The following is a 68,790-nucleotide window of genomic DNA, read 5'->3' on the forward strand; positions in this document are numbered from 1 at the left end:
GGTATTTTGTCCGCAGTAGGACCGGGTTTCGGTACCCATGAGGACTACTGGTCCCGACCAGGTTAGTGTTTATACCGAAAAAGGTCTCCAAAAAGTAACAAAAACACACACACACACACACAGAGTTTAGTCCAAGAGTCCAGACCTGCGACTACCTCGTCTCTCTCAGCTGCCAGCGTTTCACATTTAATTCCCGGGTTGCTTTTCGTTTCATTTCAAATGCATTACATTTCAGACCTTTCCATCCTAACCTACCCCCTGCAAGGCGTGCCCTTGGCTTAGCCCCCCATACCGGCCCAGACCATGTTTCTAACCTTTTGAATTCAATAAGCAGCTTGACTGTAGGCACTGTTGCCCATAGGACTCACCTCCACAGTGCAAGACAGCGCTCTAGTCCATTGATTAAGTATAGATGGGGTACCAAGCCTCTAGATACAGTACTCTCTCTCTCTCTCTCTCTCTTCCATTCCTCCGGTTTAAATACTTCATCCAGTCGCTACACGGATTAAAGTTTGATATGTGGAGCCGGGCGCTGGGTAAACTGTGCTTTGTGTCCCGGCTGGACATGCCATGAAACATACACACCGAATCTGCAGCGAAATTCAACTTATCATTTTTTTTTTTTCTTTTTACTTCACCGTCTCGCTCCCTCGTTCCTTCTGAATCTCCCTCTACCTGCACTTCTAGCTGCAGTTTTAAACTCTCTTTCTGTCTCACTCATTCCCTGCCTGGCCTCTACTCTCTCTCTCTCTCTCTCTCCCCCCTCTGTCTCTCTCTCTCTCTCTCATCTGTCTCTCTCCTCTCTTTCTCTCCCGTCTCTCTCTCTCCCTCTCCTCTTTCTCTCTCCCCCGTCTCGCTCTCTCCCTCTCATCTCTCCCCCTCTCCTGTCTCTCTCACTCGCTCTCTCTCCTCTGTCTCTCTCTCTCTTACTGTCTCTCCCTCTTCTCCCTCTCCTCTCTCTCTCTCATAAATAAAAGAGTGGTGGTGCAGATAGACAATAGCCTGATACAGGGCAGAAGCAGGACTGTATATGGCCCTACAGTAAAATGAATAATGATGGCCCAGATATGTCCGGACCTCCTTAGGTAAGAAATCGGAGAGACCCCTCTACCTGCCTGGAGCTTGCAGACATTTTTTAGCCTGTCCCCCTTTCCCCCCCCCCTCTCTCTCCATTTCTCTGTTCTTTGCTTCTTTGTATCAGCTCGATGGAATCACAGTCCACGGACTGAAAAGCAGCGAGGAAGCAGGACGGGGGGGGGGGGATCCTCTTTTTTAACCAGGTTTTTGTTCATTTTTCATGCTTATTACATTTTAGCTCGCTAAACCACAGTGAACTCTACGGAGCCATATTAGGGACATGGTGAGACATAGCTGGGACATAGCTGCAGCCAAGGACAGACAGACTTTTCTCCAAGACGGCAGAAGTCTCGACTGAAAATTACTCACTTCCCTTCGCAGCGGTGACGCACATAGGGAAGCATTTTGAAAACCGTGGACGCCTGACGAGTTACCTTGATGCTGTTAAATACATGGGAACATTCTGTTGCAGGGGGACATTTTAAAATATGAATGACTCCGCTTCGGATTTTGTCCACTTTTGCTGGGAAAAAAAAGCATGTTTTCATGGCCTAAATAACCATATTGCAGCACAAACTTCTGAGAATGTACGTCCCACAGCTACTGCACCAAATATGAGACGTTTTTAAAATCAGGCTTCATCCTAGAGGGGCTAGGAGGGGGGGCTTATGTCTTCAAGGTTGCAGGTTCAAATGCCCTCACTGGCTAGGAACATGGAGTTGTGGGAAACAAATGAGTCTCCCACTCACATACCTTACCCACTGACACTAAGGTGGCTCTTGAGCAAGGCACTTAACAGGCCCCAAACTGGCCAACAGTAGAAGATAGTGGTTGTACTGGGCTGCTTTGAAATATGGTGTTAAAACCTGTAAACTAGATAAATTTGAAGCCAGGTGTTAATATATGAAATGAAAGCATGAATGCAGTTGACTCCCGCGTCCTGGACACGTAAAGTTTTCCGAAGGTCGTTAACAACAGATTGACTTGCTCCATACTATAACGCATAACACAGCATTCAGATGGGATTTAAGGTGTGATGTAATTGCTACATGCTACTTTAAGCCTGCTTTGCTGGGTGGGTATTATCATTATCCACAGCTAAACAGTAATTCCATGTGTTCTGAATAGGGGTGTAAGAAAATATCGATGCACTCGAGTATCGCGATATTACCTTTTATGATACTGTATTGAGTCTCAAAACCACTATATCGATTTTTAATTGTTTTCGTGTAAAGGTTGACGACAAACATTTTGTGTTGTGTGTAACCCCAAGACCGCCAGAGGGCAGTGTTGTAATCTATCTTCAGCCATTTGACTCTTCCACTCCAACCCAACAACGTAAACTGAGACAGGAAGTAGCAGAAGCACAAAGAACACAGGCCTATGAAATCGCAATATATCGCCTCTCTTACAGTATCGCGATATATTGAACCGTAACCCCTGTATCGTGATATGTATCGTATCGCCAGATTCTCGCCAATACACAGCCCTAGTTCTGAACTGATTACATGTCTTTATTTCTGGATCAAATTGCTTTCCCCGTTGATTCTCAGATTGCTTCTGAGAAATCGAACTAAATCTATCACTTTTTCTTCGAAGTCTATGTTTTTTATGTGTTACTACCACCTGTGTAACATTAGCTTCCTATTGTTCCATCAGTGAAACCCTGTTGTGTGTGATCTGTCAATCCCCAGCGCTTCAGATCACAAGTTTTTGCAACAGGAAAAAGCAAAGTTATAGACCTAGTCATCGCCATGGAGGCCTACTGAGAACAATAGTAGAAATTCACCTCAGAGAAAGAACCTACAGTTGACTTCTAGACACAAAGTTTCTCTGAAGGGAATTCTGTGACAAAATAACAGCTTTAGTACTAAAATTGTAATGATTTACAGATGTAGGTTTTGCTTTCCTTTGCCATTGCTGTTTTTTCTCTTATTGTCATTTCTGTTAAAGGACCATACCAGTGTTTTCCATCTTTTAGTCCATTTACTATCGCACAATAGGGATCCCGCCGATCATTTTCAAAAACTGTGTTGTGTTTCAGATTTCTAATTAAAATAATTTGTTGGTACCTATTTCTAGTTGAAATTGAGAAGTTGATAATTATTTTGCAATTTATTACACTCATTGTAATATTGATATTTTCCATTCACAGCGTTCTATGATGTCAGTTCCTGTTTAGTCACTTCCTGTTTAGCATCATCCTGGTTCTGCAGAGAATGAGACAGACATGTGCATGCGCTAAAGATAATCCACTCGCATCCACTGTCAAGCATCATAGCAATTCCGTAAGCAGATTTATTTTACTTGGAATGGAGGAGTTGGATGCGCCTTCTCAAAAAGAAACTCTTACCGTGGTGCTAAACCCAAAAAACATATATACTTCAAAAACCACATCCAAGGATGTAGGGTAGCACTCGCCAATTTGAAAAAGGAAAGGGACAGTGCCTCATATTCACCAATTTATTTTGGCCAAAATAAATTCGGGAAACTGTCCCTGTAAACGTCACTAACTAAAGCAGTGCACACGGAATTGTGCGGGTTCTCGGATGCGTCAACCAAGGCCATCGGTACTGTGGCGTATCTGAAAGCAGTTCAGATACGCCCATTATGGGCAAAGCAAAGCTAGCACCCCAGTGACAGCCTACAATCCCAAGGCTTGAGCTGTGTGCCGCCATTTTAGCAGTAGAGATGGCAGATATAATCCAGGATGAGCTAGACCTAGAGTTGAATGTCACCAGATTTTACACGGACAGCAAGTTGGTGCTCGGCTACATATACAAAGAGTCAACACGATTCTATGTGTACATCCACAACAGAGTTCGACGTATCCCACGGACCTCAAAGCCCAAACAATGGCACTATGTACGCACAAAGAAAAACCCTGCGGACCATGTGTCGATTTCCTTACCTGCATCCCACCTGGCGCAGACCACTTGGTTCACTGGACCCTCCTTCCTGCATCAGTCACTTGCAGAGAAAACACAAACAAGTGAGATGTCTGAGCTAATTGAACCCAAGAAGGACTTGGAAATCCAACCACAAGTACAAATCTGTGCTACTTACCTCGAAGAGCCAACACAACAGACCGCTTCCAACACTTCTCCACCTCACCTCCCTAGTAAGAGGGGTAGCGATCCTCGTCCACATGGCAAGATCCTAGACACACAAACCAAAACAGCAAATGCAAAGGTTGGCATAGATGCAACTTACCTCGTTCTATAGATGAAATGTCTCAAGAAAGGAATGTTATCGTTAAAGCAAAACAAGAGGCATCCTTTCCAAAAGAACTGTCAGCCCTCCAAGCCAATACAGCAATATCTAAAAACAGCCCCTTGGGGAAAAACTCAGCCCAACCATTCATTTCAGACTTGCAGAAATTTGAAACTTGCTTGATAGTTAATCCATCACAGTGGAAATTCAGTTGCCTATATTTATTTTGCTGTCTTTTGGGGCTAAAATATGGATTGATTCGAGAAGTTTCCCCACAGCTTTCAGCTGCATTATTTAGCCTGCAATGACTGCGTAAAGAACGAAGCTCGTGGTTGAACAGCGAAAGCAAGCCCTTGAAATCCTTGTAGAAGCCTCGAATTGAACTGCTCAGCCGATTCAGCGGGTTGGTCAGTGTGGCTGCAGCAGTTATGGCACTGTTATGTCTTTTTGTTTCGGTTTTTCAGTAGTTGACGTTAAACATACTGTAGCGAACTCGGGGGACAACGCATCCACAGGAACTGCCGCGGCCGGGAAGCGAACCCGTATCGCCCGCACCGCAGGAGCATCGCGGCCAGCGTGTCTTCTTATCCATGCACGTTACACTACCCCCCTCCTTCGGGAAGCGCGTCCCCGCGCTTAAGCATATCAGCTCCTTCACGCCTCAGGGCGCATGCGCTTCCGATGGCCTTACGGTCGCTCCATCCCACTTCTGACACCAACGTAGCGAATTCGGGGGGGGACAACGCAACCACAGGAACTGCCGCGGCCGGGACGCGAACCCGTGTCGCCCGCACCGCAGGAGACATCGCTAACATCTAGACTAAAGGGTCAGACCCGCCAGCCAGCGGCCAGCGTGTCTACTTATCCATGCACGTTACTCTACCGATGCAAAGGGTCCGCGGTGGTGTAGCGATCTAAGCATCGGCTTTGTGTCGATGCAGTTGCCCACTGGGGACCGGGGGTTCGCGCCCGGATCTCGTCACATCCGACTATGGCCGGACTCGAAGAAGCGTCGATATCGGCAAACGCTGTCTTCGGGAGGGGGGCGGAGTCAGCTTGTGTTCGTCACGTGACTGCGTCTCTGACGTGTCGGAAAAAAAGGCATTGGTTCGGCCCGGAGTCGCCTCGTGAGGCGGTCTCCTTCGAGACCAGCGGCCGGAGAGATGCAGTTGGCGAACGCACGCAGTTACGAGGGCGGGCGTTTGAATTAAAATAGGGGTCGATTGGCCGCGAAATTGCGGGAGGAAAAATCAGAAATACATTTTTAAACACACCGACGCCCAAGTACTTCCGTGTCTCTCTGCCGCCTCGTATCACTCCGCGAAGCCGCTGCCGCCAAACAACCCCGACCCCCCGGCGTCGCTCTTCGGGCGCCTCGCGTACAACCGGGAAACGTCGACGCGAGACTCGTGAAACGTGTATCGTGGTCGATAATCTACCCGTTAAAAATGACAAAATAAATTCAGCGAATCGCTTAATTACGCTTACGTGGTGGGTGGTGAAGACTCCCCATTTCGAGCTGGTCTTGCCGGCGAGCGACCGGCGGAACAGGAATCCGACGGCTTAACATCGCGCGTGCGGTTTGTAGACCAGCCAATAGGAACGCCCCCCTCGCTCACTGAGGCGACCCGTGATTGGCTAGGATTTTCCGTCGCGGGCTCGCTTTCCTGAAACCTGATCACAGAGCCGAGAGGAGGCGCGGAGGTCTAGTTCTCTCCCAGACCACCGCTAGAAACCATGTGCCATGGGGAGCCATGCCTGTATGCAGGTTTTCACTCCAGCCGGACTCCACACACCAGGTGAGTTCACCCCCCTCTTCGGTCGAAGGGCTGCTAATCAGCGGACTCAGGTGGTGTGGAGTCCGGCTGGAACGGAAACCTGCGCGCACGTGACTCTCCGGGGCACATGGTTGGCCACCCCCTGCACCGGAAGCACAATACACTGAAAGGTTATTGTAACGTGCGTGTATAAGAAGACACGCTGGCCGCTGGCTCGCGAGTCTGACCCTTTAGTCTAGCGGTTAGCGATGCCGCCCGCACGCGATACGGGTTCGCCTCCCGGCCGCGGCAGTTCCAGTGGTTGCGTTGTCCCCCCCGAATTCGCTATATTATTATGGAATTTTTGCTCAATGACGCCATTAAAAAAAAAACCCTACCTACCCCATCTTTAAGTTTCGCTGAGTTTTTTTTTAATCTTATAACTGAATCTTGTTTTATCTCTGTTATTTTCATCCCAGAGAGCGCCGGAATGCCTCATTTACTCGTTAAAATCGCTGAAATGTTCCTTCTGCAGGAGGATGCCCCCGGACCCTGCAGGCTGCGTCTACTCCCTGCACTAACCAGCTAACACAAGGCTTCCATCGCATATATACAATTTTCCTCACATCATTACCTCTCATATTCTGTTGTTGTAATCTCTTATAATTTGAGGAAAACGCAGATACCCACCCACCACCCCCACCCCTCTACTCATTTGCAAGTCAAACGCTTGAATAATACACACGAAAAAATACTGGATTGTTAAAAATTACAAATTGCACCTTTAGGGTGAGGCAAGGTTTTTCTGGCTCTTTCAGCCATTCAATTCATTCAATATTAAATATACATAATTGGTTCATTTTGGGGGGCCCTGCCACACTGAGAACCCATCAGGAGCCAAACCAAATTAAAGCCTCTGAACAGAGGTATGAGTACGTAACCATTTGCAAAACACTAAAATGTGATACAAACGTAGACCATACTGATATCTTTTTATATTGTGATAATAGTTCCTGGGTGTCTCAGTTGCACAGAGTTGTGAAGTATGTTGGGGGGGAGGGGGGATACAAGTCTCTGCTTGCAGAAATGGGGAATCTCTCAAGTCACGTCCATTGTATGCAGAACAAAAACATCTCTCTAGCGTAGCTCTTCATTATATTATTATGTTAGGGAACATGCTCACTCCTCTTTCATAGATGCTGATATAACCATGGCAACAGACAACCGTTGGGGGGGGGGCGGACAAAGATCTGGGCATTACTGTCCGTCAAATCCTCATTTTTACAACCGAAAATGGCAAACTATTGATCACTCCAGCTCACTTGGTAGGGGAACACATTGATGCTTGAATATTGATTTGGATGAGGGGGGTTAAGGGCAGAATCTCTGCAGCAAATATGAGTTGAAAAGCTCCCACGTTGCTATGATTATGCATGAGGAGGTCACACTGAACCTTACACTGGCTGCATTGGTGTAAGACACACATATAGTATATATAGATAGATATATGTATGTATGTATATATGTACATTTCTAAACAATATCAGTCGGTCTGCCACTCTCCAATCAACCACGTGTCAGAGAATCTAGTCATTAATAGGGCCTGTTTCTGGAACTGTCTTTTCAGTGACGCTTTTGCGGCCCAGAGTGTGAAAAGCTTCAGATCGGGGAGGAAGTGTCAGCTCTGAGACTTGACCTAACCTTGCCTTGAGCCATGTCTTGACAAGTCCTCAGCATAACTAAAGCTTCAAAGCTGATGCAGCTCACTATTCAGAGGATGCTCTTGTCATTTCTGCTCGGCTGGATTCCTCTCCGGAGGGACACTTTCGTGCTTCTGAGATGCTCGCTGGCTTCCGCTTGAAACAGCCTTTGCCCACCGTTTCAAATCAGATCAGGCAAAAAAATAAGTAATAAAGCTGTTGCGGTAATCACTGTAATGATAAAATAATGGTAATAGTGGTAATAAGTGAAATGGCTTGCTCCTCTCAATGCATTACCAACTTCTGTGTTATGGACCATGCATTTCTGCACTAGCACTGTGCAGACAACTCTGACCTATTGCATGCCTATCCCGACCCCCCCCCTGATGCTCTTCCTGCCCCCCCCCCAAAAAAGTTTTTTTTCCTGCATTTTTCTTCATCTGAATCGAGGTGCGCAGGATCAGGGGTGTCATACGTCGCCATACACAGAGCATCATGTGACAGCCAGCCCCCCCCCACCCCCCACGGGGACTGATACGTGATTTGGACCCATGCGAATAAAGCAGCGTCGACTCGGCGAACCCTGCGTCAATACGCAGCGCGCAACAGCGGACGCACAAGACGAGACGAGTGGAGGGGGGGGGGCATATGGGTGGGGGGGGGCGCGGCTTTTGGTGCGTAATTGTTAACGGGAGGGAGGAGATCACAGGGATGATCCGTCATTTCGCGAGCGAAGTTAAAAAAAAGAAAAGAAAATCAACAGCGCGCCAAGGGGTCTCCGTCTAAAAACGACTTTTAGCGTATTTGGCCCTTTGTGCATCTCAGCACGGTCCGCGCACGGGCGGTAATTGCGGAGGCACTGTGCGGGGTTTGAATAGGCTCTCCCCCCCCCCCCCGGCTCGTCTGTTGGGCTCACAGACGGACGGACGGATGAAGGGAGGCAGGCAGGGAGGCAGGGAGGCAGGAAGGCAGGCAGGGAGGCAGGGAGGCAGGGAGGGAGGCAGGGAGGGAGGGAGGCAGGGAGGGAGGGAGGCAGGGAGGCAGGCAGGGAGGCAGGGAGGGAGGCAGGCGGGGAGGCAGGGAGGGAGGCAGGGAGGCAGGGAGGCAGGCAGGGAGGCAGGCAGGGAGGGAGGCAGGGAGGCAGGGAGGGAGGCAGGGAGGGAGGGAGGCAGGGAGGCAGGGAGGGAGGCAGGGAGGCAGGGAGGGAGGCAGAGAGGCAGGGAGGCAGGGAGGCAGGGAGGGAGGGAGGCAGGGAGGGAGGGAGGCAGGGAGGCAGGCAGGGAAGCAGGCAGGGAGGCAGGCAGGGAGGGAGGCAGGCAGGGAAGCAGGGAGGCAGGGAGGGAGGCAGGGAGGGAGGCAGGTAGGGGGGCAGGCAGGGAAGCAGGGAGGCAGGGAGGCAGGGAGGGAGGCAGGGAGGCAGGCAGGGAGGCAAGGAGGGAGGGAGGGATGCAGGCAGGGAGGGAGGCAGGGAGGGAGGCAGGGAGGCAGGGAGGGAGGCAGGTAGGGGGGCAGGCAGGGAAGCAGGGAGGCAGGGAGGCAGGGAGGGAGGCAGGGAGGCAGGCAGGGAGGCAAGGAGGGAGGGAGGGATGCAGGCAGGGAGGGAGGCAGGGAGGGAGGCAGGGAGGGAGGGAGGCAGGGAGGGAGGCAGGGAGGCAGGGAGGGAGGCAGAGAGGCAGGGAGGCAGGGAGGCAGGGAGGGAGGGAGGCAGGGAGGCAGGCAGGGAAGCAGGCAGGGAGGCAGGCAGGGAGGCAGGGAGGGAGGCAGAGAGGCAGGGAGGCAGGGAGGCAGAGAGGCAGGGAGGCAGGGAGGCAGGGAGGGAGGGAGGCAGGGAGGCAGGCAGGGAAGCAGGCAGGGAGGCAGGCAGGGAGGGAGGCAGGCAGGGAAGCAGGGAGGCAGGGAGGGAGGCAGGGAGGGAGGCAGGTAGGGGGGCAGGCAGGGAAGCAGGGAGGCAGGGAGGCAGGGAGGGAGGCAGGGAGGCAGGCAGGGAGGCAAGGAGGGAGGGAGGGATGCAGGCAGGGAGGGAGGCAGGGAGGGAGGCAGGGAGGCAGGGAGGGAGGCAGGTAGGGGGGCAGGCAGGGAGGCAGGGAGGCAGGGAGGCAGGGAGGCAGGGAGGGAGGCAGGGAGGCAGGCAGGGAGGCAAGGAGGGAGGGAGGGATGCAGGCAGGGAGGGAGGCAGGGAGGCAGGGAGGGAGGCAGGGAGGCAGGGAGGGAGGCAGGGAGGCAGGGAGGGAGGGAGCGTGTGGTCCTTTGAAAAGGCAGCCTGGGAAAACCCGACGGATGTACAAATTAACGCGCAGGGGGGAGAGAAGTTGCAGTCCAAATCCTCCACTGTTATAATTACAGGTCTTTATTCCTCCTCGGCGAACACAAAGGGGAGGTTCTCTCTCCCTCCCCCCTCTCTCTCTCTCCCCCTCTCTCCCCCCCCCTCCTTCTCACTACAAAGCTTGGTGAGCTGGCATTAATTGCCCTGACAAAGATGTGGCAGCACAACAAGTGCTTCTCCCGGCATAATGGTGTCTGGAGGAGTTGGAGGGCACGTGAAGAACGAGAGCGGCTCGGCGGTGGGACCAGCTGCGCGGTGCGATGGCGCCCTCTAGCGGACGGGAGCTGAAGCGGGCATAGCTGAGTACGGCGCTGACAGAAGAAGGCGTCCGGGTGACCTGCAAGACGCTTGTCTCGGCGCATATTCACACGGGGCTAGTGGGGCAAGTGAGGGCATCTGGGTGGGGCCCTCTAAGTTCATGGTCACAACCTGTTTCCTGTGCAGAGTCAGAGTTGCCCGTGTGGCTCAGGCCGGCTTAGAAGCACCGGCTGCATTAGTGTAACGCAGAATGGGGCTCAGGAGGGCAAAAATGCACCGGTTTCATTGGGCTATGGGTACCCACTGGGTGCCATTTCATACTGTGACATCTTTGCAGCATAAGATAAGATGAACAGCTTCATACCCATATCCCAGAATGTGAATTTAATAACATGAAAGTGTGCAAAGTAGGGGGGGCGCCCCGCTGGCTCACCTGGTCGGGTGCGTACCACGGAAGGCCCGGGGCCCTTTGCTGCATGTCATCATCCCCCCTCTCTCCCCTGCCTTTACTGTCTCTCTGGAACATCACTAGCTAGTAAGAAAAGTGGGGAAAATGCCCAAAAAAGAGTGCAAAGTAAACTCAACACCACCACTGCAAATTGTGTGCGATGACAACGGTGTCACGTTCTGCCCTCTTAAACTTCCATTAAGGCTATACAGTAAGCACCGTAACTGAATATCCCTTTTATTTCATATTAAGGAGGCAAATAACACCCAGACGAATGAATATGTTCTCTTCCCAGGACTTGGCCTCTCTCACAGCACCCTCCAACAGGACGGGTCTCATACGTACAGAGAGAGAGCGGCGGAGGGCCATTTGCTCCCCGGTGGGAGACGAGCGGGGTCATCTCGGTGGACGCCGTCGCCGTGTCTTGCTTCGTCTCCAGCCTCATCCTCTTTCCCACAGGGGGGGGGGTGGGGAAAATCATCTCGGGTGACGTTTCGGAAACGTATTCCGAATCGGCGTACGGCCTTCCGGTCGGAGCGCTTGGCGGCGAGCACACGGTTAGAAATGTGGAACGACAAATAACGCATACACCTAGGACAAGTCATTCGGCTGGAGAGCCACGCAGACACCGGATCGGTAAAAAAGACAAAAAGCAGAATTTCCGCTAAACATGGGTAATGTTTATTTAGCTAGTGAGTTACCAAGAGGAGAAAACCGTCACATCTTTGCAATTTGATGTTTTGCTATTTGGGGGAATCCCAGTCGAGCCCAGCTAAGGGGGAGGTGGGTGGGGTGGGGTGGGGGGGTGTTTTTGGGTGGGGGTGTGGGGTGGGGTGGGGTGGGGTTCTCCCAAAAGTGCTACAGAGTTGTTGTGGACAGACAGTCTGATTGAGCCTGAGGTACGGTACGGTTACAGTACGTGAACATCAGCGCAAAGACAAGTCACCCCACAAGGGGCCCGGGGAGGGCCTCCGCCGCCGGTCCCGTCAGAGCAGCGGGTTTCTCCCCAGACAAAATGCACTTCAGAATGACAGCGTCACAAGAGAGGGGGAAAAAAAAACAAAGACGTGCGTTAGCTCGCGCTCGCCAGCTCCGCTGCATAATCGTCATCTTTTTTTTTGGTGCACAGAAACGAGACGCAGAAAGGATGGGGACGGGTAGGCGGTGGATGCGTCAGATGATTGGCGTCGAGTGTGGCCGGTTCCCCAATTAATTCATCCCATCTGTCAGTCAATCAACCTCTGACTTGAAAAGGCCCGAGACAGCCCGAAAATAGATTCGAGTAGAGGATTTCTGCGAACGCGACAACCTTTCGAATCTCTTCGGGAGCCGATCAGGTCTGCCGAAAGCATCCCAAAATTTTTTGAGGCAACAGGAAGAAGAAGAAGAAGAAGAAGAAGAAGAAGAAGGGGGGGGGGGATTGCGAGTGCGCCTGGCGAAATCGTCTGACTACAGTGGTTAGTCAGTTAGTTAATCACAAATATAATTAAAGAAGAAGGTGGAGTTAGAGAGTTAAGGTAGAGGCTGCTTAGAGGGACTGAAAGTGCTTTAAAGACAAGAGTTTTTTTTTCAAAGTGGGTTTTGCTCGTGAGACAGGAACATGGGGTCGGTCGGGTGTACCAGTCGGCCGATACGGGTAAGCCCATCTTTTGTCATGTTCAAGTGTTCAGATACATTGTCATCTTCAGACGAACGATTGTGAGAGCCTTTCCCTCCTTGCGGTTAGGCGAATTCTTTAAGGTACTATGTTATCGGTGTCGCAGTTCTGGTGGAGAGCTTGATTGGAGATTACTGTTTATTTCTGTTCCGCTCCTGGTGAGAAAGACAAACAACAAACACCAGGAGAAAAGACACATAAATCAGTGAATGGTATTCAAATCAGAGATGCAGAGACACACACATGAACAGCAGACACCCCAATTTTTTTTGGGGGGCGGGGGATTCCCCCCCCCTTTTTTCTCCCCAGTTGTATCCGGCCAATTGCCCCGCTCGCTGCTCCGCCCCCTCTGCCGATCCGGGGAGGGCTGCAGACTACCACGTGCCTCCTCCCATACATGTGGAGTCGCCAGCCCGCTTCTTTTCACCTGATAGTGAGGAGTTTCACCAGAGGGAGGATCCTGCGACCCCCTGAACAGGCATCCCGACTGACCAGAGGAGGCGCTAGTGCAGCGACCAGGACACATACCCACACCCAGCTTCCCACCCGCAGATACCACAGGGATTCGAACCGCCGATCCCCGTGTTGGTAGGCAACGGAGTAGACCGCCACGCCACCCGGACGCCCTGTCTACCCAATTTTAAAGAACCTTTTTTTTTTAAATCTTAATAAAATTCACACGGGTAAAGTCTCACAGTACACATAACACATTTAGACGTTGCATGCAGGTGAATCAACCTGTGTCGAGGCCCTACAACTGATTTCAGTGGAGAAAAGAGATGTGCTCGGTTGAATTAATCGCTATGCAAAGTGTGTGTCGGTGTATCCCAAGAGCTCCTTTGGAGAATGATGTAATTTTGCTATTGTTAACGTTTCCAACTTGACACTGTGAAATATATGCACGCGTCTATCCAACATCCTGAGCGAAATTCCTATATTTTTAGGAGTCGCTAGCCACTCCTTGCATTGGTCAGTTTCATAAGGACCAGTTTTTAAGTACGGATATTTCATAGTACATGAAGATGGAGATACTTCAGATGAAGACGCTTATCTTCCCCGAACAAACATACAACGAAATTCATCCTCTGCATTTAACCCATCCTAGTGTATAGGAGCAGTGGGCAGCCGCGGTGCAGCGCCAGGGGACCGACTCCAGTTCTTTTTCCTATTGCCTTGCTCAGGGGCACAGACAGGAGTATTAAACCCTAACATGCATGTCTTTCTGACGGTGGGAGGAAACGGGAGCACCCGGAGGAAACCCACGCAGACACGGGGAGAACATGCAAACTCCACACAGAGAGGACCTGGGATTCAAACCCAGGAACCGGTTTCCCATCCAAGTACTAACCAGGCCCGACCCTGCTTAGCATCTGATATCGAACGAGATCGGGCGGCCACAGTGTGGTATGGCCGTAAGCCATCTCCAACAGTTAGGCTTGCAGATTGATTTAAGTCTAGCCTATCATTTTTTTTAATCAGAAATTCCCACTATAAGTGGCCTTTTATTGCACACTGCTCTAATCCATATCTAGTAAATCAGTGCCAAGATGCTTTGGCACCAACAGTTCAGGACATAACGACAGTAGTGGCGGTATCTCACACGGAACAGTAAGTCTATGCCTCACTGACTTTCATGAACTGACAAATAACAGTTTGTACATCTCCAAACTACGAACATCCCCCAAGTCTGTCAACAAAGCAAGAAGTCTTTCTCACCAACAGAGACTCTATTAGCATCGTGCAGCGGCTGGATCTTTAATCTCCCGTTTTATTCTATTTGTTGTCATTTCAGCAACATAATATCCTGATGCAATTACCTAAGAATCATTAAAGTTCATCTCAAAGACCTCAAATACAAGTAGTACACGTTTTTTTCTTTTCTTTCTAGATGACAATAATGACAGCTAACCATATAATTACAAAAGTACCAAGCATCGGAATAAATCTGAGTCACAATATTCCTCAGAAAATAGGACAGAACATTGCCAGTGCAGCGTTTCACCACATCAGCGCTGTGTTTTTCTGGACACAGCAGATGTTAGAAGACAAAACTTGTAAGGAAACGCGTAACTAAGATTTTCACGTCCTTGATTTCCTTATCTAGTTTCTTTTATCTCGTTTAAGCCTAGAGTCCTCCCTGTTCCTGTTCCACAAACTCACAGGAGAACTAATCAATCGTGGCAGTGTGATAACCAGACTATTCAGAGAGAGAGAGAGAGAGAGAGAGAGAGAGAGAGAGAGAGAGAGAGAGAGAGAGAGAGAGAGCATGCAAGAACGAGAGCGAGAGAGAGCGAGCAAGAACGAGACAGCGAGAGAAAGAGAGATAGCAAGAGAGAGAGAGAGAGCAAGAAAGACAGAGAGTGAGAGAGAACGAGAGAGAGCAATCAAGAACGAGAGAGAGAAGCAGAGGAGAGAGAGCAAGAGAGACAACGAGAGAGAGAAACACAGGAGAGAGCGAGTGAGAGAGAGAGAGAATGAGAGACTGGGCGAGAGAGAGCAAGCGAGCAAGAACGAGAGAGAGAGAGAAACAGACAGAAGAGAGAGAGAGAGAGAGAACAATGCCTTTCACACATGCTCGGGGATGCCTCCTGCATGGGGTCATGTGGGAATGGGAGCGGGGATCGATATGCAGGGAAATCTGTACTGCCGATGTTCCACTTAAAGACCATGTAGGAACTCCGGCAAAATGCCGACAAGGCTCTGCTGTGAAGGAAAACAGTCGACACTGCAGGGGAGCGCACACACGGGGTTACGTCCCTCTGACGAAAGACACTTTCACGTGGAGCGAGCGAACCAGTCACAAGACCGTTGGAATCTGTGACGGTTGCCTTGCCTCGCAGGGGACTCGATAGCTGCAGTGCAAGGTCTTCGTTTCTGCCAGGGGGCGGCTGGAAACTGGACAGATTCGGAAGCAAGGGAGCGCCTCTCGGTCCACGCAGAGGACGGCACTGACATCCACAAGGGTTGCGTTACCGCCATCCCTTCCAAAAACTTATTTTGATAAAATTGCTTTTAATTATTTTTCTCGGTTTGTTATTATACTTTCATTCGTTTGTTTTTCTCTCCAGATTTTCACTTCGTCGTCTTCTATCCACGTTTCTATTTCTTGACGGCATTGTGCATTTTCTGTTTACATGTCTGTGAAGCACTTCGTACGCCCGTTTTTTAAAACAGTGCTACACAAATAAAGCTTATTTAGCGTCATTATCTGCAGGACTGCCCCCTTTGCCCCGTCTATTGCTGCGTCGCCGTGGCGTGTGTGAAAAGGCGCAAGACGGGAATGTTCCCTGAGTGTAGCTGCGTGTGTGAATAGTGGAAATCACTAGCGGTGCCCGACAGGTTATACCAGTACCTTACCAGGAACTATGTATGGAAAGTAGAGGGAGAGAGAGAGTTCAGAGAACATGCACACCATGTCCAACAGCGACACCCGGCTAGATTTACACTCAAGGCACGAAGCTGCCGTCACGACTGTCACCTCACTGAGGCGCTTTTACACCTGGTATTAACATGCGTCTTAGGTGAGCTGATCACAAGCGGGCCGCTCGAAATACGTCGGTTCACCCCTGCCCGGCGTTAGAACGAGTCTCCACAGACCACTGGCGATCGGCTCTCACTTCCCCGCTCTGTATGCAAACAGACATGTGGTAGGGAGTGTGGTTGTTTTTTTTTAAAAAAATTTTTGATTTCGATATACCACTTTAATGATCTCCGTAGGGAAATTACGCTCTGCATTTAAGCCATCCTAGCTGTGTAGCTAGGAGCAGTGGGCAGCTGCCGTGCAGCGCCCGGGGACCAACTCCGGCTTGTCTTGCCACGCCTCGGTCAGGGGCACAGACAGGAGTATAAACCCCGACATGCATGTCTTTTTGATGGTGGGGGAAACCACGGCACCCGCAGACACGGGGAGAACATGGGAACTCCGCACAGGACGACCCCCGAGGTTGGACAACCCCGGGGTTCGAACCCAGAACCTTCTTGCTGTGAGGCGACAGCGCCAACCACTGCGCCAGCCGTTTAGCCTCGGCTGCAAGCGGAGGGAAAGGGGGGGCGCGGTGTGCAGGTATAAAACAGCCTCAAGGCTCACACTCACTTGACCAAAAAGTCACAACCTGGATTAAGTATATATAAACCAATCTGTTTTAAGATGACAAAAAAAAAAAAAAAAAAAAAATCACACTCAGAACTACTTGGGGAAATTATATCAACATCACCGAGTAGACTTGCAGGCAATTTGTCCAGTTTTACAGGTGGAGCAGTGTTTTTGAAGGCCCAGGCCCCCCCAGTGTAATTCTAACACCGGTAGGATTAGCAGCCTGAGACCGGGGCTCGGGCATTTGAAAGTGCCGTTGACATACTGATGATGAAGGCTTTGCCCTCATCAATACGCAGACAAGGAAATGTAGATGCAGATTGGTTGTTGCAGGTATTTTTAGCTCCAGGGTTTTGCCGTTTCTGATTTCTGAGGGAAATCGTGCACATGAATTGATCACATTTGTTGCTCTGCAGGATATAAACCCGCGCATTCTCCACCTGTGCTAGAGCTGGGCAACATGGAAAATATTATTATCCCAATAATCATTTTACACAATATCAAAATCAGTATATATCATATCTCCGTACATATACAAAAATTAGGGATGCACCGATACCGATATCAGTATCGGGTATCAGTCCAATACTGTCCTCATGTACTAGCACACGTACTCGTAAAACTACTCCGTTACAACCGCACCAAATACCCGACAAGACAATTCCTGCTGAAACCTTGACATGCGAGCGGTGCTTTTTTTCGCCATTCGTAAAGGGAAGAGGAGGTGATGGAGGCAGATAGACGATGCGGAGTGACGGCCCGAGAAGCAGACAAACACGGCGGTGTGTCATTTGTCCAAACGGAGCGAGAAAAGACAGTTACAAGCATGTGTAACTTGGATGAGTGCAGACAGCCCAGGCATGGATGCAGAGCATCACATGGGCGGGCAGAGCGGGGGGTTTTTTTTTTACCTGCTACACTGCATCTGTGTTGCATGCGGTTGCGTGCCAGCCGTGCTTTCCGCTTCACTTCTGCTTAAACAGGTAAAAACTACATAGAACTGGGCGTCCGGGTGGCGTGGCGGTCTATTCCGTTGCCTACCAACACGGGGATCACCTGTTCGAATCCCCGTTTTACCTCCGGCTTGGTCGGGCGTCCCTACAGACACAATTGGCTGTGCCTGCGGGTGGGAAGCCGGATGTGGGTATGTGTCCTGGTTGCTGCACTAGCGCCTCCTCTGGTCGGTCAGGGTGCCTGTTTGGGGTGGAGGGGGAATTGGGGGAAATAGCGTGATCCTCCCACACGCTACGTCCCCCTGGTGAAACTTCTCACTGTCAGGTGAAAAGAAGCGACTGGCGACTCCACATGTATCGGAGGAGGCATGTGGTAGTCCGCAGCCCTCCCCGGACCGACAGAGGGGGTGGAGCAGCGACGGGGGATGGGGTAATTGGCCAAATACAAGAGAAGAAAAAGGAGGGGGAAAAAAAAACTACATAGAACTGTGTAAAAACCGAGTACAATCTGTTTCAAAATGATTAAAATAAATGCCTCATGGTACCAGAGGCCATGCGATGCAGCAATGCAAACTTGTGGGGGTATTTTTCTTTGCACATTAAAATAAATCAATCAAATCAATGTGTATCCATGATCCTGTAATTGCAAAACAATCTAGCTAACGTAGTTAATATAGCCTACGCTTCAAAACCCTGCACAACCAACTGCGTTATCACTTGGTAAAACTCAATATGCACGCAGAAATCCTCGGAAAACACGGCTGGCAAGCAACCACAAACGCAGACGCAGTTGGTGTAGCAGGTAAACAAACCCGCTCTGCCCGCCTACGTGACATGCCGCGTCCGTGCCTTGCACTAACGTATGATAACATATCATTTCGGTTGCTCTGCTACAGGTGTATGTTGTACTGAAATCCGATGAATGTGTTGCAAATGTGAGGCAGTGCCATGTTTGTTCAGGGAAACACAAAGTTGAATGTTAAAATGTCAGCAGCAGCATCATGTTGTATATGTAATTTGTTACAGTCAGAAAGTGAGGAACATCTGATGAAAATAAAACATCATGTTTCATAAGTCACTGTTCGAACTGTTATGGTCATATCAGTACTCGGTATCGACAGGTAGCCAAAGCACTTGTTGTACTTGGTCTGGAAAAACAGTGGTATCGGTGCATCCCAAGCAAAAATACCATGTTTAAGAAAACAGCTGAAGTTACTCACACTGAACTGTTTTATAATGTAAAGTATACCATCAAACCAAAACTAATTTTCAAATAATACTCCCTCAAATATTTTAGAACTCATTTTGTCAGAGATTTTAGGTCACAGGTTCTCATTATCATTCATTTAAACCACAACATTGTGTATCATGGTGTGACAATATTGGTATTTCATCCTAATACAATAGCACTGAATGATGATAAATGATCATGTTGAATTATTGCCCAACCTATTCTGCACCCCTCCACATTCTCATCAACCCAGCTAACTATCTTACTGAAGTGATGTAGGTAAGCCACCACTGAGGATATGTTAACCCACCATACCCTTCCATCACCCTAGATGGAGGCACCTCGTGGGTCAGGTTGTTCACCTCTGAAATACGGGGACCGATACTAATTAGACCCTGCAACAACATTTTTCAATGAGAACTGGCTCAGCCTCGTGCACATCTTGTGGAGGCGTTTCAGAATGAGCAGCTGGGCTGGTTTGACACCTAACAGAGTGCGAGAAGGACAGGCACAACAATGGAGAACAATTAACCTTGTCAGGTGGAGTAGGGTGAGGCCTCGGTTGGGCCGATCCTGTCATGTAGGAGGTCAGGGCTACAAAGGCAACGCCGTGCAAACGTCTGCACGACGCAGGATGAGAACAGGCTTCCTACTGACAGGTTGTTTTCAGAAGCCTGAAAACACTGACTTGAAATATTTATGAGAAAGTAACCCAGCGCATATTAACAAGGTCAGGCACAACGAGTCAATACAGCATCAATGGAGGCACCACTGATGGGAGAAGGGAGCCCAAAGAGAGGGAGCAGGTTGCGGAGAGGCTCTCTATATGTGGTTAGGTTAGCATACTGGTGTGTTCAGTAATGGAGGCAGCAAACTGTTAACTGCAGTAACATGTTTTTCACTGCTTTCACTGCATCCGATCCACAATGAATAGCCTACTTTTTACAAATAGGCTACCATTTGTGGTACCACTGCACAACTGTTATCTCTTCAGATTATTTTAATGTCCTCCTCTCAAGGCATAAGCATATAACATGTTACTTTTAAGAGCCACAGAGACATGTATCGGGTGTCAACGATTTTAATCCTGTATTTTTCTAGGAAAGGATTGAAAAATCAACCCACTGGAATATCTAAGGCAAACTGTGCCAAGTGTAAGGTGTGCTGCAGCGGGTGTGAGGTGAGAGCTCATGTTGGTAGAGACTATTAAAGCATAAGGAGCCTGTGGAGAGAGGAGAGGCCTGGTGTTCAAAGGCAGATCAGGGCCTACTTCTGCCTTTGTCTGAGAGAAGGAATGCCAGGAATGCTGGCTATTTCAGGACACCTCTCTGTGTCTAACTCCACTTGGGCAAATCAACACTCTCTACAGCACAAGATGGCCGATGAGATATCAGGCTTCCCTGGACTTGCTACTGAGCAATGGTGGCAACATGAATCTGCTGACAGGCCTGCGGGAAGTCCCAATTACACCAGACTGTTTGTTTAGCCACAGGATGTTACCACCACCATGTAAGAGCAAGTGGAACAGGATCAGCTGATTACAAACAAGGTTGACTACAGACTTTAACACTGACTCAGTGAAAGTGAGCGCCCGTTTGAGTCAGAGTGCAACTAAACTGAGGTCATATCTGTTACATGCATTTAAGCTATTTGCAGTGGACACATCTCTCGAGTTTGGCTTGTGTCTGTGTATTTATCTCACCCTCCTCAGAGCATCCTCTTCCTCCTGGCGCTTCTCATAATGTGCAAAGTCATCAAAGATTGAGGTGGTATGCTTGAAAGTGGCGATAATTTTAAGCACTTGCTTGGCCTTCTCCAGAGGCACTTCCTGAGTGTCCCTAGAGTTGGTCACTGGCTTGTTGTCATTGTTCTCTAGCCGGATGTGACGCAGCTGGTTGTTGGGCACATCCTTGACAAAAACCCACTTCACTTCGAACTTGCCCTTCCACTTGTCCTGAGACCAGACGCCTGCATAGGCATTGTAGTCCACTGGCGAGCGCATCTCGGCCACGCCGCAGAAGTGGCCGCTGCCATTCACACTGAACAACAGATAGAGGGGCCCCTTGCTTCCCAGCGAGCGGTAGGCCCCATCCAGGCGCTTGTTGCCATGTTCTGTGCTACACCAAATGGAGTATTTGATGGAGCGGTGGATGTCATCCTCTGAGTAGCTCTTGATAATAAAGACCCGTCCGTTTTTCAAGTTCCAGTCAAAGTCTTTGGGGTTGTAGTTGTTGAGGGCGCGCAGTTTCTCCAACACAGGATGCACCTCTCCAGAGCAAGGAGAGGCACTCAGCGGCACTCCTCCACCCAGGCTGAAGCCCTCCATGCCACCACACTGGTTAAAAGCAGCACCGCGGTTCCTGGGGGCCACCCAACGGTTCGGAGCTGGGCCGGGCTGCTGGGGGTGTTGCGGGTGAAGGGGTTGCAGCGGTCCGGGTTGGGAAGGGAGGTGGGGGTGGGGAGGTGCCTGGGGTAGAGTCTGGGGGTGTTGGGGGGACTGCAGAGAGTGGAGCTGGAAGGGTTGGTGTTGGTGCTGGTGCTGGGGCTGGTGTTGGTGTTGCGGCTGAGGGGGCAGAGGGTTCTGCAGCAGTGGTTGGGGCTGGGCCAAAAGAGGCTGCTGCACCAGGGGCTGGTGGGGCATCATGGCTTGAGCTAGTGGGGGCTTGTTGAGGGAGGTCTTATCGTCCCAAGTCCCAATGTTCATGTTGTGCTTAATGGGAGGTGGGGGTATTGTGGCCCCTGCCCCTATCCCCATATTGACTTTGGGTTTGACCTTGGGCTGGGGCTTGGCTGGCTTCCTTGCAATGGCCGCCCAGGAGGCAGGTTTAGGTGCAGATGTGCTGACAGATGGGGGGATGTTGTTGGCTGCCATACTGCTCATACCTGCTGTGCCTCCTAGGGGGGAGCCCACGGTTTTGGTGACAGCTGCCACCATGTCCGTACCCAGCTTCAACCCAGTCATTCCTTGCTCAATGCTATTGAGCACAGGGACCTTACTGAGCTGGGTGTCACTCCCAAAACCTGCTTGTCCGTCAGTGATGGCACGGCCCAGGGAGCTGGGGGCATAGCCATAGCTGTTGCTGTAGACAGAGCTCTGTGTGGACTGGCCCTGAGAGACACTAGTGCCCCAGGTGGAAAAGTCCGCATTGCCAGGGAAGAAGTTGAAGCCATGCTGACTGAGGAAGGGAGGGGTGTTCCCCAGGGCACCCGGCTGGCTGAACACACCGTCAGGGATGAAATGAGGTTCGCCATTGCTCATCTGTCCATAGGTGGTAAGGTAGGGCATAGGAGGGTCCCCTGCTGTCGACCAAGCAGCCTCTCCCAGAGAGTAGGGGAAACCGATGGATGGAGCATAGTAGCTTGGCATATAGGGATCAGACATTGGTGGGTAGCTGTTGCTCTGTATGGGGCAGAGAGGTCACCAGTTAATGAGTTATCTTGAGTGAGAGGGCAGATGAAAGCATGTCAATAATAAATTGTCACCTTTTCAAAAGACGTTATAACATCTTTCTCTATGCTTACGAGTCTGTACCCTCTAAGTATCAAAATCTGGAACGAAAATCTCAAGATTTCTTTAAAAGCACCACGGCCATTGGCTTGCAGTGAAACCTTTAACTATGCCGACAGGTGAATTCTTTTGTTTGTCGGCCACCTGTGAGAACAAGAATTCGATACCTCCAAAAACACAAGGTTCATAAACTGGAAAAAGGACACACTGTTGGACTGTACCTGATTTGTCTGGCCGCTTAAGTAAGGCTCAAAGTCATCATCATTCGTACCTTCCTTTTGATGCATTGATCCGTTTTGCACTGAGTGAAAGGAGGGGAAACCGATTTCACATATGATACCCATAACATCAGACGACACACTGACATCAGACTGAGGATAAAGAAAGCGTATTTTCAAACACCTTTCAACAACTGCACATCAGACTAAAGATGACGAAAACAACGTGCAGAACTGTTGTCGAAACACTTATTTCAGCGGCATTATGTGTAAAAGCTACACAGGAGCCAAAGTAAACTACTGCATTCAGGTCCATTCGTCAAACGTCTCATCTCATCCCATCACCGTTTCGTGTCTTAACTCACAAAAGCGCGTTACCTTTGTTTCCTTGTCCTTTAGGTCTCTGCAATCGTGAACAGCCACGGAGGAGGAGGAGGAGGAGGAGGAGAAGAAGAAGGGGGGGAAAAAAAAGAAGATATTAGAAGATATTGTGAGATTGCGTCAAGAAGCAAGCACACGCTTGTATGCACACGCTACACGCTACAGACGCGTTGTGTCCTCCACGAACAGCAGCAACAACAGCCGAGCCGAGCCGAAACCCCACCGGCCCGGATGTAACATTCACAGGTCGCTTTGCATTATTGACCGGATGTCGAGCGCTCCGACACCCAATAAACGTGCCGCATTGGCCGGCACGCTGCAAACCGGCTACAGTGTTGCGAGTCGGCCGGCCGGCCTACCACATAGCTCGTAGCTATCAGATATCAAGACCCCCCCCCCCTCCTCCCCATCCCCCACACCCCCCCCCGGTCTCTCTTCCTCGCCTGCCTCATTCTGGCACGTCCGCTAGATAGGTTTAGGGGCTAAACGATAGCGGCCCGATCCAAAGTCTCGACAAAAGTTGAATTCGCCACAGGATTTAAACCCGCGGGCGCGGACGGGCGCGCGCGCGCGCGCACAGCTGTCAGGAGGCTAACCTGGTCGACTGTGGTGGCAGACATCCTCCGGGAAGCGAAGCCTGGCGTGCGTTCGCGACTGTCCGCGGGTTTCTCCTGGCCTCTGCGCTCCTCTCTAAGCGCCCGGCGGCGGCGGCGGGGAGGGGGTCTGGTTGCGGAGGGGGGGGGGGATGGTTTGTCCGATCGCTCCAACCGAAACGAACAGGCGACGTCTAACCCCCGCGTTGTCAGCCCTCGAGCGACAGTTACGCCGTTAGAAATGGCGACTTCTCGTCGGTACCCAAAAAAAGAAAAAAAAAAAAGAAACCAACCCCCCGTCCGTCCACAACGCTGCCGGATCGGGTCGCAGTCCTGCCGCTCGCTCCGAAACTGACCCGACGCCTCACTGGAACGATCCCCTTACCATATTCCACAATGGCGGACAGGCTTTTACTCCCGCTTCCGTTCCGTGCCGTTGCTCCATGACCTTCCGCCTGTGACGCTCCGAGTCATGTTACACGCGCGCTGTCGTTTCTCGTGACGGTCGCCGCGAGAGCGCGAGAGGAGCGCTTTCACGTTGATAGTTTTTTTGGGGGGAGGGGGGCGGGGCTGTGGGGGCGGCGGCGGCGGCTCTAAGTCGCGCAATTTAATTTCGCATGAGACGATCCAAGCTGATGTCATTTTCCACCGCTGACATCATTTCCCACTACTTTGGAGGGGGGGGGGCGGCACGTGATTGTCAAGAAGCTTATTTGACAAATACTCTGCCTTTGCGTGTCACGTGTGTGTGAGGAGGGGGGGGATCATTTTTTGATTGACCTTCCCCATGGTGATGATCTGTTAGAAATACCGGTAACACTTTAGTATGGGGAACATATGCTAAGTGACAAAAACTTAATCACTAGTGAATTAGTAATGATCAAGATGTGACTTTAGTATGGGGAATATATTCTAAGTAACAAAAACTTAATTACTAGTGAATTAGTAATGATCAAGATGTGACTTTAGTATGGGGAATATATTCTTAGTAAAAAAACTTAATTACTAGTGAATTAGTAATGATCAAGATGTCACTTTAGTATGGGGAACATAGTCTAAGTAACAATAACTTAATTACTAGTGAATTACTAATGATCACGATGTCACTTTAGTATGGGGAACATATTCTAAGTAACAAAAACTTAATTACTAGTGAATTAGCAATGATCAAGGTGTCACTTTAGTATGGGGAACATATTCTAAGTAACAAAAACGTAATTACTAGTGAATTAGCAATGATCAAGATGTCACTTTAGTATGGGGAACATATTCTAAGTAAAAAAACTTAATTACTAGTGAATTAGTAATTATCAAGATGTCACTTTAGTATGGGGACCTTATTCTAAGTAACAAAAACTTAATTACTAGTGAATTAGTAATGATCAAGATGTCACTTTAGTATGGGGAACATATTCTAAGTAACAAAAACTTAATTACTAGTGAATTAGTAATGATCAAGATGTCACTTTAGTATGGGGAACATATTCTAAGTAACAAAAACTTAATTACTAGTGAATTAGCAATGATCAAGATGTCACTTTAGTATGGGGAACATATTCTAAGTAACAAAAACTTAATTACTAGTAAATTAGCAATGATCAAGGTGTCACTTTAGTATGGGGAACATATTCTAAGGAAAAAAACTTAATTACTAGTGAATTAGTAATGATCAAGATGTCACTTTAGTATGGGGAACATATTCTAAGTAACAAAAACTTAATTACTAGTGAATTAGCAATGATCAAGATGTCACTTTAGTATGGGGAACATATTCTAAGTAACAAAAACGTAATTACTAGTGAATTAGTAATGATCAAGATGTCACTTTAGTATGGGGAACATATTCTAAGTAAAAAAAACTTAATTACTAGTGAATTAGTAATGATCAAGATGTCACTTTAGTATGGGGAACATATTCTAAGTAACAAAAACTTAATTACTAGTAAATTAGCAATGATCAAGGTGTCACTTTAGTATGGGGAACATATTCTAAGTAACAAAAACTTAATTACTAGTGAATTAGCAATGATCAAGATGTCACTTTAGTATGGGGAACATATGCTAAGTAACAAAAAACTTAATTACTAGTGAATTAGTAATGATCAAGATGTCACTTTAGTATGGGGAACATATTCTAAGTAACAACAACTTAATTTACAGTAATTTAACACTATGAACACTTGTAGTTTTGTGTGTTTTGTTATGTAAGAACAGACCATATTCATTAAGTGTTAGTAAGGGAGAATAACTCTTCTTGTGGTACTACCACCTTATAAAGGCCATACTAAGCAAAGCATATCGAGATGGCACTACTAATAAGCACTAATTCTGAGGTTATAGAGGGAAAACTCATAGTTCATGGCTTACTGGTTGTATAATAAGGCCATGCAGAATAAGGCATTAATGAGTACTTAATAATGACCAATTACGAGCCAATATGTTGCTAATTTGCATGCTCATAAGCACCTAATTAATGGTGACTGCGTCCCCCATGCTAAAGTGTTACCGAAATACCTATTGTTTTCTAATACACCACATCACTTACAAGGCTTGATTTAATTAGCCCGATTGGGCTTTTCCTTTTTTTTTTGTTGCTAGTGTTGCAGTTGGAATAATAAAACGTGACGTGGTGTGAAGCGCTGACACAGACAGAGTGAGTACACTCTTACCTTTGCCGGTGGTTTGTGACCCCGTAAAGATCGAGAGATATTAGACGCACGTTTCAGTCGTGTAAAATAAAACATTTCAACGCGCGGGTCTGAAACCTCGGTCTCAGCGGGTCACGGCACAGGGACATTCCTGTGTCAACTGGGCATAAGCCGGCAGGCCGAGGCCATACTCAGCCGAGCTGGAAAGCGGGGCAGCTCCGGGCGTGTTCTCGTTCTCGTTGAGCCAGGCTTAATCGCTCCTCTCGCGATATTTCCGCAGTGGGTGGCGAGGCAGTATGGCGGCCGTTTCGCTGAGGTGCTGCCGCAGAGGACTTTCGCAGATTTTAAGCCGCGGCGGGGTCTTTAACTCGCCCCCAAAGCCTTCAGCAGGTCAGTGGGGGGGAAAGTTCGTTATGCAAAGTATGTTAACAGCGGCGCGGTTAACGTCGCGCACCCGTTATTGCGACTCGGGAGGGAGGGGGGGGTGTGGCATAACGCGGGCCCGGTCGCCTGTCTATGCCGTTTAGCGCCATGTGAACGGCCGGGCGCTAAGTTAGCGTATCTTGGCGCTCTCTTTGCCGCTTTAAGCGCTGCTTTGTGTGCACGTTTAGCGTCGCGTCTCGACGAGCATTCCTTTACCCCGTTGGAAGGACGACGACGACGACGTGTTTTGGGCGCAGTGGGGAAAATGCGCAGGTCAGCCCTTGCGCGTCGTTCACTGCGGTCAAATCCGCATCGGTGTGCGCCTGCAAGGTCCGTGCAAAACGTGTTGCGGTAGAATATGTGTTCCTACCCGCGCTCGTGGGAGGTGCGGAGGTCCGACTAAAGTGTATTGGGTGAAACCAAGCAGTCGTAGGAACTCGATAGGACCCTACTTAAGCGCGTAGTCACCGCCATGTGCTGTTTGTCAGCCTGAAATATCTATTATTTGGCGATCCGTGTGCTAAAATGCGAGCGTTTGTGCACTATAAACCATGGCCATAATAAGTCAAGAGGCCGGCTATAAGGGAATCTGTGCTTGGAATAAACAGATGCACTTTTTGGGGGGGGGGGGTCAGATGCACTTTTGGGGGGGACACCCACCCTGTTTAGTAGACTGTATGTATGTATGTATGTATGTATGTATGTATGTATGTATGTATGTATATATGTGTGTGTGATCAGCCAAAACATTACAACCATTGACAGGTAAGTGAATAACATTGTCTCCTTACAATGGCACCTGTCAAGGGGTGGGCTATATTAGGCAGCAAGTGGCAGCCAGTTCTTGAAGTTGACGTGTTGGAAGGAGGAAGAACGGGTAAGCATAAGGATCTGAGTGACGTTGACAGGGGCCAAATTGTGATGGCTGGACGACTGGGTCAGAGCATCTCCAAAACAGCAGGGGCCAAATGTATAAACCGTGCGTACACACACACACGAATAAGGTCCTTTACACCACTTTCCACGCAGGTTTCCGAATGTCTAGAAATCCACGGCAGCGGGAATGTGCGTACCGGTGCACATCTTTCACACCATGCACAGCCTTTTGAGTCACGTTAGAGTGATGTTGCGAGTTTTATTCAGAGCATTTTATCTTTCACTGCATGTGTCGGGATGTAATCTGTAGTTTAAAAAACCTTCACTGTGATTACATAGTGATTGATGCATGAGTGGTTACCAACCTTTTTAAAAAAAAAAAGCCTTAAATTTGTTCTATCTCGAGTAAATATGTTTTTCAGTAAGCATTAAAACAATTAATGATATTCATATGAATAAACAAACATATAGTACATGATCTTTATATAAATAAAGATCATTCTGTATTATTGGGGAGTAAGAATAACCTACACCTTCAGGTGTGACTTGTTTTTAGTCTCCTCCAGGGTCCATGGCTCAGAACTAACGGCGTCCACTGCTTCGGTTACTTTCTGCCATTCAACTAAATTAAATGCTAGCCTTTTATATGCAAACCAAGGAAGTGGAGGTTTGTTGGAAGCCATTCATAGTAAATTTTAGGCATGGTCAAAGGCTCGTGCACATGCGGACAGTTTCAGGATGATTGAGATTTATGTGGAAAAAAACACGTGGGAACAGATGTACATGGGGTTTTATAAGTGTGACGAAAAGACTGTGTATGCATGGTCCCTGTTTTGTGTGTACACAGATATCTACACCTAAATATACACAGAGTTTTATACATTTGTCCCCTGGTCTTGTGGGGTGTTCCCGGTATGCAGTGGTCAGCACCTACCAAAAGCGGTCCAAGGAAGGACAGCTGGTGAACTGGCAACAGGGTCATGGGTGCCCAAGGCTCACTGAGCCACGTGGGGAGCGAAGGCTAGTCAGTCTGGTCTGATCCCACAGAAGAGCTACTGTAGCACAAATAGCTGAAAAAGTTAATGCTAGCTATGATAGACGGGTGTCAGAGCACACAGTGCATCGCAGCTTGCTGCATATGGGGCTGCGTAGCCACAGACCAGTCAGAGTGCCCATGCTGACTGCTGTCCACAGCCGAAAGCACCTACAATGGGCACGTGAGCATCAGAACTGGACCGTGGAGCAGTTGAAGAAGGCAGCTTAATCTGATGAATCACGTTTTCCTTTACATCATGTGGATGGCTGGGTGCGTGTGTGTCGTTGACCGGGGAAAGAGATGGCACCAGGATGCACTATGGGAAGAAGGTAAGCCAGCAGAGGCAGTGTGATGCTCTGGGCAATGTTCTGCTGGGAAATCTTGGGTCCTGGCCTTCATGTGGATGTTACTTCGACGCATACCACCTACCTAAACTTTGTTGCAGACCAGGTACCCCCCTTCATCGCAATGGTATTCCCTGATGGCAGTGGCCTCTTTCAGCAGGATAATGTGCCCTGCCACACTGCACACATTGTTCAGGAACGGTTTGAGGAACATGACCGAGTTCAAGGTTTTGCCTTGGCCTCAAAATTCCCCAGATCTCAAGCATCTGTGGGATGTGCTGGAAAAACAAGTCTGATCCGTGGAGGCCCCACCTCGCAACCTACAGGACTTGAAGGATCTGCTGCTAACGTCTTGGTGGCAGCGCAGAGGACACCTTCAGAGGTCTTGTGGAGTCCATGCCTTGACGGGTCAGAGCTGTTTTGGCTGCACAAGGGGGACCTACACAATATTAGGCAGGTGGTTTTAATGTTTAGGCTGATGTGTGTGTGTGTGTGTGTGTTGTGTGTAAAGATTTTGCTTGACATTTTATCCATTCTACTTATCTTAACCAGGAGAAAGTATACCATTATCATGGTCTCAGTGGGGTAAATTGATGGTAAAACCTTTTTTTTGACATTTTTTGAACTCAGACATCTTGATAGGAACCCAGGATGGTAAAACTGATAGTCCTCATGATAAATCCAACAAGTAATGAGACGTACACAACCCGCTTTGAGGGCGAAAATCTTTCACATCCATGGGAAAGCATACATTATAATCAAACCCCTTCGAATTGCCAACATCTAATGGGGTCATCAAAGACAGCCATGTGATGTAGGCGACACACGTGGGGTCCAGTGTGTCGGACCAATAAAATATGAGACGATTTGAAAGGCGACGCACCTGCATTGGTCAGCTAAACTTGGGAGAAGCTGTGGTGAGGTGTTTTACTACAACACCTTCAGCTCCCATACACCACCACCACCTTCCTCTTCACCCTTTTTTTTAATCCATTTTCTAAATGTGACTAGACAGACAGGCTAAAAACAAGCATTCATTTACTCTTTTTTTTCTTCCAGGAGCAAGACACAAGTCCACCGTTCAGTATGCTACACGGCCAGATCTGCCAAAGCTAGCCTACAGGAGGGTGAAGGGGAAGAGCCCCGGTGTGGTCTTCCTGACTGGATATGGCTCTAACATGAACGGCCAGAAGGCCGAGGCACTAGAGGAGTTTTGCAAGTCACTGGGGCACTCATACCTAAGGTACGCTATTTCAAATTCAAATTTACAGTAAATGCCTCAACAACACTGTACAGAGTTAAAACAAAATGGTGCGCAATGAAAAAACACAGAATAAGATAAAAAAAAACAGATTCAAATAAAGCAGTAATCGCACAGCCAAACTACACAAACACGCATGCAAAATTGGAAAAAGAAGTCCAGTGTAGGGAGTACATTCATACAGAAGTGGTAAGTGGAATGCATTTAGATAGCGCTTTTCTGGTCTACCGACCACTCAAAGCGCTTTACAGTGTATGCCTCACACTCACCCATTCACGCACACATTCATACACTGATGATGGAGGATCCCATGCAAGGCACCACCCTCCTCATCAGGAGCAGTTAGGGGTTCGGTGTCTTGCTCAAGGACACTTAAACACACTCCCTGGAGGAAACGGGGATCGAACCAGCAATCGTCCAATTACTAGATGACCCGTTCTACCTGCTGAGCTATGCCACCAAACATAAACACATACACACACTCTTGACATGTTCGGACCCGACACTGATTTCTTGGCTAGCATCAACAAATGTATTTCCCTTTCATTTACACACATTCATAGAAGTAGCCTCGCTCATCCCAAGAGGAAGCTGACAAGAGATCTGTAGAAAAACAACACAGAGAGCCTAACCAAAACAAGACTACTTATAAATGGGATTACAAAGGATACTTTACTGAAGTCGCTGTAATTGTAATCTTAATCTGTGTTTAGAACCTGGTCGATATAACAGAGAAAGTGTTATTTATGGTGGCACTCCCCCATAAAGACAAAACTGAGAATGTTAGCAAATTGTTTGTAGGGAATGCCCTGTTTAATTCAAATTCCTAATCCCTCACAGTTGGGTATGACAGAGTACACGCAAAAAGGGATTGGCTGTGGACAGAAGTTTTCCTCTGAATAGCACAATCTGTGCCATCTGTCATTTGAGCCCAGCTGGTTTATAGCGAGCTGATCTGCTGCTATGACGTGGGTCTACTAAACTGATCACATTGGGCCTTTTTATCAGCGTAATGTTACCATACATTTTCAATTGACGCCATATGAACACACCTTGGGTCTTGTGAATGCTATATATCCCAGTTGAGCTAAGATATAAAGCATAGAATATAAAAGCGCTGGTGTGAGAAGTGTCTCACTTGAATTTAAGGAATCTTTCTGCATCTTCCAGATACACATAGTGTAGAATGTTTATTTCAGCACCTGAAACTCAAATCCCTTTTTAACAGATGGACATTTTAGTATTCTGAATATTTCATTCCCCCTCAAAAGCCTCTGCCTCTTGGGAATATGGATTTAAGAAGCTTAATTCAATTCTTAAAGTGGCGGTAAAAAACATCATGATGCACTTAACTAATGATAGCATTGATTTTGCATTTTAGCTGGCTTTGTAATTGGCCTTCCCAGCTTTTACCAGTTTTTTTTTCCTCTTTTACCCTTTGATGGGTAAAAACAAAACAAAAAAACAACCCTTCGATGGGTTGTTGTTTCGGTTTTCCAGATTTGACTACACAGGCCATGGGGCTTCAGAGGGAGTGTTAGCAGAAGGTACCATTGGTACCTGGAAGAAAGATGTCCTTTTTGTGCTGGATGCGTTAACAGAGGGTCCGCAGGTAAAGATTTACTTCAGTTGATTTGCCATGTTATTTATTCCTATCAGTCATATTAATAAAGGAATAAATTGATTTATTCATTAATAATTTGTGCAGCAGTAATTGCTGCTCTGACGTCTGCTGGGATTGTTACACTCAGTTTCCAGGAGATGGCACTGTGATACTTTATTCAGCCATACTTGCATGAATTTTCTCTGGTTTCCAGTGCTGCTGGGATGACATGATTCCTGTCCTGACTTGGAGGATCATGTTTTCTTTTTAACAATGTTTCTTGCCATGTGTTTATGGTGTGCTGGCACATTTGTAGATCATGGTGGGTTCCAGTATAGGAGGCTGGCTCATGCTCCTGGCAGCCATGGCACGACCAGAGAAGACTGCAGCTCTAGTGGGCATCTCCACGGCAGCTGACCACCTCGTCACATCTTTCAATTCTCTTCCTCTGGAGGTAGGAAAGTGGAATAAAATTTAGCATGGGAGCTATTACAGTGTTATAGATATGATCTACTTTGTGTTTAATGTGATAAAACTATATGAGAGTATAGTGGTAGCTAATTGTAACACTGTGTTGCCCTGCAATATTTTTCATTTCAACTGAGATGCCAGCATCCGCCTTTTGTAAAGCAAATCTCTGAGCCTTATTTCCTCCAACCCTTGTGCACCAGACACGGAAGGAGTTTGAAGAAAAGGGCGAGTGGACGGTGCCCACCAAACACTCAGAGGAAGGTGTGTACAAGTTTAACATGGACTTCCTTCGAGAGGCAGAGAATCACTGCGTGCTCCAGAGTCCCATTCCTATCACCTGCCCCATACGGCTCATCCATGGGATGAAGGACGAGGACGTGCCCTGGCACATCTCCATGCAGGTGGCGGAGCGGGTCCTCAGCTCTGACGTAGATGTCATCCTCCGCCGGCAAGGCCAGCACCGCATGAAGGAGAAGGATGACATCAAGCTCATGGTGTATACCATTGATGACCTCATAGACAAGTTGACCACCATGGTCTGAGCGTGGGGGGAGTGAGAGCTTCGGAGGGCAGAGGGAGCATGGGCGCGTGGGAGATGGGAAGGAACTCCTCAAGGAAATCAACAAACAATGCCAGTGCTCCTCTCTCTCCCTGCCAAATATGATCCCCTATTCCAGTTCTTCCTCCTACCCTCACTCCTTCTGTCCCTAGCCAGTTTTCCTTTCTTTTGTTTTTTTCTTGTTGTTTATTTTCGCAAGCCATTATACACAAACTGTAATGAAAGGATAGAGGGGAGCTCTCCCTTATATCTTCTGGCTGAGTTTTTTCTTGTTCTAGTTTAACGATGTCAAGTGTTATGTGTGGTCAACCTTTTCTTAGGTCTGCTGCTGCTGTCTACCATCGTTCCTTCTGTTCGACAGTTTATTCCTGTACTTTTCATTAGACTGTTAGTTTCCTGTGCCTTTTTATAAATATCTCGTTTCACTTGTTTTGGCAATAAAGCCTCTGCACACCAAAGTGCAGGTCTCTGTGCTTGAAGCGATAGCACTCACAAATATTGCTTACTAACACCACATTGCAGTCAACATCCGAGCGTCAATCTACCTCATGTCTGGGTACACGCTCTGTAAAAGCTACACGCTGAAGCTCTATTCCCTTTAGTGCTGTAGAAAAAGTGACGTATGACCAGGGGACAGAGTGATGCATAGTAATGCAATTTGCAAAATGAATTACCTACAGCGAGCCATAGTCTATAGGAGGAATCAAGAAAACCATCACATGTTAAAAGGACACTGCAAGCCATTCCATTATGTGAAGGCGTGTTGAGCTATAAAGGCCAGCCCTGTCAGAGCCACTTGGCTTCTGATTAACATGTTATTGGCAATGAAGTGGACTGTGCTCAGCGAGGCAAAAACCAACCAGTAACTAACTGCTAAGCTCTGCTAACTGCAGCCATGACCTTTTACTCATACACATATGGAATTCAATCGGTCACCTCTGTCAAAGCAGACACAAAAAAATACGTTATTTATTGAGGCATGCATCTGATCTTGCAAACAGTCCTGCGTAATGCAGGCAGATGAGTCGGTGCTTATTTCCAGGGACTGGAAATAATATCGCCTCTACTGTGAGGACTTTCACGCGACGGTATTTTACCAAGACCTGCAAAATGTTCCTGTGAATAAAAAATGATCATTAAAAAAAAATGAGTATTTAGAGAACAGTTGTGCGCAGATGGCCAAAAGTGTCCAGATTCCTTGGCCTGAGTTAAGTCATTCTGAAAGCGAGGGGTGGGCGTTCGTGCTGAACTTCAGCAGACAGCCTGCCCTTGCAATAACAGAGCAAACGTTGTCAACGTAGACTTAAGACTCAAGCTGTGCAGGAAAATGAGGCCTTGTGACCACCATGTAAAGCGGGTCCAAATATGGCCAACGCCAAAATCTTGGGACTATTTCAGTAAAAGCGTAAGTGGCTATAGGGCTCAGAAAAGCAATGGCATCGTCACCCCTTGGTCGTCGAGTTGGAATGCCCTCCTGAGGTGGACGGGGGGGGGGGGGTTCGGCGTTAGCCTGCGTGTTGTGTCGCATCTTGAAATACGAAATCTCAGGGAACCCCTGTGATGCCAAATTACGTAACACCCAGAGAATACGTATCCCGCGGCGCCGCGGGAACGCGAGTGAGTTAATACAACGCGGACCTTTTGACTGTTATATTTCCGCCTCGCGTTTAGGTGGGAAATGAAAAATAACGTGTCGCTTGTTTTGTTTTTATTTAGTTTTTGTTTGTTTACTTCCAGATTAGCAACACGGTTCCTCAAAGTAGCCTAGCATACCGAGAGCGCGAGCGTTGTCCCCCCCCCCCGCCCGCCCGCCCGCCCGCTCGCGGTTGGCCTGTACTCGCTACGCTAGGCTACTTTGTAACACCGCGTCGATCATCTAACGTTCGAAAATACTCTTAAAGATAAAAAAAAATAAAACAAAAAAGACGTAATAAACGGTAAAGAATACGCCCGCTATAAAAATCGGTCATCCGCGGGGATATGCAAATGAGAAAGAATCGCTTGCCGTTTGGACGCGGGGCCAACGGGGGCGGGGGGGGGCGGGGGACATATTCTTTTTGGGGTGCAAAATGTGGCGCCACTCCCCTCTCCGGCTCGCCGGCCTATAAAAGGTCGGGTGACGCGTGCCACTCCCCGGACAAGCCTCGTCCACGCCTCTGTCGCGCTCCATGGATGCTCCAGCGGTCCAGCATCCTCCTCCTCCTCCGCCCTGCACGACTCAGCGGAATTAACGTGGCGACGCGAGACGAAAGGGGGCATCTCTTTTTCCCTATTAGTAAGTGCACCCGGCGTCTTTTCCAGCAGGGTTGGGGGCGATTGCGTGGCACGATGATGACAGCCTACTTTTTTGTTTTTTTTTGTTTTTTTGCACGCGTAATGCAATAGCCGCGTTTGCTTTTCCACGCCTGTGTGATTTTCCAAGTATAAGGATGCAATGCCAGTTTAGTTGGGTAGCATTAGACTGACGGGTTTCTTTATTGGCAACTCGCAAGTTTTTGTTTTGGGGTTGTTTTTTGTTTTTTTTAACCTCTATTTAACTCAGCTCTGCACAATGCATTTGCGCAGAACTGGGGTGCAGCGTGCACGATGAACCCCAGCTCTGCGCAATGCATTTGCGCAAAACTGGGGTGCAGCGAGCTTGGTTGTTACCAGAGCAATATGACCGACCGGTCGTCCTTGTTCGGGACGGCTGCCAGGGACCACACCCATCTCTCCACAGCGCTGCCTCTGTAGGAGACACAGGTGTCCCAAGCGAGGCAAACCAAAGACCCCCCTGTTTTCAAGCCAGCTGAGTGGCTTGCCACCAAACCACGAGTATGGTTCATGTAATTACTGAATGCAGAGCCGAGCGTCTAAGAATAGGTGGTGCTGCGCATTGGCACTTATTCTGTGGCCAATGTATGTGTTGTGTTGCGTGACGTGAACGTGAGGCCCTCTAGGACCGAATTGTAATATAGGGCTGTGCAAGTCAAATTGGACTTGAGCGTCAGAGAGAAATAAAAGTCCTTAAATCCGGCAGCACATTCACGTACTGCGTTGTTCTCTTCTTGGGGGAGAGCGCTTTGAGTGGCTGTTGCAGCAAGAGAAGCGCTATAAAAAATGCAACTTGATTGATTGATTGATTCTTTTTTGTGTGCAAACATTGAGTTAAATGTACTGTTTGTGTGTTGTTGTCTCTTGTTTGTTTGTCTTTTTTATTTCCCAGGCTGCTAAAGGCTGGTATAGACATCCAGGAGAGCTGCCATGGCGAACCGGGGACCCAGTTATGGACTGAGCCGGGAGGTCCAGGAGAAGATAGAGCAGAAGTATGACCCAGACCTGGAACTCCGGTTGATAGACTGGATACTAGCACAGTGTGGAGGGAATCTAGAGAGACCGCAGCCGGGCAAAGAAAACTTCCAGAAGTGGCTGATGGATGGAACGGTGAGTCCCAAAGTGCCTGTTCTTAAATTAGAACTGACTATTGAATTATTTAAGCTGCAATGCATTTACCAGCTTTGACAAATTCAGAGAACTAAAATAGTGAACATTTTTTGTTTAATACAAAAAGAATTCATGTTTTGTTACCTGTGACAGCCAAACTAAATAACGTTTGCATGAAAGTACATTAATAGAGATTCCGACCTCGCCTCAAATTTGCTGTTTTCAGTTACTGGTATTGTTCAGCCAGTGTCATCAGTCCCAATAGAAGGTGGGGTTATGCTGGTGGGTGGATGTAGAACTGCACACAGTACAAGGCAGAACAGAAGGGGCCATCCTTTGTTCTTCACAAAATTGTCAAATGCTAAAAGTTGTGTTTTACTGATTCGTTAACTTGGCCCTGTAGGGCAGTGCTTCCCAATGCTGGTCCTCGAGTACCCCAAACACCGGTGGTTTTCTGTTCTGCGAGGTAGTTCATTACATTCACCTGTTGTCCCAGGACTAGAAAAACCCTGAGCAACTGGCTGTAATGGTGAATGTAATGAACTACCTTGCAGAACAGAAAACCAGCAGCGTTGGGGGGTACCTGAGGACCAGTACTGGGAAGTCCTGCTGTTGGGGGTCAATTGTCAGTTGGCTGTAGTTCAGCTTATTCTCTACACCATGTGCCCCTCCCCTAGATCCTCTGCAGGCTCATCAACAGTCTCTATCCACGAGGGAAGGAGCCCATTAAGAAGATTCCAGAGACTCAGATGGCCTTTAAACAGATGGAGAAGATCTCTCAGTTCCTGCAAGCTGCAGAAGCCTATGGAATGATAACAACTGATGTCTTTCAAACTGTGGACCTGTGGGAAGGTAAAGGGCTCTCACAAACCAACACAGCTGCTCATATGAGTCCCTCGTTTCATACATATGAATAACTAAAGAGACTTTCCTCTGAACACCACATTGCATATCCACTCTAAATTGTGTGCATTTATTCAGGATGTGCGTATGTGCGGTAATATGTAAAACAAAGCATTTAATGCAGAATATGGCAGCTATGTCATGAAGAGCTATGGCTAGCTTGTGTTAATGCTATGTGTAGCATTCCTGAACTATTACATGTACAGTGGGTCATTCTTTTGGTGTTGCTCTTGCTATAGGAAAGGACATGGCGGCGGTGCAAAGAACCCTTATGGCTCTAGGTAGTCTTGCTCTCACCAAGGATGACGGCCATTACAAAGGTGACCAAGACTGGTTCCGCAGGTAAGCTAAAGGCTAACTGTGTGGTAGAACATCTTCATACATCTGTGCTTTTATGGTCATGGCTGTTATCTTTCATAAATCTGCGGTTTTACGGCCATGGCTGTTTAATAACTACGTAATACTTTGGGGATTATGACTCAGCTCACAGCCGTCTGGTTCTGTGTATGTAGGAAAGCCCAGGGGTATCGGCGGGAGTTCACCGAGGAACAGCTGAGGCAGGGCCAGAGTCTGATCGGCTTGCAGATGGGCAGCAACCGCGGTGCCTCCCAGTCTGGTATGACGGGCTACGGCATGCACCGCCAGATCATGTAGATCCTCAGACACCAGCTACCCCACTCACCCACCTCTCCTCTACACTTTACTGGCTAAGGTCTCACAAAATCCCGTGTCCCTAAAACCGTCCTACGCTTCGTACCTCTCGCTGTGTCAGCCTCACAGTTTACCCTGCAAATGCTGCTTTTCCTAACCTCGATGCGCTCTGCAACCACGCCCACGTCCACCAGAACTTCATGCTCAACGTAATTAAACTGACTACTTGTGCTTGTCCCCCCCCTTTTCCCTTTGGTCTTGTACTGTCCTCACTCTGGATTTGTCATCTCCCTCCCTCTCAATGTCTAAACACTCGCTTAACATGGAACAGTGAAGTCATTCGTCAGTTTAGTTGTCTAGAGAACCCAAGGTTGGAATCTCATCAAAACAAGTCAGTCGTGTCCAAAGGAGTTGAATCGAGTGCAACTGGACTTGGTATATATCCGTGAAGACGTTTCGCCTCTCATCCAAGAGGCTTCCTCAGTTCGTGCCTTTCTGACTAGACCAAGCTAGTTTGACTGGCTGCTGATGAGACTCAGATATTTATCCTGCAGGAGTCGTAAATATCTGAGTTTCATCGCCAGCCAGTCAGACCAGCTTGGTCTAGTCAGAAAGGCAGGAACTGAGGAAGCCTCTCGGATGAGAGGCGAAACGTCTTCACGGATATATACCAAGTCCAGTTGCACTTGATTCAACTCCTTTGGATAACCATGACGACCTGGATGAATGAGAACATTCACAGACATGTCGGTTGTGTTGTACATGTTTTATAAATATTACAGCTGGGGGAAAAAAACTATGTGACAGTGTTACAGCATGTTAAGTTTTATCTTCTGTAATCAGGTGATCATCATTTACTTTGTTATATATATATATATTCATATTTGTACATGTGTCATTGGTCGTTGCGTTAGAGTGTTCTGTTGTGGCGTAATTGTTTCACCTTTGAACCTAACAGAACTCAGTAACTGATGATGTCTCTGCTGTCTGGTCTGAAGACTTGTTGCAGTATCCCGTGTAACCAAATCACCATCACGCTGTGCCTGAATAAGGGACAACAGAGACTTTGTCCTGGTCTATTAGCCTGCAAAACTATGAACTTTAATAAGTTGTGCCACTGGAATTGATTTGTTTGAGTCCATCATTGTCAGTGATGTGTCCATTTTTTTTTGTTTTTTTTTTGCACAGGCAAGTAAATGATTGTGTGACAGCCACTATTTATGATGGTGACGGTACCATGTTTGGCGTCAGGGCGAGGATACTGCTTTGAATGTGTGCTCTCATGCTTTGTCATTTGTCGTTATATTTTGAACTATATTTATATCCGGAGGCTTGTGTGTGTGGAAAGGTTACAGAAATAAACAGTGGAAACATGGGGATGTGTGTGTTAGCCTGTGAAATACAATACGTGGGACGTCACGGCGGCTCATCGGACAGGAAAGCTCTTTGGGTTTGGGGGTCCATGCATGACCTCGGTTACGGGGAGTTACTTTCTGCCAGCTCTGTCTCTCTAGTCTGTCCCTGCTGCATATTGTCTAGAAAAGCAGGAATGCAACAAATAAATAAATAAATAAATAAATAAATAAATAAATAAAAATAGAGGGTGTCTGTGTAGCATATCGGTCTATTCCGTAGCCTACCAACACGGGGGGTCGACAGTTCGAATCCTTGTTGCTACCTCCGGCTTGGTCGGGTGCCCCTACAAATACAATTGGCCGTGTCTGCAGGCGGGAAGTCGGATGTGGGTGTGTGTCCTGGTCGCTGCACTAGCGCCTCCTTTGGTCGGTCGGGGCGCCTGTTCGTGGGGGAGGGGGAACTGGGGAGGGATAGTGTGATCCTCCCACGCGTTATGTCCCCCTGGTGAAACTCCCCACTGTCAGGTGAAAGGAAGCGGCTGGAGACTCCACATGTATGGGAGGAGGCCGGTGGTAGTCCGCAGCCCTCCCCGGATCGGCAGAGGGGGTGGAGCAGAGATTGGGACGGCTTGGAAGAGTGGGGTAATTGGCCGGATACAATTGGGGAGGGAAAAAAAAGGAATTAATTAATAGTCTTTCTTACCCTTCGTCTACGCGTGTTTTTATTTACTGAGTAAATAGGAATCCAGACATCTGAGAAGTGCTATGGGCAAAGATGAAGGGGTGCGGTTTAAAAACGTTTGTTTCATCATAAAGGGCCAGAATGGGCTTTAGGGTGTAAACTGCAAAGGTCAGAGTTTATGATGAGGAGGAGAATTCATGGGGTCAAGTTGTAAGTGACCACTGTTGTTTTAAAAAGGCCCACATGAAGGAGGCCTGCATGAATTAACCTTTTTGTTGATCATTCCCATCTGCTAACTAGCGGCCAATTAACTGCTGTGCTTTGCATCTGATATTCAAAATGAAACGCGTTAATCAAACGTTACTGCTAAAATCTGACATCTAATATCACTGTGAGCTCGCATAGCCAATAACGTTGTTTTTATTACCCTATTAAAGAGAAGTCGTTCAGCCGTGCGAATGTGGACGAACAGTTCGAAGAATAATTTGCATAAAGTCTTGCGCTTCACTGTTGCATGCTTGGCTGTTACAGGATCAGCCTGGGCTGATGATTAGCCCCGAAAGAGCGAGGAGAAGCATCTAGAGAGGGCACAGGTGATGTGGAACTGACAGGAGCAAATACAATAAGTAAACCAAAAAATCTCAGCCAAGACCAATGGAAAGATGAGCCTGGTGGACGGTCGTCACCTGTTGTCCAAAGTTCTCGTCCAGTTAGTGTTTCCTTTGATTGGTTTCTTGAGCGGCTTCTCGTCCTCTGCGCCTTTCCTCCATCCAAAGGTATGTCTGTTAGAGGACTCATACGGAGCCACAGTTGTCTTGTGTTTGAGCGGGACGTGCAGCTATGCCTGTGTGTTGACGTGCATTTAGTTGAGTCTAAAAAGTGTTGTGTTGTGGGCTTCCGGGCTGAGTGACAAAGGTCCCATCACAGGAAATGTTGCGGATGAGACTCGGTGTCACTCTCTTGCTCCTCCTGTTAGCTGCAAGGTGTGTTGCACAGGAGGCGACCCAACAGAAGGGATGTGTCTGTGGATATCCGGGAATACCGGGAGACCCTGGACACAATGGCATGCCTGGAAGAGATGGCCGAGATGGACTAAGAGGTGACAAAGGGGACCCAGGTAAGTTTATCGTGGAGGTAAAATTAGCAGAAGCAACTCTCTCTACTGTTTCGATTCTATCAACTTACTTATTTTCAACGTTAACGTTATATACGTCAATTTCAGGATTGTTAACGGGTTAAATACTTTGTTCACAAAAGGTGAAATTGGAGCTACTGGTCCAGCAGGCAAGGATGGTGTCAAAGGAGACAAAGGGGAAGTTGGTAGGTACCTTGTAAAAATAAATAAATAAATAAAACTGCACCATTGAGGAGTAAATATGATATATTTGCAGTATGATCCAGTTTAGATCTGCCTTTTTTATATGTCATCTGTTCTTTCTTTGCTCTTATTTGAACCAAATTTTCTGGGTTTCTTCGTCAGAAGTTTCAATTACTTTTACTGTCTTTATGCAATATGAATACAATGTCATTGAAAATAACGGGAACCATGAAAAGAGGGACACTTTACCATGTCCTGGTGAATTACAGGTGCAGTTGGTCTATTAGGGACTAAAGGGAAGAGAGGTGAGAATGGAGAAAGGGGACCACCTGGCAAGCTGGGGCCCCAAGGAGTCCAAGGGCCCATCGGCCTAAAGGGAAACAAGGGAGAGCTTGGGTTTCCAGGACCCAAAGGACCCAAAGGGGAAGTAGGACCTCGTGGACCTGAGGGGCCAAAAGGAGAAATTGGCCTTCGAGGAGACAGAGGCATTCAGGGACCCCTAGGCCCCCCCGGCAGGCCAGGCCCCAAAGGGGACATCGGTGTTCCAGGTTACAAAGGCAATATTGGCTACCGTGGAGAGAAAGGGGCTCGAGGAGAGCCAGGGGAAAAGGGGGAGAACGGGGATACCGTCATCATTCCTAAAAGCGCCTTTTCAGTGGGTCTCACAGAGCTTACTAAACTCCCAGGGGCTAACGCCCCTATTCGGTTTGACAAGATCATCTACAACAAACAGAATCACTATGATCCACAAACAGGTAGGTTTACATGCTCCATAGCAGGGGCTTACTACTTCACCTACCATATCACCGTGTTCTCCAGAAACGTGAAGGTGGCTCTAATGAAGAATGGGGAGAGGATCATCCACACCATGGATAACTACCAGAGCAGCGAGGACCAGGCTGCGGGGGGCACCGTGCTACACCTGGAGGTGGGCGACAAGGTGTGGCTGCAAGTAGCCGGAGGGGCCCTCTTCAACGGGCTCTTTGCCGACGAGGACGATGACACGACCTTCTCTGGCTTCTTAATCTTTGGGACTTGATTAAGGCACAATAGCACTAAACACCGAGGAATCGTCAGACCTCTAGAAAAGGTTGCACTGGGGAAAGGTTAGCCGCCCATTCCGTGCTTTACGTTGGAGGCCCTAAAATGTAATTCTGTTTAATTTGGGCTTCGTGGTAACTAACTGCATTAATCTGTGAATCAGTGTCTTGTTAATGAGTCTCCATAAAATGTAATTATTACAAAACTAGAACAAGGTCAGTCCTGTTTTCTACTTTTGTCTCCCTTTCTACATTATAAACCTGTAACGCTTGTCTCTCGTGTTTGGCACGATTTACAGGAGTTGTGTTGCAATGCAAAAACACCATCCTCGAGTCGGTGTTCTTTTACATGTACGTGGGATGGGCAAGAATGGGTAAACTAGCAGACACATAAGCTGCGATGGCATGACACAAGGAAGCGGCCAGGACGTGGAACTGGAAGGTCCAGTCTAGCCTTGGCTCGGGAGACACAACAGCGCACAAGCACAACGCATTCAGATTGAAGTTGGACAGGAAGTAAGACACCGGAGAACATCCCTCTGTGGGCGTGTTCTCCCCGTGACGGGTTCCTGTCCCGACTCGTGATTGGGCCTTTACCGGAACGGTCGTGTTGCGGTCAGCCAATCGCCTTGTAGTCTCCAACCCCCCCCCTCGGACTCCTCCCACTCCGAGCAGTGCAACAAGTGCACGGATGATGCTCGCCTTGCTACATCTGCCAAGAAAACCCCTGTAACCCCCTGAAGATGTGAACGGATTTCTGGGAAAAAGAAGAAGAAGAAGAAAAGAAAGTTACGCAGAGAATTTGCGATACATATATACTATCAAAACGCGTTCGCCGTGGGACCTAAAAAGAGCGCCCCCGCTTCTTTTTCTTCTTTATCGCCCGAATTGAGGGGGAACTTCTTAGCGAGCGCCTTCGCTGGAGAGCCCGCCGACTGTCCCGAAGATGCGGCGGGGCGGCTGACTTGCGTGTTGCCTCCGTCATGTTTTCGCAAAACATCATCGATTTCGCGAGAGAGAGCGCGAGAGAGAGAGAGCGCGCGAGAGAGCGCGCGCGAGAGAGAGGACCTTTGGACCCCACCGACGGCCCGACTCTTGGGAAGAGTGCGCGCGCTTCATCATGGCTAAACTAAAAACGCCTGCCCCGTCCATGTGAGAGGGTCCGAGCGAGCGCGTGCAGCATGAGAAGGGTGAGCAACCGGTCTCCGGCGCGTCCTACCCGGTCATCGGCGCAGACGCAGATACGACCGCTTTTAGCCGTGCGACGGGTTTGTTAAGTGCTTTTGCACAAGTCATTCATAATTTTTTTTGTGGGGGGTGGGGGGGGAGGGGGAGGGGGGTTGTGTTTAGTGGTGTTTTCTGCCGTTTTAAACTGTTCTCGCCCGTCTTCCTCTCCCACGGGATCGAGAGAGGGGGTTACTGCAGTGCATTGCCGCTCTGGTTGTTATAGTGATGTGGGGGGGGGGGGGATGAGGGGGGGGGGTGCCGGGCCGTATGCTGAGATGGTGTGGGGGGGGTAAGGGGGGGTACTTTATAACTAAAGCTGGTTAATTAATGCACAAATAAATAAGTAGTTTTTTTTTGTTTCCCCCTCCAAGCTTAGAAAACTGAACAACCTAAGCTGCTTTAATTCACCCTGTTTTTAACCCTTTTCTCCCCCCCACACTCTGGTTCCGACAGTAATAGAACTGAGCTTTTTTTGTTTTGTTTTGTTTGTTTTTGGTCGAATGTTGCATTTGTTTTGCATTCGTTTTAAAGATAAGCCCCCCCTCCCCCTCCCCCCCCCCAAAAGTAAGAGTCAGTGTTGACAACACTCTTAACATTAGTAGCTGGATCTCCACCAGCATGTTTTTGCATGTTTGGCTGCCTGATCTCCCAAGTTTGGACCAGAGACTCCGCAGCGCACCGAGAAGAAACCCAGCAGGCTTAATTCTGCTTGGCAGCTGCCAATGCATTTCATCAGAGGGGGAAATCTGCAAGCTTTTGTGTATTCTGTTCATTTACTTTCCTTGCTTAGTCTTTCCCCCCCCCCCATCACGTGTCAAGTCCAGACAGCAGGCTGCTCATGTAATTCATAACTCCGGTTCAGCCCGATGACAGTGATGAGCTCTATCGACCACAGAGACGGGTATCAAAGGTAACTATGCTGCAGGGCTGCATGGAAATGGCCGGTTTTGTTTGTTTGTTTTCCTTTGCCGGTGTTTAAGAATCGGGGCTCATCCCATGAACCGACCTCATTAGAAATAGGTGTCACGGTGCTACTGGTTAAAGCACGTCTTCTCTGACTCATTTGCATGGACTCCACTCAATTATAAATGTAAGCGCATGTGCTCCTCACGCGGTCCTTGTTGGGACTTAGTGCAACCCCGCCATGGCAACGCAACTATCTTTTTGTTTCCGTCTCGTCTTTTGCTAGATGCCCCTTAATTTTTACACTTGTGATTATTGACAGCAAGGCCCATTAATGTGTGGCCCTCCCTAAGCTCGTCGTGGTACTGTACGGTGTTTGACTTGTGCTCGACTGTCTTCTGTGACGCTCCACAGTGGATCGGGTATGTATGTGGTTATCTGTGTAGGGGAGGTGACACTCCGCCTCTTGGCACGGTCTATAGGGAGGTGAGGGTTGCGGCCTCCTTAGCTCTGCCTTTTTGTCCCCGGTCAAAAATAAAAGGAACTGGGGCGTATCACGTTTCAACCGGAAATTCAATCCGTGTCATCTCAGAAGTAGTATCGCCTCACGCAGAAACGCCATGTTACCCTGTTGCGTAAATCATTTCAGATTTTGTGCAGTCCAATAAGGGAAAGATTGTTGCAAGATTGTATCTGAAGGCTGTTGTGTTGTCGTGTTTTTATTCTATGTTAAAGTACACACCGAGAGGGCCACGAAACAGGAGTCAAATTCCATTTATGTGCAAACCTACGTGGCTAATAAACTTTATTCAGATTCTGATTGTTGATTAGTTAAATGTGCCAGTAAATCCACCATTTGCCAGACCTGTGGCCAATTTAGTTTGCACACCAATGGATTGGGCTGATGAGTCCTAGAATCCATTGTGTTGCTGTACAGGTATCCTAGCATTTATGTGTATTTCTAAAGTGCCAATGGAGGAGCTAATAATGTATCTCATTAACTCTGCTGGTTAAATTCACCGCATATCAAATCCAATTTGTCATCCTTCACAACTTGCACATAGGCAAATTCACCTGCTGCAGCCCCACAATGTACAGCTGCGTACGAGCCTATCGGCGTCGCTCTCTTAGTCGGCATTGCCGAACAGCCTTGTTGTCTCTCTGATTAGTCCATAATGTGTGGATGCAACCAGTGCTGAACACAGACCAGTAAAGCTTTAGTAATCAGATTAGCGCTGGGTGGGAAGAGCAGTGGGCTCGGCGTACAGTCCAGGGTTGCCTCTGGAATCACACGGCATTTGATCTAGCCATCTGCAGGCTACTATTCCCAACGACCGGCACCATCTGTAGAGCAGCTTCTGTTGCAATTTTGAGGACGACCTCAGACGTCCATCTTTCTTGCCGCTACCCGACACGGTAAATAAACAACGAGTGAATTGGCAACTTACAAAGGGATGACTGGAGTGCTTCGGGGGTAACTGTGTCTTTCACCGAGTTGAGCCAGAGAATGGAAAATGACTGCAAAGCTTACCTCCCCCTTTATACGCCCTGTCTGACAGCCTCTGGTTTAATTCTCTATTCATTTTGTTCTAATTAGTCTTATCCTAGCCCGGGGCAGGACATGCCATCATAGAGGTGAACCAGAGGTTTACCAATCATTGCGCATTTATGACCTTTACATAAGAGCCTGGCTCTTCAGCAGGAAAGGAGTCATTGACTTTGAATGGCTTCCTGTTTTGCGAGCACGTCTGTGAGTGCGGATGTCTACGTGGACATGGGATGGCATGAGGAGGGGGAAGGGCATCTGTGGGAAACGCTCTCCTAACTGATTGCTCGTACGGGATGTGTGTTTGTGTATCTGTGCATGCGTGTCCATCCTTGTCTCTGGGAGTCTAATCTGTGGCTGGCCCCAGCCATGTGTGTGTGTGGGGGGGGGGCTCCTCCCTGAGCTCTTAATTAACTCTGGACCAGGGCCCCCAGAGCACCGCTCCCATCCACATCCCAGCAAGAGGAAGCCGGTGCTCTGCTGAGCTGGGTCTGCAGCATAAACTCCAAGCTTGGCGCCGTAAGAATACTGTAAATGTGATTTTCATTTGAGGAAATTTGTATTTCTTTAAATACCCAGACCGGAACGATCGTGGGATTGCACAAATGGACACGGCCTTTTCCATATCGCCCCTTTTTACCATTTGTTGTACAAAAAAAAAAAAGATCCAAATACTGGAGCAGAAGGGAAAAGATGCAGGGATGGGGTTCAAACAGTGAATGAATTCTTGTAACAGTTCAGAAATTTAAGTTGATTCCTACGCCAAGGGCTCTGCTCGGCATCAGAAGCTCTTGCGTTGAAAGCCAGCTTATACACCTTTCTTTTTTTTTTGCTCAAAGCCAAAATTGCAAAATCTAGATATCGGCGATGGCGTTAATCGATGTTGAATTTTAGGTCTTCATTTTGAATTATACAGCTCCGGCAGACAGGCTGCTTTACAGGTCAAGTAAAGTGTGTAGTTTTAGGCTACTTTTGCAATAGCGCTGTATTGCATTTTTTGCTTCACTGACAAAAATGAGCCGTGGCCTCAGGAATTCGCCACGCTGCAGTGAAAGCTGGGAGAGCTCAAGGCAAATATATCACGGAGCAGCGATGTGATGGGGAAGAGTAACGCGCCGTGTTTTTGTTGACGTCTAGAGGCGGGGGCAGTGCCTCGGCGTCTTGGTTGAACAAGCGCATCCCACCTGCGCAATCTTGCTACCGGCTATCAGCGCTGCTTGGTGTTAGCGGATGCCAGCTGGGCTGTGACAGCTGGCGCCGAGGCCAAGGCATAGCCCGGCGCTGTTGAGGGAAGGCGGGGGTCGACGGGGTGGCTACGACATGAGGACGCAAGTTTTCCCATAACAAAAGCGCAGTGCCCGAGCTGCGCAAATTCTTTCCCTATCTCCTATCTTTTGGCTCTGAGAGAGTATGTGGAATAATTGATCTAGTAGTTCATTCCCCTCCCCGTTGCTCTAGACCGAGGTTTCTCTGTGGCCGCAGAGGAATGGCCGAGAACACAATACAGCATAGTTTTTGAAAGCAGGACATTGTTCACAAGGGGTGTTAACTGTCCGTCAGCGGCGGTGCTTGGCGGCGGTGGCTCTACGTTTACACCAGACGTCAGTGTGATGGAGTGAGTCAGTTCAAGTGACGGCAGGCTGCGCGGGGCAGCTTCGCTGAGCGAGCCCCTCTGCCACTGGAGAACATGCAGCGCACACATCCCCGGACACCTGTGCACACAAAGCTGTCGGTTCAAGCGGGGCGGCGTTCATATCGACAACATGAAAACGCTCTCCGCTATCGTTAAGCTGATTTATGTGACAAAAACCAGGACTGGGGGTCATGTCCGCTGGTTCACGTTGGCTCTTAAGAAAACTAAGTAGCCTCCTGAACGTGAAATGGAAGTATAAACGCTAAAGGAAGAGGAGAAATTGAGGAGAAACCGGGGAGTTTCTGGACATTGCTTTACAACAGCAACGTATGGGGCAACAGCATGAGTGTCCGACATGCAGACGGGGGACAAATTAAAGGAAAAACACAAGTGCTTGACCCCTATAGTGAGGGGGATCCGGGGTCTCTGTTATACTGTGGGGGACTTTTTCCTGGCATGGTTTGGGTCCACTCGTCCCCTTAGAGGGAAGGGTCACTGCAAATCAATACAAAGTTATTTTGAGAGATCACCTTTATCGTACGATGAGACATCTCCATCCTGATGGGAGTGGTCTCTTCCAGGATGACACTGCCCCCATCCACAGGACACGAGGGGTCACTGGATGGTGTGATGAGGATGAGAATGACGTGAATCATATGCTATGGCCTTCACAGTCACCACACCTCAACCCGGTTAACATCTATGGGAGATGTTGGTCCGGTGTGTTAGACAGCGCTCTCCACCACCACCACCACCACCACCATCAAAACGCCAAATGAGGGAATATCTTTTGGGGAGAATGGTGTCCATCCCTCCAGTAGAGTTCAGAGACTTGTGGACTCTGACAAGGAGCATTGACGCTGTTCTGGAGGCTCCTGGTGGCCCCAACACCTTACTAAGACACTTCATGTTGGGGTTTCCCTTTAATTGGCCGCCCGTCTGTATATCAAGTCCCGTTTAACCCAATTATCTAAGCCATTTATTTTGGAAGTGAAAGGAACCGTGAAAGTTAATGTATTACCTGAAACGTCCAATATGATTAACGTTTGTTTGCATTGCTGAGCTACTTCTTGGTTGGACTTGCAGGAATGAGCAGCCTATATTTACCTTTAGGTAGTGGTAACATCGATTAACAACCTGGCCGGCACAACTGAGAAGTCGTAGATTCGAGGAAATCATGTAGGCCTTCACAGTTTAGCCAAGGCCATAAGGTATTGTGTTGCTGAAACCACAGGTTAAAGGCTTGTGTAACACTGGTGTAAAGTGTTTAGCATTAGTTCTGTGTCCAAAATGAAGCCTGTGAGTAGAATGATATCGTAACTGATATGCATGATGGCAGAAACTAAGAAAATAATGCCCAGATTGCAAAAAATAAAAATAAAAATGGAGATTTCCGGGGCATCCGGGTAGCGTAGCGGTCTATTCCGTTGCCTACCAACACAGGGATCCCGGTTCGAATCCCCGTGTTACCTCCGGCTTGATCAGGCGTCCCTACAGACACAATTGGCCATGTCTACGGGTGGGAAGCCAGATGTTGGTATGTGTCCTGGTCGCTGCGCTATCGCCTCCTCTGGTCGGTCGGGGTGGCTGTTCGGAGGGGGAGGATGACGCGGGGGGAATAGCATGATCCTCCCACATGCTATGCCCCTGTTTGGTGTCCCCCCACTGGCGAAACTCCTCACTGTTAGGTGAAAAGAAACGGCTGGTGACTCCACATTTATTGGAGGAGGCATGTGGTAGTCTGCAGCCCTCCCCGGATCGGCGGAGGGGGTGGAGCAACGACTGAGATGGCTCAGAAAAGAGGGGTAATTCATTGGTGAAGTACAGTTGGGGAGAAAAAAGGGGTGGGGGGGGGAGGGGTTGGGGAATGGAGATTTCCTCTTAAAAATAGGAAATTACCTAATCTTGAGAGTGCGAACATTTCAGTTGTCCACTTGAACATGCACACTTAATTGTTCACTCTTAGCTGTTGACCCGCTGTTGGGTGTTTTATGTTTTGAGGAAGAGACTTGAACTGCAAGGTGGCATGGCCCCGTGCAGTCATATCGCCCAGAAACTTGCGTCTCACAGTGTTATTGAACACCAAACAAAATCCTTAAATTTGACTTGTTGGGTAAAAAAAAGAGCATCGGGAGTTAGAGATGTGGGGGGGGGGGGGGGGGGAAACTGTAGTGACCCGATAAAGACAACCAGGATCTGGTTTTGACTATGAGGAAGAGCAAGTTGAAGAGCGCCGCTACCCAGGAGATAGCTAGTGTGCAGAGAAGAATGAGTACTGCTGCAGCTCCCCTCCATCGCCTCGCTTTACCGTCGACGTAAACTGGAGGAAACTTGGGCAATTTATTGCATTAATCACCATGGATTAGCGATTCTCATTGCTTAGTCATGCTCACAAAGCCCTTCATCAAAGAGTCAGCTGCAATAGCCACTACCCTGTGTTTTATGCACACACACACACACCACAGCTAGGCTAAGTACACTACCCCAACCTGGGCCTCAATTCTCTTTGAACATAGAAATACTGCAAGATGGAGAAATACACTTCGCTTTCTTACAGTTCGCCATAGCTCCTCCAGCTCCCACACACTCTGAAGGATACTCCTAAATTTCTCTCTCTATCAGATAATAAAAGACTTTCAACAGACTAGTAATAAGCCTTATCTTTTTTTTATGCACTCCACATTTCTCATATGAATCCAGTATAAAATCTTATCTTGATATATAAGTCTTCGTATCAATTACATCCTCAAGTGATGCACTTTTTTATTTGCTGTACCGCCATAGCAATGTTTTGAGGTTTAATTTGATGGCCCAAGTGTTTTTATGCTTATTAATCTGACTATAAATGTTTAGTCTCTTAACGGACTAATGGTACGGGCCACATTTTTTCAGTTGATGTGAATTTGATGTTAAACCCTACTGTGTGGTCTTTACCGATGGCTTGATACTATCGCTGATTGAGGGTTCAAGGTGTCTGGTCATGTTGGCTAGGGTAAGTTACGGATTAATGTTCATCTGGTCTTCATGTAAAGTCGTTTTCTCATATAGTCAACTCACTGCATACTTAAAGAAATAAATCTCTGCTTTTGGCAGGCGGACCGAAAGGATAGAGTCTTGTCCACCAGCGAAGACTCCCTCCCCTGCCTCCACAACCCCAAAGTGGACCCTCGTCCCCCAACCAGGAGTCGTCCCCACAGCGACATCTACCCATCCCAAAGCCATGCTGAGAGGAGTGCAGCCTCTTCCCTGCTGTCTGGGTGTGTCACCCAGGTGCAGCCAGTGACTTCGGGTCCTCACTCTGATGAGAACCTGTTGAATGGCGTTCACTCCTCGGCCTGGTCCAGCCCTGTTATAGCCCAACCAGAGGGAAAGTCCTATTCCTCAAGGATTATGCGTCTCTTCTCTAACCCAAGGAAGGGCTATGCCCCTGGGCACAGCCCAACCACAGACAAGCCGCCCAACGTCCAGGGCTCCCAGAGTGTCAGCGGCCCTCAGGCCCGTCCAGGCCCCTCAGGACTAGGTGTCATGGACTCCTTCAAAAAACTTCGCTCCTCTGTGTTTCAAGGAATCCAAAGTAGAGGGACAGCCAATCAGGATGGAGAGTATGACCCTACAGTTAATGGCTTGGTAATGACTGACCAGGACTTCAAGTCAGGTGATGTAGCTGAACAGTCAAACTTTGCAGAAGAATACAGTGTGTATAATGGAGTTTCTAGTGGCCGGAAGTTATCTATGTTGAGCCAATCTGCCTCTTACTCCGAAGACGATGAGGATGAAGGAGATGGTCTGCAGAGGAACTCGCGGTTCTCGAGGAGTATCAGGAGGGCTTACGGAGCAGGACGCATCTCTCTGTTGGACACAGGGAAAGGGAGACGAGGAGGAGGTGCTACAGATAGGGGAGCAGACCATCAGGAACCAGCACTGGAGTCAGAGGTCAGTGCTCCTGCAGAAGGCATGAATGTGAACACCAATGTGAAGGTATTGAGCAGACTGAGCAAGAGTGCTGAGAACCTTAACCTTCTTAAGATCCCTTTCAGACGCAAAGACCCTTCTCCTGGCCCCCCTTCACCCCAGCCAGACTCCCCAAGATCTAGCAGGCCCAATGGGATGTCAAGCATCCAAAGGACAGCCAGTGCCTCCTCGGTGGACCTTCGAGGTCGCAGTGTCCGTCGCTGGAAGAGTCCATTGAGGGCTAAAGGCCAGATGCTGAAGATGGTTGGCAGCATGAGTGACCTGACCAGCCGGCGCAGGCCCAGTTCCTCCCCAGGACCCTCCCCCACCTCACCGCTGTCACCCCTTAGCCGTCTCCACGACGACTACTCCCGCCGTGTGCCTTGTCTGCCAGCCATTGAGCGTCAACGCCGGCCCTCCCCTTCCAGAAAACGGGCTCCTGGTGAGAGGACTCAGGCACCCATTGAACAGCCACACCCTGACTGTGAAGCCAGCCCAGTCCAACACCAGGTTCTCATCAGCCCAGTCCCTATGGATCCATCAGAGGAAGCAAAACAGTCTTCTCTTTGTGTCTCTTCTCATTATGAACCGCCGCCTGTAACTTCAGTGAATGATTGTACTCTGGGATGGGACTCACCTGCACTCAGCCACTGGGAACCACTAGAAAGCACAGAACAGATCCGTGTCGAGTCCCAACCAAATAAGGTAAGGGAGTAAGTACGTTCAGTCGACCAGATTTATGAAGACGTTAACTTTATGAAGTAACATAATTCAGCCCTCCTAAGCCCGTTTATCTGACCAATGTGCACCAAGCATTTGCGCCACCTTTTTTTTTCTTTGTGCTCATTAACAAAAGTAGATATTGTGATATTCAAAACTTAGATCAGTCTTGTTCAGTCCTACATCAAAAACAGTCCATATTCTGTGTTGACACAGAGTAAGCGGTGGTGAAGCCTTAAGGTCCTGGCAGTTGGCTAAAACTTTTTATAGACTTTTTATGTTCAACGCATTTCACTTATATGGCAAATGCAAATGAAGGTACGCTTTCTGGATCTGATAAGCAGCTTCAAAACTTTCTAAGTTTCGGGGCGTCCGCGTAGCGTAGCAGTCTATTCCATAACCTACGAACATGGGGATCGCCGGTTCGAATCCCCGTGTTACCTCCGGCTTGGTCGGGCGTCCCTACGGACACAACTGGCCGTGTCTGTGGGTGGGGAGCCGGATGTGGGTATGTGTCCTGGTCGCTGCACTAGCGCCTCCTCTGGTCGGTCAGGGCGCCTGTTCAGGGGGGGGAATAGCGGGATCCTCCCACGTGCTACATTCCCCTGGCGAAACTCCTCACTGTCAGGTGAAAAGAAGCGGCTGGCGACCCCACATGTGTCAGAGGAGGCATGTGGTAGTCTGCAGCCCTCCCCCCGGACCGGCAGAGGGGGCGGAGCAGCGACCAGGACAGCTTGGAAGAGTGGGGTAATTGGCTGGATTCAATTGGGGAGAAAAAGTCCACAAAAAAAAAACAAAACTTTCCAAGTTTCAACCCAGTTGTTGGGAATTTGGAGCCGGTTCTGAGTTGGAATCGGTTCTCCACACCCAACCGTAACCACAGACCCGTGTAGCCTAAAGCTAGTTTGACTCCAAGTCCTGCATAGCAGAGCCACCGTTATTCTTAAATTAACAGCTTGGCATTTTCAGCTTTCTTATTTCATCCTTTTCAGTTGGCTTGGGGTGCCTGTGTAACAGGCACGAGAGCCGACTTCATTTCTCCTTGTTGCTCGGTAGCCGGCACAACAACTCCCAAACGGAGATCCCTTATCTTTGGTCCAGCATGTCGGTGAGTGTCTGAAAGCCTTCATTATTAACGGCGTTAACCGGGACCGTGTCTTCTGCTTCGTAGTGATCTCTTTTTGCACATGGAAAGTGGCACCGTAAAACCGCTGCTTCGCTCTTGGCTTCATTATTGTGAATTTTGTGATGCTTAGTTGACTGAACAAGCCGATCGTATTATTTTGAGATGCAGCATCCACAACCTTTGGGCAAGCTTCCATACTGGTTTCACGTCGTCTGCCTCGTAATCGGCATAATGTATTGCCAAACTGGAAAAATGATCCATATTTCATGGTTAATGCAATATTTTTGTGATGAGATTGGGACGATATAGACCTTTAGCCTCTCTTTGTCATAAATGAGTCCGTTCATTCGTACTCTGTTAACTGTTTGGTCTAATAAAATGGCAGCTAATAATCATTAAGTCTGCTGGTATTGGCCTTTCCCGCCAGCAGTATGTCCCTTACATCCTCCTAGCTCCTTCCTAAACGTAACCCTGCAGCATGAAGAGCTGTGCTTCGCTGCTGCATGGGAAAAGTGAAAGGGATATGACTGACCACAGAGTGGATCCTATGTGGTTACCTAGGATACATTATAGATAAATCATTACAAGCTTAATCTCAGCACACCAGGTCGTTCAAACGAGACTTTTTAATATTGTCGACCTAAACTATTTTTTATCGTGGAAACTAATATTGCAATATGCACTTATAAGCTATTTATTATTTATTTGTGAATTTGATCCTTAATTGCACTTGATTTGAGGTTGCTGCTACCCAACACGGGACCCGTGTGACAAAATAAGAGTATTTCCGGTGACGGTCCTGGTCCCGGTCCACTTGAGCACTCAACTTTTTCCACACCTTGATAGTTTTCTGTCATAAGCTAGTAGCCTGTTTAATCAGTGGGCAAAAAAGACTAGAGGAACTGAAAACCACTTGGTCACAACGTCTGTTTAATGTCTTCAAAGGGGGGGGGGGGTGTCCGGGTAGCGTAGCGGTCTGGTCCGTTGCCTACCAACACGGGGACCGCTGGTTCAAATCCCCGCATTGCCTCCGGCTTGGTCGGGCGTCCCTACTGGCCGTGTCTGCGGGTGGGAAGCCGGATGTGGGTATGTGTCCTGGTCGCTGCACTAGCGCCTCCTCTGGTCAGTCAGGGGACCTGTTCGTGGGGGAGGGGGGGAACTGGGGGTGATGGCGTGATCCTGGGAGGAGGCATGTGGTGGTCTGCAGCCTTCCCCGGATCGGCAGAGGGGGGTGTGGAGCAGTGACCGGGACGGCTCAGAAGAATGGGGCAGTGGCCAGATACAATTGGGGAGAAAATGGGGGGGGGGGGATTCTTCAAAGGGAAATCGACACTGAAAGATAAAGATGATGCCCCACCTTATTATATATGTAAAGCAAAAGGATCATTAATGGATGTTTATGATCCAGGCCAATGGTCCTCGTCTTAGAGAACGGAACGTGTCCTTTCTCTGACAGGAAGGAGTTTTTATGAAGTGATCTTTGAATGTGGCGTGACTCCAACTGACCAAGATAAGTTCCCATGCAGACGTGCTAGTTGAACAGTGCCAGGCTGCTGTGGCGGCGAGCTGAGGCCGGAAAGACTTTCGCATTGGGTTTAAAGTCCCCGGTCGTGTCAGATAATGCATATGTGTTTGGTTGCTTCTGGCCCTCCGTAAATGTGCCGCCACGTTTCCCTACCGCCCCCCTCCCTAAATCGCCAAAACTTGCCTGCTGTGTTCATCCTCGCTACGTGACGGACTGACTTCGGCTCCAGCAGGGCCGCATGCCGACGCCGGCTGTGCTTTCCTACCGGGCATGCTGAAGGAGCAGACCCGGGGTTAATGATTAGGCTTCGTTTATTAGGTAGCCGTTGCGCAAAGCTTCCAGTTTCTTAGCGCTGTGACTCTGGCCAGGACAGCAGCAGCTATCAGTGAGTCTCCCCCTACCCCCGCCCTCCTTTCTCCACCACCACCACCCCCGCTGTCCGTCCCTCCTCCCTCCCTCCCTCCCTCCGGTAGCAGCAGCCCACTGGGTCAAAGTCCAACAGCGTGCAGAAAAAAGGCCGGGGACGGCTAAAGCCACGGAGCTAAGTAGACAGGACTACAAACACCCCCATTATAGGGAAATATGCTTCGGTTAAAGGCTAAGCGGTCGTTAGCTTTCCCCTGGTAAAATGGACGGGAGAAAGCGGGCTTGTTGACGTCCTGAAAGGAAGAGGCGGGAGGCTTTTCCCGATCGCCGACAAATTGAGGGTTCTGGCCTTCGCAACAGAGGACTGTGTGTGTGTGTGTGTGTGTGTGTGTGTGTGTGTGTGTTCACAATGGTGCTAGTCCATTGTGTGCCCTTCCAGTGTATCTGTAGGGGATCGGATCCGGACCAAGAAAACCTGGAGGTGAGAGTTCATCTTTTTTTAAAGATTTTTTTGTTGTTGTTGTACTTTCCACCTTTGTCGGATAGTGATAGTAAAGAGAGAGACAGGAAAGGGAGGGGAGAGAGAGGGGAGGACATGCAGCAAAGGGCCCGGGCCGGAGTCGAACCCAGGCCGCTGCGGCCAGGGCTCAGCCTTATGTGGTGCGTGCTCCACCAGGTGAGCCACCGTGGCGCTAGTGATAGGAGAGAGAGAGAGAGAGAGAGAGAGAGAGAGAGAGAGGAGAGAGAGAGAGAGAGAGAGAGAGAGAGAGAGAGAGAGAGAGAGAGAGAGAGAGAGAGAGAGAGAAGAGAGAGAGAGAGAGAGAGAGAGAGAGAGAGGAGAGAGAGAGAGAGAGAAGAGAGAGAGAGAGAGAGAGAGAAGAGAGAGAGAGAGAGAGAGAGAGAGAGAGAGAGAAGGAGGAGGACGAGGAGGAGGAGGAGGACGAGGAGGACAGGGCCGGGCAGCAAAGGGCCGGGGTCGAACCCAGGCCGCTGCGGTAAGGACTCAGCCTTATGTGGTGCATGCTCCACCAGGTGAGCCCCCGTGGCGCCCCCCCCCCCCCGTGAGAGTTCATCTTTGTCTGCTGACTGACTAACTAACGTGGAGCAGAACTTTTCCAAATGAGCAACCATCAGGCAATATTTGACATTAATTACACAACGTTTGTACGCGTAGACATGCAGTGTGATAACGTTTAATTGAGGGATATTTCCACCGCTTCTGCTGCCGTTCTGGTTGGAACTCGATAAGGCACGGGGCTGATTGTTCTCAGTATGTGGGCCAATCAGTGCGTGAACTTGAATATTTTCACATGACGATTTTTCCCAGGTTTCCTATGAGTTATTTTAGATGGCGTTTCCCTCCTTTTTTTATGGCCCCACCTTTGGATTTGCTCTAAGACGGTTTTTATAACGTGTCAAACCAAACGCTGTGCTGTGCTCTGTTTCTGATTAACAGATGTTCTTGCCCCAAACGCTCTGTTCCGCGGCCCGTTTATCGCCGCACCGGTCCGGGTCATTGAACAGGGAAGGTCAATACCGTTGCACTCATTGACAGGTGAACTTTACCCTTCCCCTTTGACCTCTAGGCCGCATCGGACGAACAGGGGCGAGAGGCGCTTCTTCGAGCGGAGGAAGCCTCTCCGACAGCTAGCGGCACCACCCCCCCCCTCTCGCCGACGTGTCTCTCGGAGTCGCCCACGCCGCCCAAGGAGACGGCCGCGGCGTCCGCAGAAGCATCGTCCGTCACCCCCAGGAGAAGGGCGGGCCGGGCGCGGCCTCGGCCCATCTCTGACTACGGGCAGCTGGTTTCCCGGAAATACCAAATTCCCGAGGAGGAGGCAGAACTCCTTGCCGAGGGAAGGACTACTGGCGGAACGCCGCGCCAAAGTTGCAGCTGTAACGGCGGAGATGGGGGTGGAGACGGTCCTGAGGATCACAGCGTGAACGGGGATATTCAGGGCGGCCGGCAGCGGCCCGTCTCCGTCATAGGAGTTGTGAACCCATTCGCCGCTCCTGATGCCGAGGGGAAGGAGGACCGCCTTCCCTCCGTAAGACCCAAGTCCAGTCTATCTAATGTTCATTTCAGGGATTAGATTCCAGGCTGAGTGTGTGACCTGTGCTTTTTACAGTAAGCGCAGGAATCCGCAAGTGGTTTGAGTGAAAATTATGATGAATTTGTTGATGATATTGGTGCAAACTGCAGAGTTCCTAACAGGCATGGAAAAGAGCCAAGGGTTTTATTTATTTATTTATTTATTTTGGGGGATATCCCCCCCCCCCCGTTTCCTGCCCAATTGTACCCGGCCAATTACCCCACTCTCCCGAGCCATCCTGGTCACTGCTCCACCCCCTCTGCCGATCCGGGAGGCGCTGCGGACCGCCACGTGCCTCCTCCCATACATGTGGAGTCGCCAGCCGCTTCTTTTCACCTGACAGTGACGAGTTTCACCAGGGGGACGTAGCGCGTGGGAGGATCACGCTGTTCCCCCCAGTCCCGAACAGGCGCCCCGACTGACCGGAGGGGGCGCTGGTGCAGCGAGCAGGACACACACCCACACCTGACTCCCCACCCGCAGACACGGCCAGTTGTGTCTGTAGGGACCTCCGACCAAGCCGGAGGCAACGCGGGGATTCGAACCGGCAATCCCCGGCGTTGGTAGGCGACGGAATGGGCCGCTATGCTACCCGGACGCCCAGAGCCAAGGCATTTGAATGACATGTATAGCCACTGGAACTACACTAGGTGTTATGTACTACCCGGACTGTTATTATGGTTACGCCACTACCATGTATGGTTATTACGTCTGCCTACTGAGCCACGATTAAACCTGAGTTCTATAACCCAGTGTGGTCATTGATCCTCGACCAATACTACCCCAAGTATTACTTCATGGTGGCAGCGGTAAAAGTACTCTCTGTGAAGAATGAGGATAGACTGTGTGGTCATTGATCCTCGACCAATACTACCCCGAGTACTACTTCAGTACCTGCTACTTTTCTTTTCGAACTGCAAACGGCAAGAGGGGAGCACATGTGGAAAGCATTGTCCTTGGGAAAGCCAGAGTTTGTCACATCAGTACTGTGGTGTCCAGCCATGAACCATAAGGTGCGACGTATGTACTTGTTTCTGCTGTAATCCGGAACGGCACGAGCTGATTCTCCCAGGTGATCGCGTCAGGGAAGGTGTCGCTAGTCCAGACACACTATTAGTACGCCATTTCACCCGGGGGGGGGGTTAACATTAGCTTAAGGTAAGGGGTTAAGGTTATCAATAGTAAAGTTAAATTTAGTGTTAAGGTTAGGGCCAGGATTGGGGCAGGGATTAAGGTTAATAATAAGATCGGATCAGGGGTGTCCGGGTAGCGTAACAGTCTATAACATTGCCTGCCAACACGGGGGGTCGCCGGTTCGAATCCCCGTGTTACCTCCGGCTTGGTCGGGCGTCCCTACAGACACAATTGGCCGTGTCTGCGGGTGGGAAGCCGGATGTGGGTATGTGTCCTGGTCGCTGCACTAGCGCCTCCTCTGGTTGGTCAGGGCGCTTGTTCGGGGGGGGGACTGGGGGGGAATAGTGGGATCCTCCCACGCGCTACGTCCCCCTGGTGAAACTCCTCACTGTCAGGTGAAAGGAAGCGGCTGGCGACTCCACATGTATCGGAGGAGGCAGGTGGTAGTCTGCAGCCCTCTCCGGATCGGAAGAGTGGGGTAATTGGACAGGTACAATTGGGGGAGAAAAAGGAGGGGGGGGGGGTCAAAAAATGAATACATAAGAGAAAATAGTTAAAGTGGCATCATCTGGGGGGAACGACATACAAATGGGCGAGTCCCATTGTTAATCGGGGAAATCAGCTCGTAGTGTGAGCGGTCAATCAACGGCACGTGGTAGGATACAGCTGATCGGACGGGATGACGGGGAAGCAGCCCCAAAGTCATGGCTCCGGGCTCTTGTTTTGGCTGATTTCCGTGGGCCTCAGCCAAACGAGCCGTACGTAGCAGGGGGTGGATGTCAAGTTTCTAAATCCCAGTACGCTTCCCTCCACACAGCCCCTGTCGCGACCACCCATCCCTTCGCACCAGGTGCCCCCTTACAGAGCAGTGTCGGCCAGGTTCCGCCCCTCAACCCTCTCCCAGAGCACCCCCATAGGACTGGACCGGGTGGGCCGGCGCAGGATCCACCGAGTGCTCAGCGGTGAGTAGCAGGCTCGTGTGTGCGTGCATGCATGCGCGCGCGTGCATGTGCGCGCGCGTGTTTTTCGGAGGGTGACGCAGCAAGAAACGGCGAGAGAACAGAGCAAACGCATCTTAGGCAGTGAGTCTGGGAATCTTAACGTATGTATCGAAGCAAAGCAAGAGTAGAAAGATTGGCGAGCACGTGTCTGCGACTTGATTTACATTCTGTGGATTTCTTCTAAACTCAACGTGGCTCGGTGAAGGGGGAGTCTCCTGCTCTCGGCGTTAACTCCTTGCGTGTGCCTGTGTTTGCCCCCAGATGGGGCATCCGAATGCCCGGCAGCACTCGACGACAGCGTGAGCGAGGAGGAGGGGAGTTTTGACGAGCTCAGTGACGTCACGCCGTACCTGCAGCCCGGGGTGGAGCTCTCCACGCTTAACGAGGTGAGTCGTCGAGCTGCAGGACTCGCCGGCGACACACCCTGACTAATGGAGGACGTATGTGGACTTTCTTATGCATGGAATACACATCTAGTTCTGTAGCCCTGCGCATGCGTGATTCGTCAACAGCTACGGATGTGTTTTTGGATGTGTCGTCAGCATGTCTGGCGATGGGCTCGGCGCAGCTTTGGCCAACAACCTCTGCAGATCCCAAGGATCCAGATGTAATCCTGTGTGTCCAACACCGGCTTGCCCCGCATGTAATTGTGTCTTTATGTGTGTGTTTAGTGGATAAGCTCCGGCCATGCGGTGTACGCCGAGGCCCTCTGGGACCATGTGACTATGGGGGAGCAGGAGCTGGCCTTCAAGGCAGGGGACGTGATCCGCGTCCTGGACGCCTCTCACAAGGACTGGTGGTGGGGCAGGGGGGCTGACAAGGAAGCCTGGTTCCCTTCCAGTTTTGTCCGGGTAAGTGGACGACCTGACCTCGGTTGTGCCTAATGCGTGTTTACTCTCAAGCCCAGCAGAAAAGGCCTTGGCTCCGGGCCTAGCCCTCTTAAACACTGTGTGCAGAGGGGGTTTGGAGTTCAGAGGTTTCACTGATTTCCGTGGTGACCGGGGCTGATTGACAATTGAGTCTTAATTGGACAGGCTGGGGTAGCCATGGCGAGGTTAGTTGATTGGCGGATGGGCGTCTGCTGCGTAATTGCCTGTAGCTGCATCTATGTTGAAGAATAGGAGCCGGTTAAACAGCACACAGTGGTGTTTCCATAGAGATGGGGGGGGTAGTTTAAGGGTTAACCTTAAGTGGATATTTGATCCGGTTTTGGTGTCCCCCAATAGTTTCATGTCATGTAACTACCAAATGTATGTTTTTTCGCGGATTGATTTCCTTTGTAAAATGCTTGCTCGGTCTGAGATTAAAGGTATCGACTGAGTTTTAATTTTTCAAATAAACATTTGTGCTGCAAGTGTCTTTGTACACTACTGTTTCACCGGAAGTTGGGGTTTACTAGAGTGACTCGTGTTTGCCCAAGCCTGTTTGAATGAAACTCAGAAGCTGCCATTGTCCATCCTTGGCTCTGTGTGTGTGTGTGTGTGCACATGTACTCACATGTGCCACAGGTGCGTGTGAACCAGGAAGACTGGAGCGGGGAGGGTGCTGTGGACCAGGAGGAGCCGGCCCCCAGAGACACACACAGCACCCAGCACAGGGAGCAGATGAGGTCCAACGTGGTCCAGGAGATCATGAACACTGAGCGCATCTACATCAAGCACCTCAGGGACATCTGTGAGGTGAACACAATGGCGCCGCCGTGGGTGAATTCCGCCCTACTTACTTTTCATACTCACGCATCCCGAGTCACGCAGGCTCTTAAGTATTTCAAAAAAAAACTTAAGTTATCCAAAATATAAGAATTCATGGTTCAGCAATGCCAAACTCTAGAGCAGTGGTGGAAACGGTGCTCCTAACTGTTCAGCACTCAAAATTCTGTGGCTCCCCCTGCTGGCCAGTAGTTGCACTGTTTCCACTTGTCACATTTTTTGCATTCAGCTCTCCTATTCGGTGTAACTTGCCATCACAGATCTCTGTACCTCCGCAGGGTTACATCCGCCAGTGCCGCAAGCACCTGAACATGTTCACCGAGCCGCAGCTCAGGACCATCTTCAGCAACATAGACGACATCTACAAGTTCCAGCGGCAGTTCCTCCGTGACCTGGAGAAAAACTACAATAAAGACCGACCGCACCTCAGTGAAATAGGCTCCTGTTTTCTGCTGCAGGTAATGGACCCACACTGGCTCTCGTCCGCTCTCAGGTCGTTTGTTTGCTCATTCCGGCTCTCGCCGACTCGTTTGTGCGGTCGTTCTGCCGCTCTCCGGTCATTCACAACCACTTGCGGTGTATCGCTGAGTCACTTCGGTAAACTCTTCACTCACAGGGGGAGGGCTTCTCCATCTACTCCGAGTACTGTAACACCCACCCGGCAGCCTGCGCCGAGCTGCAGCGTCTGATGAAGATCGGCCGCTACAAGCACTTCTTCGAGGCTTGTCGCCTCCTCCAGCAAATGATAGATATTTCCATCGCGGGCTTCCTGCTCACGCCCGTCCAGAAGATCTGCAAATACCCTCTCCAGCTGGGAGAGCTGCTCAAGTATACGCCCAAGGACCACAGGTAGTCCTAGACAAACCCCACAAAGAACTGATGTGTGCTTTTTTTTCCCCTCATATTCGCATCATTCACATTCCCCGCAGGCACGCGTTGGACAACCTCCTTCACATCCCCCGGCACCATAAACACATTTACCCCCATTCCCTTCAGTGACGCATAACTCCCTCTACACACCTGTTACAGTGACTACGACGGAGTGAGCAGCGCTTATGAGGCGATGAAGAACGTGGCCAGTCTGATTAATGAGAGGAAGAGGAGGCTGGAGAACGTCGACGCCATCGCCCACTGGCAGGTCGCCATTCTCCACTGGGAGGTGATTAGAAGCACCTTTTAGCACCACACAATGTGTTCAAGCCGTTTCCTTTTGAATTATGCATGGTGTTCGGGCGCTGGAGATGGAAATGTATCAATGGCGACTGTGTATGGGCAGGGAGCCGACGTGCTGGAGCGGAGCTCGGAGCTGATCCACTCCGGCGAGCTGACCCGCGTCGTTCGACACGGCAAGACGCAGCAGCGCAGCTTCTTCCTGTTCGACCACCAGCTGGCCTTCTGCAAAAAGGACGTCCTGCGCAGGGACCTGCTCCACTATCGTGGACTGCTGGATATGGACCAGACGGAGGTGGTGGATCTACCCGACGGCCGCGACCCCGAGCTGGGCCTGACGCTGAGGAACGCTCTGCGGCTTCGTCAAAGCTCGACGCTGGAGGGCGTGTGTGTCCTCTGCTGCAGGAAGGCTCAGGACAAGCAGAGGTGGTTACAGGCGTTTGCGAGGGAGCGGCGCAAGGTGCAGGAGGACCAAGAGATGGGTGAGTAATGTCCGTGCTCCGTTTACTTCGGGACAGAAAATGGAGCTGAAAGTAAATGAGAGATAGCAGGGGGGGCTGGAAGGATGACCTTCAAGGCTGTCTTCTCCCCAAATGGCAGGTATAGAGATCAGCAAAGAACAAAGACAGCAGGCCATTTTCAACGCCAGGAAAGCCAAACGAGGGAAGAGCAAGGGTAAGAGGAGCTTTTTATTTAGTTTTTCTGAATGCAGTTCAGTCATTCGCCCATACGAGTTTCATCGCTTTGGTAGTTTTGGATTTGAATTGTGTCTCCTCTCCCCCCTTTTAGCTGTTAATTACTCTGGCTCGGCGCTGCCGCACCACCAAAACCTCCACCCGCTTCACCAGCGCCACGTTACCGTCCCGACCAGTGTGCCTCAACAGCAAGTCTTCTCATTGGCCGAGCCCCCCAAGAGGAAGACCTCCCACCTGTGGTACACCATCACTCACAATGCCTTTTTCAGAAAATGACTCGTCTTCGTCTTCTGTCAATTTGGACTCCGACCCTAAACCATCCTAAAGACTCAGATCACTTTAAATTTTTTTTTTTAAAAAAAAAACTTTTCTCTGCCTGGAACCCACAACCTGTGAATGTCTGAATATTTGTTGGATTTTTTTTTTTTTGGTGCCTAATGTGTGTCTCCTAATGTGTGTCTCTGTTTCATGTCATAGTCCAGTGCCTACCATTTTGAGAGGGGCACGCCAAAGGTGTTAAAAAAAGAAAAAGAAAAATACTGATTCCCTCCATTTTGTCGGTGTTTAAAGATGCTGCTTATTATGGTTTGAGATCATACCCCCCCCCTCCCCCCTCCGACATGTCTTAAAAATGCCTGCTGAAACTTTTGTTTTTTTGTTTTTGGTAATTATAATAATGATGTATATTCTACTTTTGTCACGCTTAACATGATTTTAGGTTATTCTATGAAGGCTGGACCCTTTTTTTTTTGTTTTTTTTTTTTGTTTTTTGTGAGACTGCAAATCTGTCCTCTGAGCAAACTAGCAGCCTTAAGCACAAGTTCAGCTGACTCACTCGCATGCCCGCCCTGTTAACAATGTAAATAAAAGGTCTTGTACAGAAGCACCCCGTGGGATACGCTGTGTTGTTGAACGCACCACCTCTTGCTCCCGAGGTCGCCCGGCGCAGAGCGGTCCTCCGCGCTGGTGGCGTTTTGAACGAGATGAATTGGAGATGTGGAATTCAGCCAATCAGGCGCTAGCCGGGAGAAGCGCTGCCATCCGCAGGGTGCCCGGTTCCCCCCCACTGGTTGCCTGTGTGCGAAAGGGTCTGGTTTCACGCACCTGTTGGCCGGCAGGCGATGCCTCTTAGCCACAGTATCGTGCTTCTTTGCAGGACTCTCCACGCACACTTCTGACTGTTTTTAACAGGGGGGGCTAGGATGGCTTCCGTCTGTCCGAGATGAGGAATTTGACGACCGAGGAGTAACGGGATGTCCGGTCATGGGCACAGAGCGCGTGGCGAGTGAACAGGCGAGCGGCGATGAGCTGGACACCGCCAGTGTAAGTAAGATTATCAACTGAATTTCATTGCTTTGTGCACCACAAAAGTAATTCGGGCAGAGTAAGCTGAGCTTTTGATGACTGACCACACCCCCAGAGACGACAGGCAAAAAATTGTTGTTTTGCATTATTTCTCTCTATTCAGCAACCAAAAAAAAAAGGTCCATCTTTTGTTTTCCATGTGAATTTATAACCCCGCCTGTTGCGCCGGATTAAGTACCACTTGCGCGGTATGGGATGACACCGAATGAATAATGGATGCCTTTCGGGTAACTCAATGAGTGCGAGGGCCGGATCTGGCGGAGTTACTGTTACTCTCAAGGTTTTCCCCTCCGAAGGGAAGCGGTGACCAGGGATTCAGCGGCGTTCCAGATGGCCTCGTTTATATCCGTCCCCCTGACGGTGCCGTCCGTGACGGGTGTGCCGACTAGGACATCGTGTGCACCAAAGCACCGCGGCCTGCCAACGACTCGCTTGGATCCCCCGTTCAGGGACGCTTAGCCGAGACTCCGGGACACCGTTTGTGTCCCGATATCCACTCTAATCTAATTGCATGCAATCTGCTCGTAGACGCAGGGGCTCGTTTGTATGTTGGGGGTCGGTGTACCGAAAAGTACGCTAGCAGACGAGGAGAGCAATAAGGGCAGGGGGGCGGCGGCTCTGCCGGCTTCAATACGCGGTTTTTGACCTCCGGAAGCATGACGGGTACCCACACTACACACACGTGACAAGTTCCTCTTAAGAGACCAAGTATTTTTCTTACAAGTACCCTCAGTGCAGCATCACTACAGATTTGACATGCTTGGCTGATGATCTGCAGACTTAATTACTTCCTTATCAATTGCGGGTCATTAACCACCTTCCTAGCGCCATCAACGCAGACCGATGCATCCCTCTTGAAAGGTCAAAACAAGCGGCTATCTGAACCGCTATGTGCATATATCAGATTACGACGGTGCCCCTCCTGCAGGTTGCAGATGTGTCCGTGGAGGTGGCCACAGTGGACCACACCCTGCGAAAGCTGTGCAGGAAGTACAACAGACGCAGGCGGAGGCCCGGGAGGCTCAAGGGACCGTGGCCCCCTATAAAGAACCTCCAGTACCTGGCTATAATCATCACCGTGGTGGTCTTTGTGGTGGTGGTTGTCATGTGGTCCCTGCTATGGGTGTTCATATGTAAGTGAGCGTGCTGCAACTGTGCAGAAGCCTTCTTAATGGTATTTTTTATATGCAAATTTGCATTGCACTTAAAAATGACCTTTGATCTTGCTTTGATGTGTTTGCGTGTTGCACTTTTATTTACCGACTAACGTTCCTCAGTCCGCAGGGAAAGCAGCAGCGGGGCGTATTTTGCCGGCATGTTCCGCGTTGCCAACGTGGAGTTCATCCCAGAGTACCGCCAGGCCGAGTCCCACGAGTTTGTATCCATGGCTACCAAAATACAGCATGTGGTATGTGCCGGGATTTACTGTTTGCACAGTGGCTCAATCCTAATAATTAGCTCTCGGGGAGTGTTTTAGGGTCTGTTTACAGTTGGGACGGGGGAGTACTCATTGACTGTGCTGTAATGTCTTTTTCTGCTGCGGCGCCGCAGGTCAGCAACGTGTACAAAATGTCGTCCGTGGCCAGACTCTACAAGCACGCCGTCATTTCGGACCTCAGGTGGGCCGGGCCCTCGCTGCGGTCACACACACACCTCATTTCACATCGCCTTTAACCAGGAGCTGCGTTGTTTCCATTCAAATGAACAAATGGCGACCGGTCTGTGACCAGTCAGATTATGTGAGCCTGCCCTTAAAACGCTCCATTTCAACCCCCCCCCCCCCACCCCGGGATGATAATCCTAATCTGAACCACACCAAACCCACATGTAATATTGACCGTCTCCAACCCAATAGCTAAATCGAACCATCTGGAACTTTGTGCCTCAATTTAACCTTATCTAAACTGCCGTTTCCTGGCTGAAAGAGGGTGTTTTAGCGGAGGGGGGTCACATAATCTGATGGGTCACAGATTTTGGCATGACACCGGTCCCCCCCCCCCCCCCCATTGTGCTGCTGTATAAAATGGTTGTTTGAATTCGAACTCAGCGCTCAGCAGCGGCCTGTCTCCACACAGCAACAACGATAAGGGTGGCGTGCTGGTGCACTTCTGGATCGTGTTCATGGTCCCTCGCCTGAAGAGCCCGGCGGTGTGCGAGGAGTGCGTGGGATCCATCCTCCGCGACTCCGTCCTCACCAGCCTGAAGAACAGGTCGTCCGTAGGATACCTACTGGGTCTGCCGGTGGATATAGACTCCATCCTCGTCAATGGTGTGTGTGTGTGTGTGTGTGTGTGTGTGTGTGTGTGTGTGTGTGTGTGTGTGAGCAACATAAAGGGGTTTATCAGTGTGTACTTCTAGAGTAACTGTGTATTATGTTCTCCCCAGCCGCTCAACGCTCAGATTACACATCAACCTCAACAGGTGAGTCGAAACCCCTCGGTACGGTGTAACGAGAGTTGTGTACGATACCGCCGCTCCTGCTTTGATGCTGTGTTGTTTTCTTAAATCTGATTTGTGGGTTTTTGAAGTCAGGCCGTGTTGCTGGTGATGCTTCCAGCATTCCCGGTTAAAACCTCCCACCCACACTGATGTAGTAGCTGGGATCTTTCAGTGCGCAGTTTTGCTTTTGCATGTTAGTCTTGCATTTGCGTACGAAAGCAGGTCCAAAGTCGCAGTATGGAACCCGTGTGAATATGATGATGGTGGTGATGACGAAGATGAATTATTTCGAATATGTAAATAAGCAGGATATAACATACCGATGAGCAATTGCCCATAATCAGAAGTGATCAACAAATCCACACATCAAACTCAGCGAACACATTATTTGTTACATGTTGGAAAAGGAGCAGGAGGAAGTACACACTTGTTTTTTCCTACCCCTCCTCCCCTACTCCTACATTCAGCTGCAACTGCCATTGTACTGTATGGTTCAAATTCAGTGCCAGTTGTGCTGCACAATACCAACTCAACTACTGTGAACAATAAGAGAGAAAAAATGTGGAAATAAAGTATATTTAAATGTGGAAATAAAGTATATTTATGAAATATATATATATTTATGAAATAAATAAAGTATATTTAAATGTGGAAATAAAGTATATTTATGAAATATGCTTATTTATTTCATAAATATATATATGTATTTCATAAATATACTTTATTTATTTCATGAATATATATGTACTTCATAAATATACTTTATTTATTTCATAAATATATATTTCATAAATATACTTTATGTATTTAATCAATATATATTTATTTCTTAAATATACTTTATGTATTTCATAAATATATATGTATTTCATAAATATACTTTATTTATTTCATAAATATATATATTTCATAAATATACTTTATTTATTTAATAAATATATATATATAGTTAAATATACTTTATTTATTTCATAAATATATATGTATTTCATAAATATACTTTATTTCATAAATATATATATATTTCATAAATATACTTTATTTATTTAATCAATATATATTTATTTCTTAAATATACTTTATGTATTTCATAAATATACTTTATTTATTTCATAAATATATATATCATAAATATACTTTATTTATTTCATATATATATATATTTCATAAATATACTTTATTTATTTCATAAATGTATATATATATATATTTATGCCCGCTCAGGCTCTCAGTGTGTGGACAAACTGTACGCCAACCTGCCAGGGCCGAAAGTGCCGCTCAACGTCTATTCGTCGTGGGGCGGGGTCAACTGTTACGTTAAGCTGACGTCAGTTCCGGGCTCTCTGATCCGGCTGACCGTCACCTCCTTCCTCATAGAGCCCAGCGACTGCGTGAGCGACGCCCTCACCGTGTACGACGCGCTGCTGCCCATGAGAGGGCGCACTCTGCACAGGTGGGTGTGTGCCATAGGTTGAGCTCAGCGTTACCTGCCGCTGACGACGTGGTGAGCGGAGAGTTGGCTTTACAAAAGCTAAGCTGTTAATGCCAACTTATATCTGCCCGGAACTGTAGAGGGGGCATGCAGAACCTGATAATGTAATAAACTCCCAATAATGTAATAACCCTGATAATGTAATAAAAATCTGCTCTTGAGTCCATTGAAAAGGCAATAAAACCTGATAATGTAATAACTTCCTGATAGTGTAATAAAGTGCATTTCCCAATAATGTAATAAACTTTTGACCAATGTGTTACATTAACGGGACGTTATTACATTATCAGGTTAGCCTTCATTTCCCTGGTCCTGATAACGTAATAATTCCCCAATATTGTAATAATTTGACAGCAGACCACCCATGAATGGATTCAAGTGGCGATACTGTTTAAGCAACGCAAGCTCGAGAGGTCTAGCGCCACCGACAGGTCAAAGTTGGACGTGCACGAATGCTCTACTCTTCCTCAAAGCTACCTCCAAGCTACTTCCACACGTGCTTTTTCTCAAGTTGGATCATTTTATTACATTATCAGGAAGTTATTACATTATCAGGTTTTATTGAATTTTCAATGGTCTCAAGTGCATGTTTTTATTACATTATCAGGGTTATTACATTATCGGGGTTATTGCATTATCAGGGTTATTACATTATCGGGATTTATTACATCAGGGTTATTACATTATCGGGG

General features: G+C 48.8%; 6 protein-coding genes across 8 annotated transcripts in view; 5 read left to right on the plus strand and 1 right to left on the minus strand.

Moving 5' to 3' along the window:
• Positions 1 to 11,440: 11,440 nt before the first annotated feature.
• ythdf3 (YTH N6-methyladenosine RNA binding protein F3) lies at positions 11,441 to 23,905 on the minus strand. Its single transcript, XM_056299350.1, has 5 exons — positions 23,414 to 23,905; positions 22,815 to 22,839; positions 22,440 to 22,519; positions 20,413 to 22,110; positions 11,441 to 12,588 (listed from the first exon to the last, which is right to left on the minus strand). The coding sequence occupies exons 1-5, from the start codon at positions 23,435 to 23,437 to the stop codon at positions 12,565 to 12,567; spliced, it is 1,851 nt and encodes a 616-aa protein (XP_056155325.1). The 5' UTR covers positions 23,438 to 23,905; the 3' UTR covers positions 11,441 to 12,564.
• Positions 23,906 to 26,347: 2,442 nt separating this feature from the next.
• abhd10b (abhydrolase domain containing 10, depalmitoylase b) lies at positions 26,348 to 33,099 on the plus strand. The gene is made up of 5 exons (XM_056299705.1): positions 26,348 to 26,448; positions 29,797 to 29,980; positions 31,499 to 31,610; positions 31,918 to 32,055; positions 32,273 to 33,099. The coding sequence occupies exons 1-5, from the start codon at positions 26,355 to 26,357 to the stop codon at positions 32,612 to 32,614; spliced, it is 870 nt and encodes a 289-aa protein (XP_056155680.1). The 5' UTR covers positions 26,348 to 26,354; the 3' UTR covers positions 32,615 to 33,099.
• An 819-nt stretch (positions 33,100 to 33,918) lies between these two features.
• Positions 33,919 to 40,306, plus strand: tagln3b (transgelin 3b). Of its 2 annotated transcripts, XM_056299373.1 has the most exons (6): positions 33,919 to 34,036; positions 35,837 to 36,054; positions 36,732 to 36,906; positions 37,197 to 37,299; positions 37,470 to 37,573; positions 40,177 to 40,306. In XM_056299373.1, the coding sequence occupies exons 2-6, from the start codon at positions 35,875 to 35,877 to the stop codon at positions 40,197 to 40,199; spliced, it is 585 nt and encodes a 194-aa protein (XP_056155348.1). In that variant the 5' UTR covers positions 33,919 to 34,036; positions 35,837 to 35,874; the 3' UTR covers positions 40,200 to 40,306. The 2 variants fall into 2 exon arrangements, with proteins under 2 accessions (XP_056155348.1, XP_056155347.1); XM_056299372.1 differs by lacking the exon at positions 40,177 to 40,306 and having other exon boundaries at positions 37,470 to 37,729.
• Positions 40,307 to 40,572: 266 nt separating this feature from the next.
• Positions 40,573 to 42,162, plus strand: c1qtnf9 (C1q and TNF related 9). The gene is made up of 3 exons (XM_056299371.1): positions 40,573 to 40,762; positions 40,903 to 40,965; positions 41,233 to 42,162. Exons 1-3 carry the CDS (start codon positions 40,576 to 40,578, stop codon positions 42,000 to 42,002), a joined length of 1,020 nt encoding a protein of 339 aa, XP_056155346.1. The 5' UTR covers positions 40,573 to 40,575; the 3' UTR covers positions 42,003 to 42,162.
• Positions 42,163 to 51,179: 9,017 nt separating this feature from the next.
• spata13 (spermatogenesis associated 13) lies at positions 51,180 to 63,666 on the plus strand. Of its 2 annotated transcripts, none has more exons than XM_056299032.1 (12): positions 51,180 to 51,968; positions 56,587 to 57,048; positions 59,045 to 59,189; positions 59,490 to 59,614; positions 59,900 to 60,079; positions 60,737 to 60,907; positions 61,216 to 61,395; positions 61,554 to 61,786; positions 61,967 to 62,096; positions 62,214 to 62,589; positions 62,708 to 62,782; positions 62,897 to 63,666. In XM_056299032.1, exons 1-12 carry the CDS (start codon positions 51,267 to 51,269, stop codon positions 63,076 to 63,078), a joined length of 2,961 nt encoding a protein of 986 aa, XP_056155007.1. In that variant the 5' UTR covers positions 51,180 to 51,266; the 3' UTR covers positions 63,079 to 63,666. The 2 variants fall into 2 exon arrangements, with proteins under 2 accessions (XP_056155007.1, XP_056155008.1); XM_056299033.1 differs by lacking the exon at positions 51,180 to 51,968 and adding an exon at positions 55,425 to 55,481.
• Positions 63,667 to 65,101: 1,435 nt separating this feature from the next.
• Positions 65,102 to 68,790, plus strand: part of tmprss7 (transmembrane serine protease 7) — a 16,944-nt gene continuing 13,255 nt past the window's right edge. The window contains 6 exon segments of the mRNA XM_056299035.1: positions 65,102 to 65,300; positions 65,445 to 65,575; positions 65,719 to 65,786; positions 66,243 to 66,436; positions 66,553 to 66,588; positions 67,831 to 68,059. Of these exon segments, the coding sequence (XP_056155010.1) occupies positions 65,273 to 65,300; positions 65,445 to 65,575; positions 65,719 to 65,786; positions 66,243 to 66,436; positions 66,553 to 66,588; positions 67,831 to 68,059 (686 nt within the window). The 5' untranslated portion in view covers positions 65,102 to 65,272.

This window comes from Lampris incognitus, chromosome 19, assembly GCF_029633865.1.
Source record: "Lampris incognitus isolate fLamInc1 chromosome 19, fLamInc1.hap2, whole genome shotgun sequence".
Taxonomy (NCBI): Eukaryota; Metazoa; Chordata; class Actinopteri; order Lampriformes; family Lampridae; genus Lampris; species Lampris incognitus.

Bases quoted from the DNA above. Each gene is read 5' to 3' on its own strand.
- tagln3b (XM_056299372.1), top strand. From the start codon at position 35,875: ATGGCGAACCGGGGACCCAGTTATGGACTGAGCCGGGAGGTCCAGGAG. The intron at 36,055-36,731 runs GTGAGTCCCAAA...CCCCTCCCCTAG, and splicing joins AGTGGCTGATGGATGGAACG to ATCCTCTGCAGGCTCATCAA. The intron at 37,300-37,469 runs GTAAGCTAAAGG...CTGTGTATGTAG, and splicing joins GACCAAGACTGGTTCCGCAG to GAAAGCCCAGGGGTATCGGC.
- c1qtnf9 (XM_056299371.1), top strand. From the start codon at position 40,576: ATGTTGCGGATGAGACTCGGTGTCACTCTCTTGCTCCTCCTGTTAGCT. The intron at 40,763-40,902 runs GTAAGTTTATCG...TGTTCACAAAAG, and splicing joins AGGTGACAAAGGGGACCCAG to GTGAAATTGGAGCTACTGGT. The intron at 40,966-41,232 runs GTAGGTACCTTG...GGTGAATTACAG, and splicing joins AGGAGACAAAGGGGAAGTTG to GTGCAGTTGGTCTATTAGGG.
- spata13 (XM_056299032.1), top strand. From the start codon at position 51,267: ATGAATGTGAACACCAATGTGAAGGTATTGAGCAGACTGAGCAAGAGT. The intron at 51,969-56,586 runs GTAAGGGAGTAA...TTTGACCTCTAG, and splicing joins TCGAGTCCCAACCAAATAAG to GCCGCATCGGACGAACAGGG. The intron at 60,080-60,736 runs GTAAGTGGACGA...CATGTGCCACAG, and splicing joins TCCCTTCCAGTTTTGTCCGG to GTGCGTGTGAACCAGGAAGA.
- ythdf3 (XM_056299350.1), bottom strand. From the start codon at position 23,437: ATGTCTGCCACCACAGTCGACCAG. The intron at 22,520-22,814 runs GTAACGCGCTTT...CCTTTCACTCAG, and splicing joins TAAAGGACAAGGAAACAAAG to TGCAAAACGGATCAATGCAT. The intron at 12,589-20,412 runs GTGAGATAAATA...CTTTCTCACCAG, and splicing joins AAGAGGATGCTCTGAGGAGG to GAGCGGAACAGAAATAAACA.
- abhd10b (XM_056299705.1), top strand. From the start codon at position 26,355: ATGGCGGCCGTTTCGCTGAGGTGCTGCCGCAGAGGACTTTCGCAGATT. The intron at 26,449-29,796 runs GTCAGTGGGGGG...TTTTTCTTCCAG, and splicing joins GCCCCCAAAGCCTTCAGCAG to GAGCAAGACACAAGTCCACC. The intron at 31,611-31,917 runs GTAAAGATTTAC...GCACATTTGTAG, and splicing joins CGTTAACAGAGGGTCCGCAG to ATCATGGTGGGTTCCAGTAT.